Source organism: Buteo buteo, unplaced genomic scaffold, assembly GCF_964188355.1.
Source record: "Buteo buteo unplaced genomic scaffold, bButBut1.hap1.1 HAP1_SCAFFOLD_158, whole genome shotgun sequence".
Classification (NCBI taxonomy): domain Eukaryota; kingdom Metazoa; phylum Chordata; class Aves; order Accipitriformes; family Accipitridae; genus Buteo; species Buteo buteo.
Genome location: NW_027439322.1, coordinates 2,140 through 70,865, shown reverse-complemented (window position 1 = coordinate 70,865; position 68,726 = coordinate 2,140). Strand labels below are relative to the sequence as shown.

General features: G+C 50.3%; 2 protein-coding genes and 2 pseudogenes across 2 annotated transcripts; all 4 read left to right on the top strand.

The window, feature by feature from the left end:
• The first annotated feature begins 15,580 nt into the window (after positions 1-15,580).
• LOC142028139 (electroneutral sodium bicarbonate exchanger 1-like) lies at positions 15,581-27,165 on the top strand. Its single transcript, XM_075022182.1, has 20 exons — positions 15,581-16,183; positions 16,640-16,775; positions 16,991-17,151; positions 18,086-18,271; positions 18,380-18,468; positions 18,601-18,758; positions 19,137-19,224; positions 19,730-19,876; positions 20,034-20,125; positions 20,459-20,633; positions 20,770-20,903; positions 21,446-21,691; positions 21,796-21,901; positions 22,836-22,997; positions 23,725-23,838; positions 24,177-24,338; positions 24,957-25,208; positions 26,015-26,083; positions 26,626-26,799; positions 26,899-27,165. The coding sequence occupies exons 1-20, from the start codon at positions 16,066-16,068 to the stop codon at positions 27,082-27,084; spliced, it is 2,955 nt and encodes a 984-aa protein (XP_074878283.1). The 5' UTR covers positions 15,581-16,065; the 3' UTR covers positions 27,085-27,165.
• A 4,841-nt stretch (positions 27,166-32,006) lies between these two features.
• Positions 32,007-32,917, top strand: LOC142028137 (olfactory receptor 2A2-like; annotated as a pseudogene).
• Positions 32,918-33,757: 840 nt separating this feature from the next.
• Positions 33,758-47,175, top strand: LOC142028136 (electroneutral sodium bicarbonate exchanger 1-like). The gene is made up of 24 exons (XM_075022180.1): positions 33,758-33,805; positions 34,203-34,284; positions 34,992-35,126; positions 35,595-35,730; positions 35,946-36,106; positions 37,041-37,226; positions 37,335-37,423; positions 37,556-37,713; positions 38,092-38,179; positions 38,685-38,831; positions 38,989-39,080; positions 39,414-39,588; positions 39,725-39,858; positions 40,401-40,646; positions 40,751-40,856; positions 41,791-41,952; positions 42,680-42,793; positions 43,132-43,293; positions 43,912-44,163; positions 44,967-45,035; positions 45,578-45,751; positions 45,851-45,988; positions 46,470-46,567; positions 47,088-47,175. Exons 1-24 carry the CDS (start codon positions 33,758-33,760, stop codon positions 47,173-47,175), a joined length of 3,240 nt encoding a protein of 1,079 aa, XP_074878281.1.
• A 3,686-nt stretch (positions 47,176-50,861) lies between these two features.
• Positions 50,862-51,873, top strand: LOC142028141 (olfactory receptor 2A2-like; annotated as a pseudogene).
• Positions 51,874-68,726: the final 16,853 nt, after the last annotated feature.

Below are 68,726 nucleotides of genomic sequence, written 5' to 3'. Positions count from 1 at the left end.
CGCACCCTCAGCAAGTTTGTAGATGAACACCCCCCCGGCCCCAAAAGAGGGGCTGTGGTTGGTAGACCTGGTGGGTGTGTTGCCATCCAGAGGGACCTCCACAGGCTGGAGAACTGGGCTGACAGGAACCTCATGCAGTTCAGCAAGGGGAGGCACAAAGTCCTGCTCCACGGCAGGGAAAAACCCCATGCCCCAGTATGTGCTGGGGGCTGACTGACTGGAAAGCAGCTTTGCTGAGGAGAAGCTTGGGGTCCTGGTGGACAACAACTTAGACCGTGAGCCGGCAATGTGACCTTGCAGCAAGGGCGGCGGCCAACAGCATCCTGGGTGGCATTAGGAAGAGCGTCACCAGCAGGTCCATCTTCCGCTCTGCTCAGCACTGGTGAGGCCACATGTGGAGCGCTGGGTCCAGTTCTGGATTCCGCAGTGCAAGAGAGACAGGGGCATACTGGAAAGAGTCCAGCAAAGGATCATGAAGAAGATGACGAGACTGGAGCATCTGACAGAGAAGGGGAGGCCAGGAGGGCTGGGACTGCTCAGCCTGGAGGTGAGAAGGCTTGGGGGAAGCTTATCAATGTAAATACCTGACGGAAGGGAGCACACAAGATGGGGCCAGGCTCTTTGCCGTAGTGCCCAGTGACAGGACAAGAGGCGGAGGGCAAAAATGGAAATTCAGGAAATACCATTCAAACATAAGAAGCAGCTCTTTTTTTTTTTTTCTGAAATGGTTTTTGGGTTGGATTTTTTTTGGCTTTGGGTTTTTTTTTACTGGGAGGGGTAGCCAGACACTGGCAGAGGTTGTCCAGAGAAGTTGTGGAATCTCCATCCTTGGAGATATTCAGAACATGATGGGACAGAGTCCTGGGCAACCTGCTGTAGCTGACGCTGCTTTGAGCAAGGGGGTTGGAGTAGATGATCTCCAGAGGCCCCCTCCAGCCTCAGCATTTCTCTGTGATTCTGTAGTGGGAACAGCGAAGCTGAATTATCACCCTGTGAGTAAAATCCTAGCGTCTGATCTGCATTGTGGATCTGTTGTCTGCATTGCAGATTTTTGTTGCATTGTCTGCACACATCTGCTGGGTGGAACTCCCTCTAACATCAGTATGAAGTAGAGGTCTGCAGTGCAGATTGACAGCTGGGATTTTTCTCTGGAGCGTTTCCCCATCTGTGTTTGAGGCAAACCAGGATAACATATTTTAACTTTTTTTTCCTCTGTAAACGGAGTGTTTTGTGAGTTGAGTGTTCCATAGAGAAGTTTCTTAAAAGGCAAGCTTCATCTCCCAGTCCTGGAAAAAAAGTGGCACTGAGTTCACAGCTCAGATGATAGCAAAGAAGAAACTCATGTGATGAGATACTAATACAGGTCCGCAAGTGTAATTTAAATTTGTCTGAAGGAGTTTCCTCTAAGGAGGGAGGGGAAGTGCAAATGACAGAGACAACTTCCATAGAGAAGCAGTGAAAACGTTTTTATCAGTTCATTGTGAGTTGGGTAATGGTCTTAGTGAGATTATCTGTAGCCTTAGAAAGCATTAGTTCATTTCCAGGGTCAGCCAAATGCTTTGATCTGTTTTGAATCGAAGCCTGGTCGCAGAGGTTGCTGCTTGTTGCTTCTGCAGAAGCATTTCTGGGGGTCCTGCTGAGCTTTCTCTAGGTCTTAAAAAATACTGCTTAAATGTTGATCTTTGCAGAGATACTAGACTAAGGTGGCATCTCTTTTTAACCAGTACTCTCTCCTAATGTTGATGTCAACAGAGAACTTGGCCTAAAATACTACCTGGGCAATCTTCTAGTGTATTTCCTCCAGCCCTGAGATAAGACAAAGTGATAGGAAAGCAAATAAGCCCATTCTCTCATTAATCTTTCAGTTGCTGAATTTGTGTGTCTATTGATGTACAAAATGTGATTATACTTTTCCTTTGTCTTGTCAAAGGTGAAGTCATCTTAGTGACACTCCTCCTGTCCACAGACACTTTCTTGGGAACTACCTGTTAAATACTTTCAGTAGCTGGCTTCTAAACTTCTCTATTTTTGTTTGGTTTTGTTGGCCCAGGCATGGCCTCAGATGTGAGAGCAGATTCTCTGCCAGTTTTATCCCTGCAGTTTTATCAGAGTACCTGCCTTTAGCAGGGCTGTACCAGTATATGCCTAAGGCAACTAAGATGTCACAAGCTGAATGGCATTAGCTAATGGAGTGCAATTCAGATGGAGAGCAAGGTAATCAATCAACCAGTTCTCTGTTCTCTTCTGAGTGCCTGCATACTTCTGTGGGAATTTCAAGGACTCTGGTGATAGAAACAAAGCACCAAAAGCTAACTTGACTCAAAATTTCAGATGGGTAGCATGAACAGCAACCATCTGTGGTTTTGTTTTTTTTTGAACAGGAGATATTTTCTGGAGAGGAGGTGAAAGAAACAGGTTTGCTATGTGACCACATTGAGATAAACACTGGCTTTGTTGAACTCTGAGACAAAATGCTGGCTTTTGAGGGCCAAGTATGCGCAATTTGTAGAGTAAGTCCCCATGGCTGTAGCTCTGGCTAGACAACTGCACCTGTGTTCATGCTGTTTGACATCCCCAGTACAGAAAGGCTGAGTGCTGCGAGGGATCCTTGCTATTCCACAGCACCTGACTACGGTCTGCCTAGTCTTGGAGAGCATTTGTGCCATACTTGACTTCTCTGTAACCATGCGGACCCCAGGGCCACCTCACTGTTCCCTTTGTAAGTGGCTCTGCCCCGTGTCCTCCTTGGCTGTTCTCTGGTGACCACGGAGGGATTGTTTTTCAGTGGGATGTTACTAGCAGGACAGGAAAGGCAGGAGGGGTTCAGCTGTTTTGTGAGGGACAGCCAGAGCTGCAGGTAAGAGAGCTGAGGTGACCTGCGGTGACCTCCTCGTGGCCATGGATAACCAGCTGGTTCACATGCAGGGGGGGTCTAGCTCCTGTGCCAGTTTTATGTTGTGTGTGGGATTTTGTGTGATTTTGGTTTTGTTGTTGTTTTTGGGTTTGGTTTTTTTTTGCGATTCTTACTGAACCAAGGCCTGTCACCCCAGGCTGTTTCTGGCAGAGTGACACCAGCATCCCTTGGCAGGACTGGATTTGCAGGACTGGGCTGTGGGTAAATGAGCTGGCAGAAAGCCTGGAGTAGTGCCAGGTCTGGGATGAGCTGCCCAGTCCAGGAGGAGAGAGAGGGTGGTGGTCATCATCCTCTGCCTGCACTAAACTCACATTACCTTGTGGCCTTCCTCGCTTGGCACCAGCCTGTTCAGTGTCAGCACTGGAGCGTGCAGGTGTGTGAAACTACAGCCATCTGGCTTGTCCTCGACTTAGTGATGAAACTAACAGTTGCTTTCTGACAGAAGGCCATCCTTGGCTGGGCTGGGCATGTGCACGGGTTCCCTGTTGCGTAGCATCTACTGGAGGATAGTGTCCATTTGTGTGGCACTTAGCATTTTCCTGGGATGACTGCCATAAGCATTCCATTTATGCTAGTGTCGCTGATCAAGTCTACGATTTCTGCGTGTTTTAGGGCTTTTGTCTGTCCCAAACTTGTAAGCAGTCAAGACCCAGGTGTTAGTTTAGTCTTGTGAAGCCCAGTGGCAGTTACCTGATCAGCAACCTCCTTGCTTGGTGCCCGTGTTGAGATGACACCATGACTGGTCACGGTGAGGCATCGTTGCATCTAGTTTTCTGGGTCACACTGGCTATAGCATCGTGCTGACCTGGCCATGTAACTACAGTGGTTTGGGCTATGCCTCTTCTCCAGGTGTGCATTGACTAGTGATGCTTCAGGTGGCTTGCGTCCAGAAGATGCATCCAAACTACATATGAGTGCCGACTGGAAAGTGCGTCAAAAGCCCACTATTTTCAAAGCCTTACTGCTTGTTGAACAAAGGCTGGTGCCTTGCTGCAGCCTAGGCAGTGTGGACATATGGCCAACTTAGCCTGCAAAGCGGCTTTGAGAAGATCGTCTCAATAGAACCAATGGAGAGTTGAGAGAGGATTGCTGAGTTCATTTTATACCCATTTCCTGAAATTTCTTCTTCTCAGCTTTATTCTTCTTGGTCATATATTCTTAAAATGAAACTCTTCTTTATGAAAAAGAAAGAAAAAAAATTCTGGCTCTATAGTTTCCAGGCAGCCTGGATTATAAAATGAAATAACCCAACTGTATATTTAGAAGCATGCAAGTAAATGTCTCGTAGCTAAAGTTAATATAAAGGTACAGCTAATTGGAAGTAGTATGTTAACACTGAGAATAACAGTGTATTTATTTCCCATTTCACAAGGTGGAAAACAGACTTCAGTTAAATGAAACTGCAATGAAAATCATAATTATTTTGTTGTATTTCTGAGGAAGAAAGTAAGCCTTGGAAATTTCTCAGGTGATTTTGGAACTTTCTTCTATTGTGGGTGTTCTTTCAACTTTAAAACATTTTCATCAGAATTTTTTGATGCCTGTAAAAATAGTAATAACATAGGAGACTAGCAATATTAGATAAACAATTGCCAATTAAATCAATCTCACTGTTAAAACACAATAGGCAAATGTACACTGCAAAGCAGCATGAAAAAAATGCATAGAAAAATGGTAATGCATGATTTTCAGAATCACGTGCTTTGTGGTTTTTACATGCCTGTTTAGTGGTTTGTCATAGTCCTTACCAAACAGTCGTGTAAGGAACCAGCTTTGCCAAGGACCTTCCTTGCAACACTCTCCTTGGGATACCTAGTTTGTGACAGCAAAAATGGGAATGCCATGGAAAGGAAAATGAGGCATGAGAGTAGATGGATGGTTTTCTGTGTGTGTGCATGTGTAGGTAGGGAGAGCCCTGGCCCATTTCATGAATGTCAGGCCAGGATCCTGCTGAGAGATGCTGGTGGTCCTGCAGGATAACTCAGCCCCGGATTGTCTTCCTTCTTCAAGTGCTCTGTCTGTGAGAAGCCTGAAAAAGGTGGCCTATGTTGGAAAAGCAGGGCGTGTGGTACCAAGTACCTGCTTTTTTTTTACCCTGATAGGAGAGGAGGATTTGTGGCCTGTCACAGACTGCAAGTTTCCTCTCTAGTGTCAGCAAGTGGGAATTTTGCTCCTTCCAGGGCAATATGGTAGGTTGAGACCTATGAACACAGTGCAACAACTCGGCCAGGTGGGAAGCCTGAAACCATAGTGAGGGACAAAACTTAGCTGCTAGAAGAAGCATTAGAAACTGGCAGTGAAGTTTGTCATGAACAGGTCCAGTGAGGAACCCGCTATGTTGTGCTCATCTCTGAGGAGATGCAAAACCCACAGCTGAATACTAAGCAAAAAGGGGGAAAAAAGGAGGAGGAAGAAAAAACCAAGCAGCATCGTTTGGAGGAAAGCACGTATTTTTCACTCTCATGTAGAATCCAGGAAGTTGGTTTCAAAAGTTTTGTTGTTGTCATTACCTCTTTGATAGGAGTAGTTCATGCTGCTACAGGAGAATCACAATTAAAACTGATGACGGTGTGAGGGTAGCCTCCATGACAGGAGGCAGCGCATTCCCCTCTCTCTGTGTTGGCTTGCAGAGCCTCGCTCCTCACTGAGGGGGGTGGGCTGCCACGCTGCTCTGAACTTGGAGGCAGGTGATTTTGATGCTGAAGGTCATGCCCAGCTCCTCTTTCATGTGCCACAGGTCTGTGACTAGCTGATGAGTGTAGCTGCCCATTATGTATATGCAACGGGAGAGAAGAGGGCTGTTTTGCTGTGGCTCTACAAAAGCTGTGGACAAGAAGACCCAATGACAGAGGAGCGATAGCTCTGATAAGCCAGACCTCTACGCAGTGTCTAATGTTAGTGTTTATCTGGCCAGTGGGTAACTGGAAGTGTTGTCAAATGGCAGATAAAACCCTAAAAACATGCACTGTGACCATCCTTTTACCATTTGTTGCAAGTAACCATGGGGCTAGGGATGCAAGAAGTCCGTTTTTGTTTCCCCGTTGTTCAGTTCAAGAGTGAAATCAGGAGTAACTTTAAGTGAGAGTCAAATGGACTCCAAGCCTGTAGATGAAACGAAATACAGGGATGGAGACTCTGACCTTGCCTATCCACAAAATAGCAGTGATTTAGAGATCAGTTTATGAACTTATGACTTGCATCTATTTAATTTCATTCAGTAACTGATGTGTGCAGCATTCCCTTTCTAGCACACCTGGGTGGAGGAAGATGTTATCATGCCAGTTCAGGCACTCATGCAGCAGCAAGTAGAATAGCTGTTGTTTTCTTCCTTCACTTCTTCTAGATGAACATCTGAAGTAAGGCAGAGGGGCATCTTTCCACACTGTCATTCTGTGAATTTCTCTGTCTTCAGCCTGTTTCCATTGTACTTTAATTTTGTGCAGAAGTGATGGCTTGCCCATGACACCTGGCTGATGGTTGTTCTCTCATTTGGCCCTTGTCATGGCAGAAGCAGGCGTACTGTGATTGCTTTACTCACCACGTTAGGCTATCAACCAGCATTTGTTGATCACTTGTGCGCTTGCAGATTTGAAGTTGTCATTCTTTCCATTTGCCACAGTTCTCTTTTCTTTTTTTTTTTCTTTTTTTTTTCTTTTTTTTTTGTTAAAGCTTCTGGCACAGGACACAGCCCTCACTATACTTCAAGTAATCCTCTCTGCACCCTTCCCAAAATTCATGGCTATTATTCAAGAAAGCAAAGAAGGGTTCAATGAACAACACTGAGACAGAAGGAATGAAGTCCTGTCAGTTTATATTAAATGGATGGCATTTTTTAAAATTCCTAATTAAATACCGCAACCTTTTCTCATTTCAATTGTTGGCAATAGTTTTGCTGTAGCCCAGTGTCAATTTACTGTTCTCAGGCAAGAGAGGAGCCCTGTTGGTGGGAGAATTGTGCGGGTGGTGTAACACATAGAGCTTCTAGCTCACCTTCCTGTTATTCAGATGCCAGAGTCTGTGATCAGTTGTATACAGCAAGTTGCCTATATTTGCGTTTCACATTTTGGTGGCACTTGCAAGATACCTACTGCTATGTATTAGTCTTGTATTTTGCCACTAGTAAGAGATTGCTGCTGAGCTGATTCACCCTTGTGGAGAATGAAGTCATATATGTAAAAAGTAAATTATTTGGCATGTGCTTGACTTACTACCCTGACTTTTTATGATGTTGTGAGTCAAATTGAGAGTGTTTGTCCTCACCCAACTTTTGAGAAGCTGGCTTACAAAAGATGTCGTTAATAGGTGCGAACACAGTTTGATGCAGGCAGTACCCAACTCCCAGCATCACAGGGCCTAGCTCCAATGCTGTGAAGGCCCGTTCCTCTGCAGGTTTGCACTGTGGAGGGGATTGAGAGACACGTCCTGCCGGTTCCTTCTTTTAGTCCCTTGAGCAGAATGGCATTGCGATAGGCTGGAAGAGAGAGGTGCTGGTTTGAGGGCACCTTGTCAAAAACCCCAGTCCTAAAGGTTAGTGAGGATTGACTGAAAAGATCTGATCTCTCATCCTTTGTATCCTCAGATGCACAAAATACAAATGGGCAGAAAATTGAAAAGGAACAGTCCTTGTGGAAGACTGGATGTTTTTTAAGAACAATAAACTGGGAATTCATCTGCCTGCTAAGTATTTTCTCTGTGCAATGGGAATGATGTTTTGTTGTTGTTTAAACTCTTACAAGGAACGTAGCTCTGTTGCTTTTTGGCTGGGGTGGGACTAACTCTCTGTTTGTTTCACAGCGGTCTGGATCTCGACACCGCTGAAAGTGCTGTCAAGGAGTTAGAGGTAGGAGATGAAGCAGGTCCACGGGAGCTTAGCTGAATGTTAGGCTGAGCAAATCTTTTGTTTGTTATGGGACGGAGGACATTTTGTCAAATGCAGCATTTCAAGTGCGAGTAATGGGGAACTTCTCTAGAGAGTACGAGGGTGAAAAAAATGACGTAAATGAAAAGTGTCATCAACAGGCAGCATGAGCGCGAGTAATGCTTTTATCAGAAATACTTCAAAGAAGCTACTGCCTGTTGAAATTGGACAAATGAAAACTCCTATTTGTGGAGCTCGTTGCACTCCGTGCCTTGCTGGTTCCTGTTCAGATTCGTTCTGCAGTAGCACTTTCCCGTGGTTTCGCTCTCAGCCCCAGACCTGACCACTGCTTTGAACTTCTCAGGCTTGACTAGCTGTCAGACCCTCCTAGTTTTTCAGGAGCTGTGGCAGTACTGGTGAGCTAGCTTGATAGCAGCTAATCTAATGCTCAGTTGCATGTGCTTTCCTCATAGCTGTGGGAGCCAGGGGACGTTCTTTTAATGACGCCATTACTTTGTGGCCAAGCTCGGTGACAGCTGATGAGTTCTGTTGTTGTCATCTTCTTCCTGAGACAGAAGAAAGCCCCTGCCATTCCCGAGGAAATGAGACCAATATACTGCCTGCTTAAAAATGCTCCTGTTAGTTAAGTTTAAACAAATCTTCAGAGTACAGTAGTAGCATTGTAAATAGTATTGAAGAAAGTGTGCTGATCTTAACTGATACAGAAAATTATTGGTTCTTTTTTTTTTTTCTTTTTCACTTTTGAATATACTGAAAGGTATTCCTAGAAAAAGTTTCCCCTTTATAAAGCAGGAGTTTGTTGGAGCTGAATTACAGTTCCTTTGTAACTGAATTGGGTCAATATTCCGAAAAAGGGGAATATGTTTATTTTTGAAACAGGTCAATACTGCATGTGTTGTGCTGGCAAGGAGGAGGCTTCTTAAATGTAGAACTTCTTAAATTTAAAAGCACACCTCCACTCTCCATAGTAATGCTTCCATGTTAATTCAGGGTTAAGATATTCATTCACTTCAGTTTCTGTGAATCTGTTAGGGCAGCATGCTCTGAGGTGATGGGAGGGAGCAGGGGGAAGAAGGGGAAGAGGAAAAGCAAAATATCTGGAACCTGCTCTTCCATGACTCCTGCAAACTGCAATGTTATTTTTTTCCCAAGCCTGAAAACTGTACTTGACAGTGGAATTGTGGCTATCTTGTTAATATTCTTCCTTCCTTTCTTATTTTGGCCTCTCCAGGAAGCAATTCGAGTAATCCTCGGAAATCTTGATGATTTACATCCATTTTCTACAGACCACTTCACTATCTTTCTGTGTACCCTTTCTTTCCTACTTGTAAAAGAAAAGATCCAATGACTTGTATCTGTTGGGCATTGCTTAATTTGACATTCCTGCCTAGTAGTGCGCAGATCTTTAGCTGGAGTACGAGTCCTTTGAGCTTTGCAGTTTTACACTAGCTGAAGATCCTCCTCAGTTGTTGCCTTCACCAGAGAACTGATGTACGTAAAAAGAATGTTTTGCAGTGTTTTCAGATGGCCACCCCTGCGTTCCAAATCTGATTTAGCCAGAGAAAACAAACGTGTATATGTAAAGTCCCAGGAAGCCCACGTAATGCGATTGCAAGGAAAGCTAGTGTGTTGTTTCAAAAGGTTAATAAAACGTAAAGCGCTCCTTACAGGCGCAGCAGTGTTGGCCCACTAGTAGAGAAGACCGCAGTAGTTTTCTTGTAAGGTACATTAGGATTAAACATTGTAGTTGCTGTAGTGTAAAGGGTTAAGAAGAAGTTACTCTCCTGAGGCTGTTGTTGCAGAGAAAAGTAAGTTAGTTGAAGGAGAAGCCTTTTCAGTCCTAAGGTGTGTCAGTTTGTGAATCGGATCAGGCCCTTTGGCATCATCACCTCCCGTGATTCCGAGTGCCCAGGAGTAATGAACACCCACGTGTTTCCGCCTCCAAGGCATTCCCTTCCAGTCTCGGCAGACTGCGTTATTGCCACCCCTGGTCCTAGCAGGCAAGAACGAGATCATCCTCTTTCCCTGTCAGAAGCTGGTATGTATGAGAGCAACTTATTCCTCTTACTGCCAGGAAGAGAAAGTAGCCCAGAGCATTGTCAGAGAGGAGGCGCCCAAACAAACGAAGCCTCGTTGTTGGTTTGCTTCGCTAAAGCGCAGCCAGTTTTGCCTGCGTGCTTGAGGAGGGTTTGATTCCCGAGCTTGTATTTCTAGAACTGGGAAGTCCATCCACCTGCTCAGCCAGCACCGGGCCCTGCGGAGAACTGCAAGCTCAGAGGCCTGGCGTGATGAGTTGTCCTGCAATCTGTGTGTCGGGCTCCTCGCTGTAGCATACCTCTTAGTTAATCACCAGCTGTGGGAGTCCTTGAAGCCAAACTCAAACGAACAATTTCATCCCTTAAAGGAACTGATTGCGTCAGCGTTTCATCTAGGCAAATCTTGGGCTCCATCTCTGGTCCTCAGGATGTTAGTTTCTGCTAGCAAATGGAGTAAAAGTATTCATGTTACCTGTTTCTTCCTGAGATCAGAGGCACGTAAGGAGACTGCTGCCTGGCGTCACCCATTCTTGCACGCATGAGCTCCTAGGTGTGCGAACTGCACCCCCAGGAAGGAACGTCTGTAACTGTGGCGTTTGTCATGTCAATTATCTTTTGTCCTCCCATTTTGAACTGTGAAGTGAATGTAATGACGCTACTCCTGTGAATCCTAGTCCTTTTCAGTTTTTAAAAAAATTACTTTTTAGTTAGGAAAGCTGATGAGGTTTTATTCACAGGGTTGGGAGCGCCTGGCATGTTGTTTCTTGCGGGAAGATGTCAGGACTGAAGCCAGATACAGTTAAGGAAACACAATGCTATTAATGCAAGCAACTGATGGGAGAGTGTCACCTGGGTGAGTGTTTCTTGTAATGTGTTACTAGCGCTTTTTCACCAAGTTCATACGGACAGATTGTAGGTGCTCCCTTCTGCATATACGTTCAGTGTGGTATGACTTTTGAAGCTTTACAAGAGGCCTCCTGCTCCTTTGAAATGTTAGTGCTATGTTCTTAAGTCTTATTGTTGTTCTCAGATGTCAGTAAATGGGAGAGAGTATCGAAGATGAGATTCAAACATGAGAATGTCCACCTCGTGCCTTATCCCTACATTTGCACGATGTATCTAGAACTCGGCTCTATTTCAGCACGGCGTATCTTGTGGTAATTCACTATGGTTATGTTTGGATAATGTCTGGAAACATCTATGATCTATGTCTTGCTTTTCCCTTTCCCTTCCTCCACTGTGTCTTTGAATGAGAGGGAGCAAAACTGCGTGCGGTATGGCTGTACCATGGATTTGAAATAGAGCATAGCAATGTGTTCTCTTTTGTCCTGTATTGCTTTTTTTGAAAATGTCTGGAATTTCTCTTTGCCTTTTCACCCACTGCTGACTCTTCAGCTAGTATTTTTATGAAGCAATGCCCAGTGGCTCCCAGCCTTCATTCTTGAATGTCGGTAACTAGGCTGGAGCCAGCACATATATATATGGAACATGTGTTTTTCTTCCTTATGCTTGACTACATTTGTTGACGTTGAATTTCACGCTCTTTGTTTCTGTTTTCCTAAAGAAAGAATGCATTTGTTTTTCTAAATAATGATAGTAATAATGGTAATAATGTCTTTTGTATAATTAGCAAATGTTGTCACCTCCCTAGTGTCTCATTTTCCAGGTTTTCTATGAATTCCCTGAAGAGCCTCAGGCCCCAGCTGAGACCTCTGTGGGACTCTGCATTGAACCTCCTCTGTTGTGAAAACTGAGGTTTTTTTCTTACTGTTTCCTGTTCTGATGATTGGTCCCTGGGAAAGGCTGCTGCTGGTCTGTCTTGTGAGCACTTAGTAGATATTCTGGTCTCCCTTATCAAATGGACAAGTAGTCCAAAGCAATTGTCCCCATCCCACTGGCTTGTGTTATTCACAGCCAGGAATTCTGAAAGAGCTGTATTTGCAGTTCTTCGGTTTCAAGATATCATATGCAAGTCCAGCATTGTTTCTAAGTCATTTATCTTGTTCTCAGGACGTGTGGTGCAATGCAAAAATGTACTATAAAGTTGGTTAAAGAAAGTCCAGTCACCAAATATTCACCAGATTTTACAATACCTCTGTTACAGGTAAAGAAGTAAACAAGGGCAGTGATGAGCTTTTAAGTTGCGTGTGTGGTTCTCTTTTGTGTGTTGTTTTTTTTTTTAAAAAAAGTGATATTCCAAGTAGTCTGGAGAAGCAGAAGATATATCTAGGCAATGCTGTAGTTGTCCTGTTTCTGGGTGTCAGTCAGGCAGTGTAAGGTGGGAGTGAATTCTCACCTAGAACCATCCAAGTTGAGGGAAACCTTCCTGTCAATTCCAGCGGACTTTGAATGAAGTCCTGCCTGAGGACGTGAGAGCCGTGCTGGCTTCAGTTAAATGTGTTTTCGCCAAGTCTGAGCTGAGCTGTCAAATGGTTTCTTCGCTGTGAGAGTCTGTATGAGGTCAATAGTGCTGAATAATGAAGTAGTTTCCTAAGTGCTGCATGTGTCGAAAACAACCAAGTTAAGCTTCTTTGGAAAGTAGTTGTTTAGTGAGATCTCAGGGTGGGTTTGTTTTCAATACAGGTAAGTGTCTGAAGATGGAGTGAATTAGTGAAGGTGTCCTGTCCAAATTCCCCCCGAGGAAATCCCGCTCTCTCTGCTAGCATTACGTTCCTGCTAATGATGTTCCTAGGCCCTCCTCTAAAAATGGAGCCAATAGGATGTCCTGGGAAGCAGTAGTTCTTCTTTAAAACTGTTGAGCATAATTCTCTGGATGGCCTCTCAGTGCTTACCTTCTGTTTGAATAAGGCAGCTAATCTTTTATTCCTGAGTCATTTTTTGGTTTTGGTTGTATAAGCCTGGACAATGTTGCGAAACACAGATGTATATTAAGTCTGACTTTTGTTCTAAAATAGAAAAGTCAAAATCAAATTTTATCAATACCAAGTTTGCAATGTTTTGAAGGTCAAGAGAAGAAAAGAAGTGTCAGATAGTGCTGCAGTGGAAGAAATGGTGAAGAGGAGAAGAGTGGAAGTCGGAGCGGAGGCCTCATGCCCACAGTCGGGTGTGGGCAGGTCAGTTGACTACAAAATAGTCTTCTGGGGCACATATCGATGTTTTTGATGTCTCTTGCACCTTCCTCGTATTTCATTCCTGTGTAACCCTTTGGCCCATTTGTCGTCTTCCTTCTCTTCCCTAGGTGACAGAATCTAAGCAGCATTGCCCACGTTTGGGGAAAAGTTGTCCTGTGCTTTCAGGTTCCCATGCCGTTAACTAAAGCTCTTCCCCTCTCACTCCTTTGTGTTAACGTTACCTGCAGAATCACAGCGGGATGAGAACTGGGCGGCTCAACAGAGCGGTGCACTGGCTTGCACACCTGAGGCAGGGATGACAAGGGAGGAACTGGGAAGAGTTTTCTAGCTGCCTCCCAGCCTGCTCCTCTGAGTCGGCTGATGACTGCTGCCTCTCGGCTTGAGGCAGAGATCTCTGTCTGTGGCTTTCACAGAACCGTTGAGGTTTTCGGGACCTTTGATATCATCGAGTCCAAGCCCTCCTGCTCAAGCAGGGTCACCCAGAGCAGGTTGCCCAGGACGTGTCCCCTCAGGTTTTGAGTGGACTCCAAGGGTGGAGACACCACAACTTCTGTGGGCAACCGGTTGCAGTGCTCGACCACAGTTGCAGTCAGAATGTTTTTCTTGTGTTCAGCTTTAATTTCATGTTTTGCAGTTTGTGCCCTTTGCCTCTTGTCCTGCCAGAAGGCGCTGCTGAGAAGAGCCCGGTTCCCTCTTCTTCATTCCCTCCCATCAGATGTACATGGATAAGAGCTCCCTGAGCCTTCTCCAGGCTGAAGGGTGCCAGCTCTCCCAGCCTCTCCGCATATGAAAAGTGCTCCAGTCCCTTCGTCACCTTTGTGGCCCTTTGCTGGGCTCGCCCCAGTGAGTCCCAGTCTTGCCCTGGGGAGCCCAGTCTGGACAGAGCACACAGACTGGCCCCAGCAGCCCTGAGCAGAGGGGAAATGATCCCCCCAGGCCTTGCTTTCTCATTCAGTGCTGTCTGTAGGTACATGCATAAATTTGCATGTCTGAGCAGCCTCTCAGGCTGTTGTTGCTGGAAGGGTCTTTCATTCCGTCTAGCTGGCGCTCTAGGCTTTCACCTGTCTCCTGTCTTTCTGCTCTTTCTTCTTGAGCTCTTGGGGTATTTCTCACGGAATGTTAAGTGGTTAAAACGTAACACAAGACATGGTTATTCAAATGCATTTGTCTCTTGTTTCTCTGTGCAGCCTGATGAATATCATGGCACTAAATGACTCATTGTTATTCCTTGTATTGCAGATAACTAATTCTTGTTCCTCAGATGCAGCTGTCCTAGGCGGGTAGTATGTTTCACCGGAACTGTTGACCCAGGTGGAAAAAACAGTCTTCTCGGTTCTAGCTAGCAGCCAGGATAAACTACTGTGTAGCAGGGTTTTTTTCTGAATCTACCCATTGATCCAATAAGATATTCTTTTTCCCTACCGTATTTGTGCCTCCTGTTATCCTCAGGATGCTAGAGCTTCAGCTCTACTGTTAGAAAGAAAAAGAGAGAAAACATGATGCTGCTAGTGGGCTTTGCTTCTCAGGAGGGTGAACGAGCCTGTGAAGGGTTTTCCTTCTGCACACTTTTGAGCCTGACACCTCTCATGCAGGAAGTTTCTCTGTTCTGGAGAGTTTTTGCTCCAAGCAGAGCTGGCTTCTCCCCAGGCACTAAGTTTTCCAAGCGGGAAGGCTCTAGGGGTGCATGGCTTTAAGTAGCTGCCTGGATCCGCATCATAGCTTGTGATTTCACAATGGTCCCTATTGTGTCTCTGGAGTTGGTGCACACTGGGTGCCACTTAGCTCTTCCCGTGAGGGCTACTCCATCAGTCCCTGGGGAATCGGGCCCCCTGACTGACCTGGAGGTTCAGTTGTCCCCGAAACCCAGTGACTGACGTGAGGATGAACCCAAACGGGGGTTACAAAATGACACTTCTGGAAGAGTTACAGGTAGCACGGCCGGGGCTCAAAAGTGCAGTTTTGTGGGTTGGGGTTGTTTTTTTTCCAGTTTGGAAATCACTTTTTTAGACAGGAACCTCAAGAACAAAGCAGGAGGTGGGTTTTTTTGGTCTGAAACACTCATCCCTCTCCTGCTGTATTAAAGACGTCCAGACTCTCGTGGTATACAGTAGAGGTGATGTTATGGGCTGTTTTATTTGCGTATGGGAAGGAAAACCTCCTACAAGTCCGTGGTTTTAGGGCTGTGCCTGAAGGAGGAGGAGGCGGCACGTAGAGGCGTGATGGCTCGTGGACTCGCGTGGACGCAGGGGTGGGTGATGGCTGGGAGGACGTAAGGGAGCTCTCCACCCCCAGCCCCAACTTTTCCCTTCTTGTCGTTGCTAAACAGAGACATGACGAGGAGGCAGTGATTGACCGGGGAAGAAGGAGCAACACTGTCAGTGTTCACTATGAGGAGGAGGAGTTGGAAGGTGAGTCTCTGCTGAGATCCTGGTAGAGGAGCCACCAGCCCAGCGCGTTTTCCCATTGCACAAAGTCTCTCCTGTGTGCCTTGTCGGGTGTCACATCATGTGCAGCAAAACGTGCCGCGCTTCTCAATGAAGCAGCACAGTTATTGTCACGTTTTTTACTATTATGGCTTTTTAAATGGAGGGAAAAAGCCCCCCGGGAGGCCATGGTGTGAGTTGTAGCCACGGGGCTCGATAATTCACTGCTTTTTTTCTCGCAGAGGCTGCTCCTGGCTTGGAGAGGTCAGGAGAATCATTTCAGGGCTGCAGACGCGGGGCTGTGATTTTCTTTTTTTGTTCTGGAGTTCATTACGATGGGACTGATTTGATCGTCTCTTGTCGCCTCGTGCCATACAGAGATTTTGAAAATAATTAGCTTGTGTTGCTGCTTAATGAGCAAGTCTGAGTGTTGTCCAGCCGAAGCTGGAATTTGAGAAGAGGTCCAATACTTTGGGGGCACTTTTAGATGACCCAGAGCCAACACTTGTTGTTGCTGTGTTGTTGCAAAGCTCGAGTAAAATAGGCTTGGAAAAAAGGAGGTCCAGTGAAAATAACATTCAGGGAAGCTGGCGTTGCTCCTGGGATATATAACCGTGGCTTAGCAAGGCACCGGCCACCTCAACCATTGCCGCAATGCCGAGAGTGCTGCAAAAACCGCTGCTTTTTCGCAGGCCACCGGACCCTGTACGTGGGCGCGCGGATGCCACTGGTTAGGCAGAGCCACCGGCATCACCAACGCCACAGCCAGAAGCATCGGGAAGGGGAACGGGAGAAGGACTCTGCCCCGATGGAGCAGGGCTACCACTGTAAGTCCCACCGCGGCATTCGCTAAACTCCTGGGGGCAACGTGGGCGCTGGGGCCTTCTGCAAGCAGGTCCCCGTGGCTAGTTTGAGTGAGTTGCTGTTCTTCCGAGGGAAAGTGGCCGTATTGAGCAACACCCTCTTTTTCCCAAGTTTTCTTTTTTTTTGTTGTTTTTTTTTGTTTGTGTTTTTTTTAATGCAGTTAAATGCATAATGGGTTTAGGCTCGTCTTCCTTAGAGGGATCCTGGCTTTAAAAATGGCAATGTGGGGAAGGAAAGCAGCCCATCCTCATGCAGAGGTGGACTAGATGCTTCTCCTTCTCCACGGCTCTGTGCAAGCCCAGACAAATGCAGAGGAGAGGGGCCAGCCCAGTGTTTATGGCTGCACTGGTGCTGATGGCCACTTTGCACGTGAGCGTGACGAGCTGTGTTCAGGCGCGGTAATGGGATGGGTCTTTGCCTTCTGCCCCCAGGCTCCCCGTCCCAGCGGGTGCAGTTCATTCTCAGGAGCAAGGAGGACGAGCAGCACCTCCCTCACCACTTGTTCTCCGAGCTGGATGAGATCTGTGTAAAAGAGGGCCGAGATGGCGAGTGGAAGGAAACGGCAAGGTAAATCCCTGCTGCTTGGCTGCGGTGGGAGAGGAGTCCCTGCACCGGCAGCGCCCGTGGGCTCTGCTTTCTCCTCTCCAGGATGCGAAGCTTTTGCAGCTGCAGGTGGCGGCACGAGGAGCCTTCTCCTCTTGCCACCCCGTGGCTCTGTCAAAGGGGTTGCAGAGCTGGGGCTGTTTTCTTGCAATGGGGCTGATCGCACCCGATGTCCGCAGGTGGCTGAAGTTTGAGGAGGACGTGGAAGATGGCGGCGAGCGCTGGAGCAAGCCCTACGTTGGCACGCTGTCCTTGCACAGCCTCTCCGAGCTGAGGAGCTGCGTCAGCAACGGGTCGGTGCTGCTGGACATTTGTGCCAACAGCATCGAAGAGATTGCAGGTACCATGGGCGCTGCATCCCTCCGGGAACGGCCGAGCTCAGCTCGCCACGGTGCTCTTCACTCCCAAATCAAACCCTGCCCCAATGGCACGTCCTTTTCCAGAAGTGCCACTGTGTTTTTCTCATGAGCTGTTTTTGGATGTAGACTGGGCATGCAACAGTCGCACCGTTTTTTTATTCCAATGCGGGGTCCTTTTGAAAGCAGTTTGTGGGGTTGGAGAAGCCACTAGAGAATATTCTGCAGCCAAAAAGGAGCGTGTGTCAGGGCTTAGGAGGCTGCTCTTAGAAATACAGAGTCTGCGTAAGAGCTGAACCTCCTTAAAGGAACTATTTCTTACAAGCTGTTTCCTCGCATTCTTTTTTTTGCTTTTGCCTTAAGATCCAGCATGTAAGAGTTTTAAGGCAGAGTTTATCTGGCGATGACCAAGCAGTGTATTTCTGTGGGGAAGATACTTGAAGTTAATTGCAAAAGCCGCTTTGGAGAAGTTATCTTTGACTGGCGGCAGGTCTCCATTCAGCCCTTTCAAGGGCTGGAGAAGTCGGAGCCGTTCTTAGCACGTTTCTCCCTGGGCTCGGCAAATTGCACTCCATCAGCACGGGAAGCTCTGGGAACGTCTGTGCTATAGATCGCTTATAATTTGGGTGAACGTGTAGAGTCAGAAAGGCCAGGTCGGGCAAGAAAATTGCGTCATTTAGAATGGGAAATATTTATCTTAGCGGAATGATGAATAAGCACTTGGATGCCATGTTTCTTAGCAGAAGAAAATTCTCGTTTTGGCTGCAAAGGCTGAACATTATTAAAAGGCCTTGCTATGCAAGGCTGAGCCGGCATTAGGGTGCAGCCTGTGTGGCACAGCCTTCCCTGGGGGCTTTGGGGGTCGGGACTTGTTGGGGTTTCTGCTCTGATGGCTTTGTTTCCCTTTGCCATCCTCAGATACGATCCTGGCCCAGCAAGAACAGTCCACGGAGTTTGACGAGCACGTGCGGGCGCAAGTTCGAGAAGTCCTTTTGAGGAAGCACCACCATCAGAACGAGAAGACAACCAACCTTCTGCCCGCTGTCTGCTCGTTTGCTGATGTGAGCAAGAGGCAGTCAGACCTGCACCTCCTCTACAAGCCAGGTGAGGCTTTCTGCAGGGCTGTGGCCCCATTAGACTTGTCCGGGCAAAGGAGAAGCGTCCCAGTTGCTCCTCGTCCATCTTTCTGAGTGTCTTTCTTTTTCCTACCAGCCCAAACAATCACCTCTTGTCCTTCTCCCACCGCTGCAGAAGCTAAAGATGGGGTGAACCCTGAGAGCAGAGCAACGGATTTAAGCAAGGTGAGACACTCGTAGCTTTCTCACGCCTTTAGGGCCAGATTTGCTCTTGCAAACTTGGCTGGAGAGTGTGCTGCAGAGCGCTGTGGGCTTTGCTTTTGGGGTAATTGCCTGAAAATCGCTTGTCGTGCCCAGGCGGAGCTGCACTTCATGAAGAAAATTCCCACCGGGGCTGAAGCATCCAACGTGCTTGTAGGAGAGCTGGATTTCCTTCACCAGCCCATCGTGGCATTTGTCCGCCTGAGCCCGGCTGTCCTCCTCTCGGGCATGACGGAAGTTCCCATCCCAACAAGGTGCGAATGAGAAGCGCAAATTTTTTCCGTAAAAAAGACACCCAACCAAAGATCGAGTTGCAGGCATCAGTTTGGTGTCCCAAGGGAACAAGGCGAGTGGGAGGGGGAGCAAGCACGTTTCCCCCACCCGCATCTCCTCGCCTTCATTTCTCCATTCCCTGCTGTAGCTTTTAAACCCATCGGCCAATTGTAATGAAAGTTGGCCCCCAAATGAAATTTGCCGTCGGTTTTGAAGAATTTCAAATTCATCGTGGCGTCGCTGAGCCTACGTGTCCCGTCTTGAGCCACGCTCTGGGCTGGGAGCTGCCAGGGCTTTCCTTGGGTGCTCTTGGAGCAAGGACACCTTCTTCTCTCTCTCATTTTGTTTTTCTTGCCCAGGTTCCTGTTTGTTTTGCTTGGACCAGAAGGAAAAGCCCATCAGTACCATGAGATCGGCAGGTCCATGGCCACTATCATGACAGATGAGGTGCGACAAGATGAGATAGCTCCGGGTCATTTTTGCCTTTCTTCAGCTCTCCCTGTCTCTGAAGTAGTGAGGAAGAGGATTTGCTGTCCCAGCTGCCCGCAGCTCTCCAAATAGCCCAGCCCTCTTTCTCACCCCGAAGCGAACACGCAGATTTGCATCACCCCACATCCTGGAGGCTGAAATCCCACCCGGGGTGCATCCTGCACCTCATCCTTCTTGCCGGGGTCCCCAGCACGCTGTCCCCAGTGGTGGCATTGCCAGGGCCAGTCAAACTTCTCTTGCTCTTTAAGCAGAAGGGTATGGTGTGCCATGGGGGACGGGGGCCTCGTGGGGGAGATGATTACAAATGCCCTGACGCACAGATTTTTCCTTTTGGGGGAGTATTTCCTGCCCTTTCCAGCAGGAAATTTTGGGGAAAAAGCCTTGCGTTTAGCCAAGAGCTTATTGCACTGGTTAGGACCTCCGAGCTGGGTTGTCCTCTCACCAGGTTGTCTTCTCTTGGCAGGTTTTCCGTGACGTTGCCTATAAAGCCAAGAACGGGGCTGACCTCGTGGCTGGCATCGACGAGTTTCTGGATCAGGTCACGGTCTTGCCGCCAGGAGAGTGGGATCCATCGATCCGAATCGAGCCCCCGAAAAACGTCCCTTCGCAGGTGGGAGGCGCGAGGGGGATGGGCGGGACGGCTGGGGATGCTGTTCAGGGGCCCAAATTCACAAGGTCCCACTCTGACACAGTCACAGAGCCAGACCAGAAGCAAAACAAGCCAGCGGTTACAAGTCCATAGCTTTATCTTACTTCCATTTTAACAGGAAAAAAGGAAGATGCCAGGAGCTCTTGACGACAGTGCTTCTCACAGCACGCTGGAGAAACACAGTGGCCCTGAACTGCAGCGGACGGGAAGGTGGGAGCTTTAATAGTTTGGGTTTTTTTTCTGTTTGCTTCTCAAATCTGAGCATGCACCCTCCCTTCTAGCAGGTCTTTGGGGTTAGCTGGTTCAACGAAGGGGCTCCGCATTGCCAGCTTGGTCCCCTGGGCTGGGCAGGGGGGAGATCTGGGCAGCTGGGCTCAGCCCCAGCCATCACCATTGCACGCAGGTTTCCTTGATTTGGGAGGAAGGAGAGTGCTTCTTTTTAGCCACGAAAGTGACTCCGTGCTTCTGATTGCCCTTCTGCAGCAAAGCAAAGTCACCGTGTTCCTCCAAGAGAACAGACTCTCTTCTTTTTCCTTCCTGCAGGCTCTTTGGAGGTTTGACCCTGGACGTGAAGCGGAAAGCCCCGTGGTTCTGGAGCGACTTCCGGGATGGTCTGAGCCTGCAGTGCCTGGCGTCCTTCCTCTTCCTCTACTGTGCCTGCATGTCCCCTGTCATCACCTTTGGGGGACTGCTGGGGGAGGCGACCAATGGCCAGATAGTGAGCACCTCTCTCTGTTGGGGGGCATGGGGGAGGATAAAAGTCAGGCCAAAGTCCTCGCTGCAGTGAATCGGCTTTGGTTTTTGTTTCTCCCTAACGATTTATTTACTCACGGCTGCCTCTCTTCCCCGGACAGAGTGCCATGGAGTCGCTGCTGGGCGCGTCCATGGCCGGCGTGGTGTATTGCCTCTTTGCCGGCCAACCTCTCACCATCCTCGGCAGCACCGGACCCGTCCTCGTGTTTGAGAAGATCCTCTACAAATTCTGCAAGTAAGGCTGGCTGCCGCAGCTGGGTGCTGCGAGAGCCTTCAGAAGGGGGCAGTGATGGAGAAAAGATGCTTTGCTTTGCTTTTCTGTTTCTTAGGGGTAGTTGCTAGATTTTAGTGACAGTCCTTTTGTTGCTATGGCTTTGATGGGAGATAAACCACCCTTATTGCCATAAGGTTTATCATTAAGCCCCAGCTTGCTGGCAGCAGGTGACTGGGTGCAAACCCAGCTGGTTTCAGTGTCAGGGCATCAGGGTGATGTGGGAGAACACCACCTGGCCCAAGAGGGACCTGACCTCAAGGAGCCTCCAAGGTGTTAACACAAGATCCTTGTTCAACAGTGGTAACTAAATAATTGGCCTCTCCTCCTGTGGGTCTACACCCTGCACCACAGCCCCGAGGCTCTCTGTAGTAGTACATGGAAACTGCATTTCCCATCCGCAGCCTTGACACGCTCCAGAATTGCTCCCTGTTTTCCCCGAAGGCAGGCATGTCTCAGGGCCTCTTGCTGGCCTTTGCAGCCTTTGTTTCATTTTGCTTTCCCAGGGAGTACACGCTCTCCTATCTGTCTCTGCGGGCGTGCATTGGGCTGTGGACCGCCTTCTTGTGCATAGTGCTGGTGGCCACCGATGCCAGCTGTTTGGTGTGCTACGTCACCCGCTTCACGGAAGAAGCCTTTGCCTCCCTCATCTGCATCATCTTCATCTACGAGGCTCTGGAGAAGCTGAGTCACCTGCGAGACACCTACCCTGTGCACATGCACAGCAAGCTGGACTTCCTCACCAGCTACTAGTGGGTTTTTTTCCCCCTGAGAAAGCTGCTGCCCCTTGGCAGGAGCTGCGGGCTGCACCTCCATCGCCTTTCCCTTACCCCTGTCTTGGCTTCTCTCCTCCCAGCTGTAAGTGTGAGGCACCGACCCATCCCAGCAACGAAACGCTGCGTTTCTGGGCGAGCAACGGGATCAACGTGTCTGGCATCGCCTGGGAAAACCTCACGGTGACCGTAAGTGCCCCGAGCCACTGCTTCCTCGCGCCGCGGCCACGGGGTCCAGGGGCATTTGCATGGTGCAAAAGTCAGAGCCCTTCAGGGAATGATGGGCTTCAAACTGTGCTAGTGCTGCTCGGAAAAGTCCTTGCTTAAATCTAGCGTGTGGTTTGTTAAAACCGCTTGGTCCTCGGGAGGAGAGTCCACCTTGTCCCAGTCTACCTGGTCCCCAACGTTGTGGGTAGGTAGCAAGTGTCCCCCTCAAGCCTGTTGCCGGACAGTATTTCTGACTGGGAGGAAGGTTAAGTAGTGGGTGGTTTGATTATTGTAGAAGTTGTAGGTAGGACTTAAGTTCATGCTTGAAAGGTAGTAATTGGCCTCCTTAATGGGTTCCTAGTAACTCTGGGCCTTGCTTTCTCGTTCAGTGCTGTCTGTAGGTACATGCATAAATTTGCCTGTCTGAGCAGCCTCTCAGGCTGTTGTTGCTGGAAGCAGAGCCCGGGCCTAGGGCGGCAGGCTCTTATGGTGGCCTTCATCCCCTCTTGGCCAGGTTCTGCGAGCCCTCCCCTGGGAAGGGACGATTTGTCTCTTCTCCTCCTTTCCTACCATGGTTGTCTTTAGCCCTCCTTCCCTCTTCCCTCTCTCTCTCTCCCCAAGAGTTTCCAGTGTTTCCTTCCCCTCTGGTGTCTTCTTTAGCCACGATTGCTCGAATGGCAGGCAGAGGATGTGCCGAGGGTGCGTGGTATGGTGTCCCCTCACATCTCGTTTCTCCGCTCTATAGTTCGATGTGTCACTTGTTCAGCTGCTGCTGCTCATTACATATAAATCTCCATTGGCAGGAGCAGTTAGAGGGTCGTGGATCTTGGACCAAGATCCTCAAAACCCCCTAGCTACGCGAGGTTTCCCTGCCGCACATGCACTGCCTTTGTGTCCTGACGCTCTGTTTCTCCAGGAATGTCGGCATTTGCGTGGGGAGTTTCAAGGACCTGCCTGTGGACGCGACGGCCCCTACACGCCTGATGTGTTCCTCTGGTGCTGCATCCTCTTCTTCGCCACCTTTGCCCTGTCAAGCTTCTTGAAGAAGTTTAAAACCAGCCGCTACTTTCCAACCAGAGTAAGTAGAAGATGGTGGCCAGCGTCCATCTCCACACTCGTTTCCCAAAATGGCTTTCCTGGAGCACTAAGCAGTATTAGCCCCGCCATGGTCAAGCTGGGAAACGTTGGCCTTGCAGGCCAAGCTCTCCAAGAGCTTGGATGTCCCGCACTCATTTCCGTGAGTGCAAAATCATCGTAGCATTTCCCACCTGCCTCGCGATCTGCCCCAGATTGAAGATTTTTGGGGTTTGATTTTTTTTAATTTTTTTTTTTTTCCCCCTCCTCAGGTAGTAGGAAGTCAGGTTTCCCAAAGTTTTGGGGGTTGGGGTTGTGGTTTTTTTTCCCTACCTTCTGCGCATTATGTGCTCGAGCGGAAAGTAGATTCGAATGAGGAGGTTCCTTTTGAGGACTAAAGGATGCCTCAGTGCCTTGTTGCCGTTGTAGCTGTGAGTGTAGCTGTAGTGGCAGACATCTCTTTTCTTATTTTTAATATTATTATTGTTATTTTTAGGTTTTGACTTAAACCAACCCTTGTCCGCCTAATTAAGCTTTTTTTATTATCTGACACCAGATCTCACGGGGACAAACACAGCAACAGTATCTAAGCAAGGGATCAGGCTGCATGTGCTCAGAGGGGTGGTGGGATTTGGTTAACCAGCCTGAATGTTGTGGATGTCCGCAACTCTTGCATCTCACGTTACGGCCCTGTTTGCCATGCCCCTTTCACCTCTGGTTTCTCGCCCCAGGTACGGTCCACGGTGAGCGACTTTGCTGTTTTCCTCACCATCGCCATCATGGTGCTCCTTGACTTTGTGGTTGGGATCCCATCGCCAAAGCTCCAGGTCCCCCACACGTTCAAGGTAATGGGGTGTTTTGGCACGTGGGGGTGCCACAAGGTGATGCCGGGGCAGGGCAGGGCTGAGTCTGGAGGAGATGCTGGTGGTGTGACCATCTCCTCTTCCACCTCCAAGTGCCTTGCTTCCTCCTGGCAACGAGAAGATGGCCCCAAAACTAGATACCTACAGGAGAAGTACCTAGAGGTGCTTGCAAAGAGGAGACTGGCACTGCTGAAGCCCACGGGAGAGGGGGACATGAAGCCAGGGCTGGGAGGTGCTCTGACACAGGGAGGGAGGGGAAAAGGAAAGCCAGTGGAGTGCCTGGGCTGGGAGACGATGCTGATGTGTGGGCTTTGTTGCAGCCTACCAGAGACGACCGCGGGTGGTTCATCAACCCCATAGGACCCAACCCTTGGTGGACGGTGTTGGCTGCGCTCGTCCCAGCTCTGCTCTGCACCATCTTGATATTCATGGACCAGCAGATCAGTGCCGTTATTGTGAACAGGAAGGAGCACAAGCTGAAGGTAAGGGCCTGCGAGAGATGACCCCGGCCCCAGCCCCTTCTGGGCTGCAGGTCTGGGGAGAAGCTCTTATTGCCGATGCTTTCTGAAGGCATTGGTTTGGGACAAGGTCAGGCTGCGTGGCAGGATGCTCTCCTGGATTAACGATGATGCAGGGAGCAAGTGACAGGGCAGTTCAGATGAGCAACCTTTTGGAGGAGCAAATTAATCTTGGAGCAATATGGAAGCGCGTTTTTGTTTTGAAACGGCAGCGGCAGCAGGTGCGGGGAATGCATTGTTTTGATGCGCTGCCAGGGATAACTCAGAGTCACACCTTCCTCGCAAGTGGTAGAATTTTCTTTGTGAGTGAAAAAAACGGTTTGGTGGTTTTGGGTTGTGGGTGGGGTTTTTTTGGAGAAGTATGTATCGCACAAGCTCCCCATATCCCTTGTGTCTGAACTCCTGCCAGATTTTCATGCCAGGTGCTTGTGCAAAGCCTGCGTACACCCTTACTTGTTTCCATTTCTTGTTTTAAATTCTGAAGAAGTTGACCTGTGCTCGAGCAGGGTTTGAGTCTGACTTGCGACGTTATCCTTGCTCTTGTGCTATGGGATGCTCTGTTTCTTGTTTTCCTGCCTGCAGAAAGGATGCGGGTACCACCTGGACCTTTTCGTGGTGGCCGTGATGCTGGGGGTGTGCTCGGCGATGGGGCTGCCCTGGTTTGTGGCTGCGACCGTCCTGTCCATCACCCACGTGAATAGCCTCAAAGTAGAGTCTGACTGCTCAGCTCCAGGAGAACAACCCAAGTTTCTGGGGATACGAGAGCAGAGAGTCACTGGCTTGCTGATCTTTGGGCTCATGGGCTGCTCCGTCTTCTTCACTTCCGTGTTAAAGGTGAGAGGAAAATGCAAACCACCCGACAACCGCGAGCTTGTTGGAGGTTACAGAAAAACAGTCCCCTCTCTGCAGGCCTGAGTAGTTAGTTGTGGAGCGGAGGAGGAGGGGGTGATCCCAACCCTTGGGGCTTGACCCACGGTGGGAACCAGCCTCGGTTAGGCTTTGCAGCCCTTCGGGCCCCCGTTTGGTGTGCTCGAGGCAAGCGAGCAACGCAACTGCTTGAATTTTCGGGTGTCTTTCAGGCCCGCCCATGTTTATGGGTTACAGCTGAGCATATTCAGACCAGCACGTCTGCTCTCTTTCAAACAGGCAGCCCTTTACGGGCTGCAATTTGCTCCCCAAATGCCCTGGAGCAGCTGTTCCCAGGAGCTAAACACACTGAGGTCATCCCCATGGGCTTCCTTGCACGTTCCTCCCACAAAGTAATCTCGTCTCTAGGCTAAAAGGAGGCCTGTGGCCTTTGCCTGTTGCCCCAAGATTAGGCAGAAGTGTTTTTCTACCGCCACAGAATGCGGCATAGGGTAGCACGGGTGAAATCGCCTATTTTCCTCCAACCTTTCTGGAAAATAGGAGTATTCTGAGGAGAGGTAACTCCAAAGTTCAGCCTAAAGCAGAGCCTTAGCTCACTCGTGCGCACAAAATCTTTAATGGTTAAAACCTGACCCATCTGTAAGCCTGAATGGAAGCTGGAAGGCTTCAAGCAATTTTAGGCAGTGCCTGTGGAAGAGGGTGGTAATACTGAAAATGCAATATGGAGAAAGAAACGATTGCATTCTTTTTTTTTTTTCTCTTTTCCCCCCCAGTTTATACCAATGCCTGTGCTCTATGGCGTCTTTCTCTACATGGGTGTGTCGTCGCTCAGAGGAATTCAGGTACGGACTCTTTTACAGCGTGCAGCATGTCGTTTCCCTGGTATTTTGTCTCCGTAGCAGCAGGGAAAAAAGCAGTGGCATGGGAAAAACTTCTTGCAGAGCAAGCAATGAAACTCTTTTGTGTAAGAAAAAGATTGGTGGAGGCACAGGAGGTATATAGGGCTGGGAGGACCAGGCAAGTTCAGCGCTCTCTGTTTCAGGGTTTAGGGCAGGTCAGTGTTTGGTTACGTGAAAGCGGGGGAATTCAGTGCAAAGGGAAGGCAGTTTCTGCCACTGGTGGAAATCCTCGCTGGGGGATTCAGTGGGCCGAGAAATGCTAATAATGGAATGGCACGGAATAGTTGCCGTTTGGTGGGCAGCTCTCAGGGGCAAGCCGGTTGATAGATGGAGCGAAGGGAAAATGGGTGCTGCTCCCAGGAGGAACGCGGTGGGATCCAGGATTTCTGACGGCAAGCGAGATGCTGCAAACCGCCTCCACGTCTCGAGAGGGCCAGAAACTTGCCGCAGTCCCAAGGCGGCAACCTTTCCCTTTTATTTTGCAGTTCTTTGATCGCTTGAAGCTGTTTTGGATGCCAGCGAAACACCAGCCGGATTTCATCTACCTGCGGCACGTGCCCTTGCAAAAGGTGCATTTGTTCACGGTGATCCAGCTGACCTGCCTCGTCCTGCTCTGGACCGTCAAGGTGTCCCGTGCCGCCATCATCTTTCCCATGATGGTAAGAGCTGCCGCCGCTCAGCAGCGGGGTGTTTGCAGCGTTGGAGTGAGAGGTGGCATCGTCTCTGAGCTCACCGCATCTTCCCTCTTATTCGTGAAGGTTTTGGCTCTCGTCTTTGTCCGGAAAGCGATGGATTTCTGCTTCTCAAAGCGCGAGCTCAGCTTTCTGGATGACCTTATGCCAGAAAGGAAGAAGAAGTTGGACGATGCCAGAAATGAAGCCAGAGAAGAAGAAGAGGTAAGGCTTGCTGGGTCCTCGGGGCTGGACATCTCCGTCGGGCTGTGAGGTTGCCTGTTTCTCTTACAGCTTGTCTGGAAACGTTGGGGGAAGATCAGCACTCAATCGAAATAGATCCCAATAGCCTGGATCCCACGTTGTAACCTTTGTTTCCTCAAGTAGCAGTGAGCTGAACGCTTGAATACAGGTGTAATTTTTAAAACGAGTCGTTTTTCACCAAGGTCATTATCATTACGATGATTATTATTAGAAGGTGCTGCTGCTGCTGCTGGCAAGATTTGCTCATAATCGTGTTTTGAACACCCAATCCCCCTGCCCCAAAACCTTTGGAGTGAACGGTTTCTACCCTGCTGCACTAATACCTATAGCTGCCAAGGGGCAGAAGGGGAGGGCAGACTGCTAACTTTGTGCTGGGCATTCAGCTTATCTCCACTTTGACCAAAGACAGAGAACGTGATTTGTCCCTTTTTTACCTCAGGAGTCCAGGAGGGCGATGGAAGCTGCTGCTGCTGCAAGTTCAGTTCAGCTGAACGTGGGGAAGACCAGTGACATGGATATCCCAAAGCAAGGCAGTGACAGGTAAAGCCCCACCAAGCGCCAGGACCCCCGGCAAGATTAGCTTGAAGGGGTTTGGCAGAGTTTTCTCCACTTGCCTCTTTGTGGGGCATCCCACAGAAACCAGCAGGCAGCTTGGTGGGAAAATCAAATTCGGGGGCAGGGCTGCAGGAGGTGATCGCAGGGCTCTGACCCCAAGCAGAGTGGCTGCAGCACTCGCGTTTGACCCCCAAACCTTGCATCATCAGCGCCTTTACGGTAGCTGGAGTTCCTCATACTTACACATGAGGAGTTGCAGGCGTGATCTGTACCAGCAGTGGCTTAGGAACCCGGACCAGGGCTAAACCCCAGCAAGAGCCTTTGCACAGAGCTGTTGCTCTGCAGCTCCCCAGCTTGCCTCCCAAAACTCCTCATCCAGCAAAACCTCCCATGCTTATGCGCAGCTTTGATTCTCGGGGCTCCGCTGTTCCTCTTGCTGATGCTAATGCCCTTGGTGGCATCAGTTCCCATAATCACGGATTGCTGTGTAAAATATTTATTGCAGGACTGATCCTTCTGAGATTATTATCCTGGATGAAATGTCACAAACGACTGTATGGAAGGCTCTCACTTTGAAGACAGAAACCCTTTGAATCCAGGGAGGAAAAAGGTAAAGGATTGCACACGAACGTGTCCGTGCTCCTCTGCAAGCGACGGTGCACGCCTACGCTTTTCCCACGCTTTGGCCGGCAAGGCTGAGCAAACAGCCTGTCCCTGGGAACAGGCAGTGAGGACCGTGGCATGCAAACCAGCTCCTCTCTGCTGGGGTGGTCCCCCAAACAGGGCTGAATCAGCAGCAGCTGGCAGGTCTTCCACTGATGATGCTCTCCCTCTTTTTCTCTTCCCTTTGCCTTTCCCCACTCCCGCTTTTCACGTTTAGGAATCTTGACTTGGAAGGAGAGGAGCGAGAGCGTGACTCGGGGATGTGCCAACGCAGACAGAGGGAGAAAGCGCTTTGTTTCAGTTGGAGGATTCCCATTAAAGCCATGCAGATGTTTTCAGTTATCCTTGGTGTGCTTCAGGCATTCAGTGTCTCTAGACCAGCAAGCTGAGGTGAACGTCACAGTCAATGGGAGTTTGGTGGTGTTAAGTCTGTGTGCGTACGTGTGCGTGTGGGGGTGTGGGTTTGTAGTGGTAGAGGGACTGCTACTGCTTTATCATTCAGTGCTCTTCTTTTGATACCTAATTCCTCCGCTTTTTTTTTTTTCCTCTTTTTTCCAAATGTAAACTGGGAATGTCCAAAATAATTTTCTGTTATATTTGATGCATTCTCCACTTTCTTCTTCATCACGACCGGGTTTTTGGTCTGGTTTGGGGTCCTGGCTTTAATTCACTCTTCTGTCTCTTACTGGTACGAGAGGGATGCCCTCTGTGGCAGGGCAGCATAGAGAGCGTCCGAGCAGTTGGCCTAAGGTGAAAGAGAAGCATTTGCTCCCTGCGCTTCAGTTTTACCTCTCTTGCTTGGTTTGGTTTTGGTTTTGGTTTTTTTGCTTTGGCTCTGCCATCAGCCTGGGAGCTGCAAAATGCAGAACTGCCACCTTCTTGTCCCCTGGCTGTACACTGCATCTAAGGGAGCACTTCAGGTATTTGATTTTGAGTACACCGTATGGTCACAGGAGCGGCCAGATGAGACCTGGGGGGGGCTCTGTGTCCCTGGGCTGCCCCCTCTGTTGTTCCTCCACTTTCCTTCTGTATTGGGTCTAGCTGAGTTGGAGTTCTTTTACCCCATAGCAGCCCTCGTAGTGCTGTGCTCTGTACTGGTAGCTAGAAAGCTGTTGATAACACAGCAGTGTTTTGGCCATGGCTGAGCAGTGCTGGCACAGCATCAAGGCTGTCTCTCTAACATTCCCCCCCTCCCCAGTAGGCTGGGGGTGGGCAAGATCTTGGGAGGCAACGTAGCCAGGAAGAAGGCATACAGGCAGCAAGAAGAGGCATCTCGGTAGCAAGTAAATCTTAGGTCCCTTCAGATGCTGGGGACCCTGCGTTCATGCAGCATTGGGCAGACCCCAGATGGATTTTCCCTTGGCACACTGTACAGATCCTGCCTGTGGAGAAGTTCCTCCTTTTGGTCATTCACGGTGTTATACAACTTTTCTTAGAAGAAAACAACTCTATGCGTAAAGGATGTTCACGCGCGGACTTCTTGCTGCACTTTAGATAACGGCAGGGCCGCGCAGGTGGCGTAATCGCTGGTACCAAGCAGGAGCTGCCTGGAGGCTCCTCTGTCACAGTCAACCAGCTCCGTTTATCCTGCGGCCAAGGGCCATGTGTAGGGACACAGCCTGAAGGCCACGCCGTACGTACGGTGCAGCACAGACCTGCACCCGCTCCGGTGAACTGTTAGGTGGATCCCCAACTCCTGGAGGTACAGTGATCTCCCAGTCAGGTTCTCTGCAGCAGGCTGTTAAACTGCACGGTAACTTGGGAACCAGAGAAGATCCAGATCTGGAGGGGATGGTTAACCACAGGGCCTCACGTTGAACCTCCTCTAAGCTCGTCCTGTGCTTCCAGGGTTCTCGAGCCTCTCGGGGGGCATCTCCCAGACTGGCCGGTGACTCCCAGCTCCCTCGTTCCTGCCTTCCCCTCCCTGCCTGCCTGCCCCACTGTGGCCCCTGCAGCAGCACTCAGCTGAGCACCCTCCGTTGCTCCTGGGGAAAGAGCGTCCTCCTTGCTCTCCGTGGCATTCCCCCAGCACACGGTGCTGTAGCGAGGACAAGGCAGTCAGATACAGACACAGCCTGTTGAACAGAGCGTCCTGCACGCAGTGCTTCCGATAGAGCAGCTCAGGAGCAAGGAGGTGAGCTGGGTGTGCTGCCTCTCACAAAGAGCATTTGACATCGGCGACCTTCCCCGCTGGACCCTCTGCAGCCTCTCTTTTTCCCGATGTTGTAGGTGTTAGGTTGTGTGGTTAAAGGTTCATCTCCACAAACACAGAGGAGGACAAAGGAGCAATGGCAGGCAGGGGAACCCCAGGGACCTAGGCAGAGGCAAGGGAGCACCCTGCTGTGGCTTTTCCCAGGGCTGTCGCAGGAGAGGGATCGCCCAGCTTGTCTGGGTATGAGGCTCACCAGACAAGTATTGACTCTCCCTTGCTCACCTCACAGACTGACGGGGGGAATGCGCTTCTGTGGCCATGCCCTGCCTCTGAAGCCCGGCCGTAGACAAAAAACTGGCTCAAACTGTGAAGGTTACCAGGCAAGACGTGACTGGGTGCACGTGTGTGGCAAGGTCTGTGCATGTGAATGTCTGAAACTGGATTCTGAGCTGTCAAGCAGAAGCCTGCTTCTCGCTACACGCAGCCAGCGTGGGCTGGTTGTAAATTTGGGTAACACCGGGAATAAGCAAAAGTGGCATGTCCCGAATCCTACAGTTAATAACGAGCTAGGAGAGAGAAGCCTTAATTCGGAGGCTGATCAGGCATTGTACTGCTCCCATAGACAACTTAGATTGGGAACACTGGGGGCGTGGGGTTCCAGAAAGAAGAGGTGGTGGCAAAAAGAAGGGTTCCCAGAAAGAAGAAGGGATCTTGAAGAGAAGGAGGGGACCCAGGAAGGAAAAGGTGAAGATCCTGGCTGGAGGAAGTATCCTGGAAGTGGCGGAAGATCTTGGAGACCAGAGAGCTGCGTGGAGACAAGTGCCAGGGGATGCCCAGGGACCTTGACCAGCACCCTGCGAAACTGGTAACGGCGAGCAGCTGCACAGCAGGAACCAAGGTGATGTTCTGCCTGACCTTCCTGGACCTGCAGTAGCCTCCCTGCTGGGATAGGGGAGTTGGCTCAAGCAACTGCAGGATTCAATAGGAATGCATTTCACCAAGGTAAAGAGGACACAGCAGTGGCTTGGAAATGCTGGTTGGTTTAATGGTAAAACTGGAATTATTCTGTCAACTGTGCATTCCTTTTAATATGGACTTAATTTAAAACGGCTGCTTTGAAGTTGTTCTGGCTTCACCTTAATCGACACCTGCAATCTTCATCATCTTATCTTCTCCAACAGCGACACCACACCCTGCCCCTCCCCACCCCCTGCAAAAAAAACCCAAAACCAACCCAGGAAAAGAAAGACTTCAAGGGCAAGCTAGGCAGCAAAGTTGTGCGAGATTGGTCAAACTGCTCAAAGTTTGCAGGGAGATTGGAGCTTGCAATTCAGATGTACGTCACTCAGCGTGGGGAGGGTAGTACGCACCTTTCACTGGAGTCAGAGGGAAAAACAGGGAGAAGGGAGCTGCAGCGTAAAGAGTAAAGGACACAACATTCTTAGGAAAACTCTCCTTTTTCTTTCCTTTTCCTTGCTCCTTCGCTTCCAGATCTCCGTGGTCGCAGTTTGTGCTGCCTCACCTCCAGCACAGCATGCAGAATGAAAAGACTGTCACAGAATTCGTCTTCCTGGGGTTCTGCAGCACCCCAGCCCTGCAGCGCTGCCTCTTTGGCCTTTTCTCTGCCCTCTGCTCTGCCACTCGGATGGGAAACACACTTGTCTTTCTGCGTATCTGCCTGGACTACTGCCTCCACAGCCCCAGGTACTTCTTCCTCTGCCACCTCTCCATCGCGGACATCTGCTACGCCTCCAGCAATGTCCCCGTATGCTAAGGAGCCTCCTTGGACAAGGCAGAACCCTCTCCGTTGCTGGGTGTGGGGCACAGATCCATCTTTATTTAATCTTTGCACTTACAGCGTGCGTGCTGCTGGCAGTGATGTCTCATGTTCGCTACGTGGCAATCTGCCGTCCCCTCTGCTGTGCCCTCATCATGATCTGGAGGCTGCGCCTCACCCTTGCCACAGTTTTGTGGGCTTTGGCGTTCGTATTTGGTACACTGCAAGCCTCTCTGGCTTTACACCTGCCTTTCTGTGGCCCCTGCGAGGCTGTCCACTTCTCCTGTGAAATTCTTGCTGTCTTAAAGCTGGCCTGCACTGCCGCTCCTGCCAATAAAGTCCTGATCTTTGCTGTTTGTGTGTGCTTCTTCCTCTTCCCTTTAGCCTTAATCCTGATTTCCTCCCTGGACATCCCGGCCACCGATCTGCGCATCCGCTCTGTGCCAGGATGGCACGAAACCTTGTCCACATGTGGCTCTCACCCGACCGTGGTGGGTGTCTTTTATGGAAACGCCATCTTCATGTACGCAGGGCCCGGGAGCGGTAAGTCCTCTGGGAGGGAGACAGTTCTTTCCCTTTTCTACACTCTCGTCAGCCCCAGTTTGAAGCCCGTCATTTACAGTCGGAGGAACAAGCAGGTGAAGGAAGCCTTGCTGAAGCTTCAGAGAAGGAAGAGGGTCTTTCATTCCGTCTAGCTGGCGCTCTAGGCTTTCACCTGTCTCCTGTCTTTCTGCTCTTTCTTCTTGAGCTCTTGGGGTATTTCTCACGGAATGTTAAGTGGTTAAAACGTAACACAAGACATGGTTATTCAAATGCATTTGTCTCTTGTTTCTCTGTGCAGCCTGATGAATATCATGGCACTAAATGACTCATTGTTATTCCTTGTATTGCAGATAACTAATTCTTGTTCCTCAGATGCAGCTGTCCTAGGCGGGTAGTATGTTTCACCGGAACTGTTGACCCAGGTGGAAAAAACAGTCTTCTCGGTTCTAGCTAGCAGCCAGGATAAACTACTGTGTAGCAGGGTTTTTTTCTGAATCTACCCATTGATCCAATAAGATATTCTTTTTCCCTACCGTATTTGTGCCTCCTGTTATCCTCAGGATGCTAGAGCTTCAGCTCTACTGTTAGAAAGAAAAAGAGAGAAAACATGATGCTGCTAGTGGGCTTTGCTTCTCAGGAGGGTGAACGAGCCTGTGAAGGGTTTTCCTTCTGCACACTTTTGAGCCTGACACCTCTCATGCAGGAAGTTTCTCTGTTCTGGAGAGTTTTTGCTCCAAGCAGAGCTGGCTTCTCCCCAGGCACTAAGTTTTCCAAGCGGGAAGGCTCTAGGGGTGCATGGCTTTAAGTAGCTGCCTGGATCCGCATCATAGCTTGTGATTTCACAATGGTCCCTATTGTGTCTCTGGAGTTGGTGCACACTGGGTGCCACTTAGCTCCTCCCGTGAGGGCTACTCCATCAGTCCCTGGGGAATCGGGCCCCCTGACTGACCTGGAGGTTCAGTTGTCCCCGAAACCCAGTGACTGACGTGAGGATGAACCCAAACGGGGGTTACAAAATGACACTTCTGGAAGAGTTACAGGTAGCACGGCCGGGGCTCAAAAGTGCAGTTTTGTGGGTTGGGGTTGGTTTTTTTCCAGTTTGGAAATCACTTTTTTAGACAGGAACCTCAAGAACAAAGCAGGAGGTGGGTTTTTTTGGTCTGAAACACTCATCCCTCTCCTGCTGTATTAAAGACGTCCAGACTCTCGTGGTATACAGTAGAGGTGATGTTATGGGCTGTTTTATTTGCGTATGGGAAGGAAAACCTCCTACAAGTCCGTGGTTTTAGGGCTGTGCCTGAAGGAGGAGGAGGCGGCACGTAGAGGCGTGATGGCTCGTGGACTCGCGTGGACGCAGGGGTGGGTGATGGCTGGGAGGACGTAAGGGAGCTCTCCACCCCCAGCCCCAACTTTTCCCTTCTTGTCGTTGCTAAACAGAGACATGACGAGGAGGCAGTGATTGACCGGGGAAGAAGGAGCAACACTGTCAGTGTTCGCTATGAGGAGGAGGAGTTGGAAGGTGAGTCTCTGCTGAGATCCTGGTAGAGGAGCCACCAGCCCAGCGCGTTTTCCCATTGCACAAAGTCTCTCCTGTGTGCCTTGTCGGGTGTCACATCATGTGCAGCAAAACGTGCCGCGCTTCTCAATGAAGCAGCACAGTTATTGTCACGTTTTTTACTATTACGGCTTTTTAAACGGAGGGAAAAAGCCCCCCGGGAGGCCACGGTGTGAGTTGTAGCCACAGGGCTCGATAATTCACGGCTTTTTTTCTCACAGAGGCTGCTCCTGGCTTGGAGAGGTCAGGAGAATCATTTCAGGGCTGCAGACGCGGGGCTGTGATTTTCTTTTTTTGTTCTGGAGTTCATTACGATGGGACTGATTTGATCGTCTCTTGTCGCCTCGTGCCATACAGAGATTTTGAAAATAATTAGCTTGTGTTGCTGCTTAATGAGCAAGTCTGAGTGTTGTCCAGCCGAAGCTGGAATTTGAGAAGAGGTCCAATACTTTGGGGGCACTTTTAGATGACCCAGAGCCAACACTTGTTGTTGCTGTGTTGTTGCAAAGCTCGAGTAAAATAGGCTTGGAAAAAAGGAGGTCCAGTGAAAATAACATTCAGGGAAGCTGGCGTTGCTCCTGGGATATATAACCGTGGCTTAGCAAGGCACCGGCCACCTCAACCATTGCCGCAATGCCGAGAGTGCTGCAAAAACCGCTGCTTTTTGGCAGGCCACCGGACCCTGTACGTGGGCGCGCGGATGCCACTGGTTAGGCAGAGCCACCGGCATCACCGACGCCACAGCCAGAAGCATCGGGAAGGGGAACGGGAGAAGGACTCTGCCCCGATGGAGCAGGGCTACCACTGTAAGTCCCACCGCGGCATTCGCTAAACTCCTGGGGGCAACGTGGGCGCTGGGGCCTTCTGCAAGCAGGTCCCCGTGGCTAGTTTGAGTGAGTTGCTGTTCTTCCGAGGGAAAGTGGCCGTATTGAGCAACACCCTCTTTTTCCCAAGTTTTCTTTTTTTTTGTTGTTTTTTTTTGTTTGTGTTTTTTTTAATGCAGTTAAATGCATAATGGGTTTAGGCTCGTCTTCCTTAGAGGGATCCTGGCTTTAAAAATGGCAATGTGGGGAAGGAAAGCAGCCCATCCTCATGCAGAGGTGGACTAGATGCTTCTCCTTCTCCACGGCTCTGTGCAAGCCCAGACAGATGCAGAGGAGAGGGGCCAGCCCAGTGTTTATGGCTGCACTGGTGCTGATGGCCACTTTGCACGTGAGCGTGACGAGCTGTGTTCAGGCGCAGTAACGGGATGGGTCTTTGCCTTCTGCCCCCAGGCTCCCCGTCCCAGCGGGTGCAGTTCATTCTCAGGAGCAAGGAGGACGAGCAGCACCTCCCTCACCACTTGTTCTCCGAGCTGGATGAGATCTGTGTAAAAGAGGGCCGAGATGGCGAGTGGAAGGAAACGGCAAGGTAAATCCCTGCTGCTTGGCTGCGGTGGGAGAGGAGTCCCTGCACCGGCAGCGCCCGTGGGCTCTGCTTTCTCCTCTCCAGGATGCGAAGCTTTTGCAGCTGCAGGTGGCGGCACGAGGAGCCTTCTCCTCTTGCCACCCCGTGGCTCTGTCAAAGGGGTTGCAGAGCTGGGGCTGTTTTCTTGCAATGGGGCTGATCGCACCCGATGTCCGCAGGTGGCTGAAGTTTGAGGAGGACGTGGAAGATGGCGGCGAGCGCTGGAGCAAGCCCTACGTTGGCACGCTGTCCTTGCACAGCCTCTCCGAGCTGAGGAGCTGCATCAGCAACGGGTCGGTGCTGCTGGACATTTGTGCCAACAGCATCGAAGAGATTGCAGGTACCATGGGCGCTGCATCCCTCCGGGAACGGCCGAGCTCAGCTCGCCACGGTGCTCTTCACTCCCAAATCAAACCCTGCCCCAATGGCACGTCCTTTTCCAGAAGTGCCACTGTGTTTTTCTCATGAGCTGTTTTTGGATGTAGACTGGGCATGCAACAGTCGCACCGTTTTTTTATTCCAATGCGGGGTCCTTTTGAAAGCAGTTTGTGGGGTTGGAGAAGCCACTAGAGAATATTCTGCAGCCAAAAAGGAGCGTGTGTCAGGGCTTAGCAGGCTGCTCTTAGAAATACAGAGTCTGCGTAAGAGCTGAACCTCCTTAAAGGAACTATTTCTTACAAGCTGTTTCCTCGCATTCTTTTTTTTGCTTTTGCCTTAAGATCCAGCATGTAAGAGTTTTAAGGCAGAGTTTATCTGGCGATGACCAAGCAGTGTATTTCTGTGGGGAAGATACTTGAAGTTAATTGCAAAAGCCGCTTTGGAGAAGTTATCTTTGACTGGCGGCAGGTCTCCATTCAGCCCTTTCAAGGGCTGGAGAAGTCGGAGCCGTTCTTAGCACGTTTCTCCCTGGGCTCGGCAAATTGCACTCCATCAGCACGGGAAGCTCTGGGAACGTCTGTGCTATAGATCGCTTATAATTTGGGTGAACGTGTAGAGTCAGAAAGGCCAGGTCGGGCAAGAAAATTGCGTCATTTAGAATGGGAAATATTTATCTTAGCGGAATGATGAATAAGCACTTGGATGCCATGTTTCTTAGCAGAAGAAAATTCTCGTTTTGGCTGCAAAGGCTGAACATTATTAAAAGGCCTTGCTATGCAAGGCTGAGCCGGCATTAGGGTGCAGCCTGTGTGGCACAGCCTTCCCTGGGGGCTTTGGGGGTCGGGACTTGTTGGGGTTTCTGCTCTGATGGCTTTGTTTCCCTTTGCCATCCTCAGATACGATCCTGGCCCAGCAAGAACAGTCCACGGAGTTTGACGAGCACGTGCGGGCGCAAGTTCGAGAAGTCCTTTTGAGGAAGCACCACCATCAGAACGAGAAGACAACCAACCTTCTGCCCGCTGTCTGCTCGTTTGCTGATGTGAGCAAGAGGCAGTCAGACCTGCACCTCCTCTACAAGCCAGGTGAGGCTTTCTGCAGGGCTGTGGCCCCATTAGACTTGTCCGGGCAAAGGAGAAGCGTCCCAGTTGCTCCTCGTCCATCTTTCTGAGTGTCTTTCTTTTTCCTACCAGCCCAAACAATCACCTCTTGTCCTTCTCCCACCGCTGCAGAAGCTAAAGATGGGGTGAACCCTGAGAGCAGAGCAACGGATTTAAGCAAGGTGAGACACTCGTAGCTTTCTCACGCCTTTAGGGCCAGATTTGCTCTTGCAAACTTGGCTGGAGAGTGTGCTGCAGAGCGCTGTGGGCTTTGCTTTTGGGGTAATTGCCTGAAAATCGCTTGTCGTGCCCAGGCGGAGCTGCACTTCATGAAGAAAATTCCCACCGGGGCTGAAGCATCCAACGTGCTTGTAGGAGAGCTGGATTTCCTTCACCAGCCCATCGTGGCATTTGTCCGCCTGAGCCCGGCTGTCCTCCTCTCGGGCATGACGGAAGTTCCCATCCCAACAAGGTGCGAATGAGAAGCGCAAATTTTTTCCGTAAAAAAGACACCCAACCAAAGATCGAGTTGCAGGCATCAGTTTGGTGTCCCAAGGGAACAAGGCGAGTGGGAGGGGGAGCAAGCACGTTTCCCCCACCCGCATCTCCTCGCCTTCATTTCTCCATTCCCTGCTGTAGCTTTTAAACCCATCGGCCAATTGTAATGAAAGTTGGCCCCCAAATGAAATTTGCCGTCGGTTTTGAAGAATTTCAAATTCATCGTGGCGTTGCTGAGCCTACGTGTCCCGTCTTGAGCCACGCTCTGGGCTGGGAGCTGCCAGGGCTTTCCTTGGGTGCTCTTGGAGCAAGGACACCTTCTTCTCTCTCTCATTTTGTTTTTCTTGCCCAGGTTCCTGTTTGTTTTGCTTGGACCAGAAGGAAAAGCCCATCAGTACCATGAGATCGGCAGGTCCATGGCCACTATCATGACAGATGAGGTGCGACAAGATGAGATAGCTCCGGGTCATTTTTGCCTTTCTTCAGCTCTCCCTGTCTCTGAAGTAGTGAGGAAGAGGATTTGCTGTCCCAGCTGCCCGCAGCTCTCCAAATAGCCCAGCCCTCTTTCTCACCCCGAAGCGAACACGCAGATTTGCATCACCCCACATCCTGGAGGCTGAAATCCCACCCGGGGTGCATCCTGCACCTCATCCTTCTTGCCGGGGTCCCCAGCACGCTGTCCCCAGTGGTGGCATTGCCAGGGCCAGTCAAACTTCTCTTGCTCTTTAAGCAGAAGGGTATGGTGTGCCATGGGGGACGGGGGCCTCGTGGGGGAGATGATTACAAATGCCCTGACGCACAGATTTTTCCTTTTGGGGGAGTATTTCCTGCCCTTTCCAGCAGGAAATTTTGGGGAAAAAGCCTTGCGTTTAGCCAAGAGCTTATTGCACTGGTTAGGACCTCCGAGCTGGGTTGTCCTCTCACCAGGTTGTCTTCTATTGGCAGGTTTTCCGTGACGTTGCCTATAAAGCCAAGAACCGGGCTGACCTCGTGGCTGGCATCGACGAGTTTCTGGATCAGGTCACGGTCTTGCCGCCAGGAGAGTGGGATCCATCGATCCGAATCGAGCCCCCGAAAAACGTCCCTTCGCAGGTGGGAGGCGCGAGGGGGACGGGCGGGACGGCTGGGGATGCTGTTCAGGGGCCCAAATTCACAAGGTCCCGCTCTGACACAGTCACAGAGCCAGACCAGAAGCAAAACAAGCCAGCGGTTACAAGTCCATAGCTTTATCTTACTTCCATTTTAACAGGAAAAAAGGAAGATGCCAGGAGCTCTTGACGACAGTGCTTCTCACAGCACGCTGGAGAAACACAGTGGCCCTGAACTGCAGCGGACGGGAAGGTGGGAGCTTTAATAGTTTGGGGTTTTTTTCTGTTTGCTTCTCAAATCTGAGCATGCACCCTCCCTTCTAGCAGGTCTTTGGGGTTAGCTGGTTCAACGAAGGGGCTCCGCATTGCCAGCTTGGTCCCCTGGGCTGGGCAGGGGGGAGATCTGGGCAGCTGGGCTCAGCCCCAGCCATCACCATTGCACGCAGGTTTCCTTGATTTGGGAGGAAGGAGAGTGCTTCTTTTTAGCCACGAAAGTGACTCCGTGCTTCTGATTGCCCTTCTGCAGCAAAGCAAAGTCACCGTGTTCCTCCAAGAGAACAGACTCTCTTCTTTTTCCTTCCTGCAGGCTCTTTGGAGGTTTGACCCTGGACGTGAAGCGGAAAGCCCCGTGGTTCTGGAGCGACTTCTGGGATGGTCTGAGCCTGCAGTGCCTGGCGTCCTTCCTCTTCCTCTACTGTGCCTGCATGTCCCCTGTCATCACCTTTGGGGGACTGCTGGGGGAGGCGACCAATGGCCAGATAGTGAGCACCTCTCTCTGTTGGGGGGCATGGGGGAGGATAAAAGTCAGGCCAAAGTCCTCGCTGCAGTGAATCGGCTTTGGTTTTTGTTTCTCCCTAACGATTTATTTACTCACGGCTGCCTCTCTTCCCCGGACAGAGTGCCATGGAGTCGCTGCTGGGCGCGTCCATGGCCGGCGTGGTGTATTGCCTCTTTGCCGGCCAACCTCTCACCATCCTCGGCAGCACCGGACCCGTCCTCGTGTTTGAGAAGATCCTCTACAAATTCTGCAAGTAAGGCTGGCTGCCGCAGCTGGGTGCTGCGAGAGCCTTCAGAAGGGGGCAGTGATGGAGAAAAGATGCTTTGCTTTGCTTTTCTGTTTCTTAGGGGTAGTTGCTAGATTTTAGTGACAGTCCTTTTGTTGCTATGGCTTTGATGGGAGATAAACCACCCTTATTGCCATAAGGTTTATCATTAAGCCCCAGCTTGCTGGCAGCAGGTGACTGGGTGCAAACCCAGCTGGTTTCAGTGTCAGGGCATCAGGGTGATGTGGGAGAACACCACCTGGCCCAAGAGGGACCTGACCTCAAGCAGCCTCCAAGGTGTTAACACAAGATCCTTGTTCAACAGTGGTAACTAAATAATTGGCCTCTCCTCCTGTGGGTCTACACCCTGCACCACAGCCCCGAGGCTCTCTGTAGTAGTACATGGAAACTGCATTTCCCATCCGCAGCCTTGACACGCTCCAGAATTGCTCCCTGTTTTCCCCGAAGGCAGGCATGTCTCAGGGCCTCTTGCTGGCCTTTGCAGCCTTTGTTTCATTTTGCTTTCCCAGGGAGTACACGCTCTCCTATCTGTCTCTGCGGGCGTGCATTGGGCTGTGGACCGCCTTCTTGTGCATAGTGCTGGTGGCCACCGATGCCAGCTGTTTGGTGTGCTACGTCACCCGCTTCACGGAAGAAGCCTTTGCCTCCCTCATCTGCATCATCTTCATCTACGAGGCTCTGGAGAAGCTGAGTCACCTGCGAGACACCTACCCTGTGCACATGCACAGCAAGCTGGACTTCCTCACCAGCTACTAGTGGGTTTTTTTCCCCCTGAGAAAGCTGCTGCCCCTTGGCAGGAGCTGCGGGCTGCACCTCCATCGCCTTTCCCTTACCCCTGTCTTGGCTTCTCTCCTCCCAGCTGTAAGTGTGAGGCACCGACCCATCCCAGCAACGAAACGCTGCGTTTCTGGGCGAGCAACGGGATCAACGTGTCTGGCATCGCCTGGGAAAACCTCACGGTGACCGTAAGTGCCCCGAGCCACTGCTTCCTCGCGCCGCGGCCACGGGGTCCAGGGGCATTTGCATGGTGCAAAAGTCAGAGCCCTTCAGGGAATGATGGGCTTCAAACTGTGCTAGTGCTGCTCGGAAAAGTCCTTGCTTAAATCTAGCGTGTGGTTTGTTAAAACCGCTTGGTCCTCGGGAGGAGAGTCCACCTTGTCCCAGTCTACCTGGTCCCCAGCGTTGTGGGTAGGTAGCAAGTGTCCCCCTCAAGCCTGTTGCCGGACAGTATTTCTGACTGGGAGGAAGGTTAAGTAGTGGGTGGTTTGATTATTGTAGAAGTTGTAGGTAGGACTTAAGTTCATGCTTGAAAGGTAGTAATTGGCCTCCTTAATGGGTTCCTAGTAACTCTGGGCCTTGCTTTCTCGTTCAGTGCTGTCTGTAGGTACATGCATAAATTTGCATGTCTGAGCAGCCTCTCAGGCTGTTGTTGCTGGAAGCAGAGCCCGGGCCTAGGGCGGCAGGCTCTTATGGTGGCCTTCATCCCCTCTTGGCCAGGTTCTGCGAGCCCTCCCCTGGGAAGGGACGATTTGTCTCTTCTCCTCCTTTCCTACCATGGTTGTCTTTAGCCCTCCTTCCCTCTTCCCTCTCTCTCTCTCCCCAAGAGTTTCCAGTGTTTCCTTCCCCTCTGGTGTCTTCTTTAGCCACGATTGCTCGAATGGCAGGCAGAGGATGTGCCGAGGGTGCGTGGTATGGTGTCCCCTCACATCTCGTTTCTCCGCTCTATAGTTCGATGTGTCACTTGTTCAGCTGCTGCTGCTCATTACATATAAATCTCCATTGGCAGGAGCAGTTAGAGGGTCGTGGATCTTGGACCAAGATCCTCAAAACCCCCTAGCTACGCGAGGTTTCCCTGCCGCACGTGCACTGCCTTTGTGTCCTGACGCTCTGTTTCTCCAGGAATGTCGGCATTTGCGTGGGGAGTTTCAAGGACCTGCCTGTGGACGCGACGGCCCCTACACGCCTGATGTGTTCCTCTGGTGCTGCATCCTCTTCTTCGCCACCTTTGCCCTGTCAAGCTTCTTGAAGAAGTTTAAAACCAGCCGCTACTTTCCAACCAGAGTAAGTAGAAGATGGTGGCCAGCGTCCATCTCCACACTCGTTTCCCAAAATGGCTTTCCTGGAGCACTAAGCAGTATTAGCCCCGCCATGGTCAAGCTGGGAAACGTTGGCCTTGCAGGCCAAGCTCTCCAAGAGCTTGGATGTCCCGCACTCATTTCCGTGAGTGCAAAATCATCGTAGCATTTCCCACCTGCCTCGCGATCTGCCCCAGATTGAAGATTTTTGGGGTTTGATTTTTTTTAATTTTTTTTTTTTTCCCCCTCCTCAGGTAGTAGGAAGTCAGGTTTCCCAAAGTTTTGGGGGTTGGGGTTGTGGTTTTTTTTCCCTACCTTCTGCGCATTATGTGCTCGAGCGGAAAGTAGATTCGAATGAGGAGGTTCCTTTTGAGGACTAAAGGATGCCTCAGTGCCTTGTTGCCGTTGTAGCTGTGAGTGTAGCTGTAGTGGCAGACATCTCTTTTCTTATTTTTAATATTATTATTATTATTTTTAGGTTTTGACTTAAACCAACCCTTGTCCGCCTAATTAAGCTTTTTTTATTATCTGACACCAGATCTCACGGGGACAAACACAGCAACAGTATCTAAGCAAGGGATCAGGCTGCATGTGCTCAGAGGGGTGGTGGGATTTGGTTAACCAGCCTGAATGTTGTGGATGTCCGCAACTCTTGCATCTCACGTTACGGCCCTGTTTGCCATGCCCCTTTCACCTCTGGTTTCTCGCCCCAGGTACGGTCCACGGTGAGCGACTTTGCTGTTTTCCTCACCATCGCCATCATGGTGCTCCTTGACTTTGTGGTTGGGATCCCATCGCCAAAGCTCCAGGTCCCCCACACGTTCAAGGTAATGGGGTGTTTTGGCACGTGGGGGTGCCACAAGGTGATGCCGGGGCAGGGCAGGGCTGAGTCTGGAGGAGATGCTGGTGGTGTGACCATCTCCTCTTCCACCTCCAAGTGCCTTGCTTCCTCCTGGCAACGAGAAGATGGCCCCAAAACTAGATACCTACAGGAGAAGTACCTAGAGGTGCTTGCAAAGAGGAGACTGGCACTGCTGAAGCCCACGGGAGAGGGGGACATGAAGCCAGGGCTGGGAGGTGCTCTGACACAGGGAGGGAGGGGAAAAGGAAAGCCAGTGGAGTGCCTGGGCTGGGAGACGATGCTGATGTGTGGGCTTTGTTGCAGCCTACCAGAGACGACCGCGGGTGGTTCATCAACCCCATAGGACCCAACCCTTGGTGGACGGTGTTGGCTGCGCTCGTCCCAGCTCTGCTCTGCACCATCTTGATATTCATGGACCAGCAGATCAGTGCCGTTATTGTGAACAGGAAGGAGCACAAGCTGAAGGTAAGGGCCTGCGAGAGATGACCCCGGCCCCAGCCCCTTCTGGGCTGCAGGTCTGGGGAGAAGCTCTTATTGCCGATGCTTTATGAAGGCATTGGTTTGGGACAAGGTCAGGCTGCGTGGCAGGATGCTCTCCTGGATTAACGATGATGCAGGGAGCAAGTGACAGGGCAGTTCAGATGAGCAACCTTTTGGAGGAGCAAATTAATCTTGGAGCAATATGGAAGCGCGTTTTTGTTTTGAAACGGCAGCGGCAGCAGGTGCGGGGAATGCATTGTTTTGATGCGCTGCCAGGGATAACTCAGAGTCACACCTTCCTCGCAAGTGGTAGAATTTTCTTTGTGAGTGAAAAAAACGGTTTGGTGGTTTTGGGTTGTGGGTGGGGTTTTTTTGGAGAAGTATGTATCGCACAAGCTCCCCATATCCCTTGTGTCTGAACTCCTGCCAGATTTTCATGCCAGGCGCTTGTGCAAAGCCTGCGTACACCCTTACTTGCTTCCATTTCTTGTTTTAAATTCTGAAGAAGTTGACCTGTGCTCGAGCAGGGTTTGAGTCTGACTTGCGACGTTATCCTTGCTCTTGTGCTATGGGATGCTCTGTTTCTTGTTTTCCTGCCTGCAGAAAGGATGCGGGTACCACCTGGACCTTTTCGTGGTGGCCGTGATGCTGGGGGTGTGCTCGGTGATGGGGCTGCCCTGGTTTGTGGCTGCGACCGTCCTGTCCATCACCCACGTGAATAGCCTCAAAGTAGAGTCTGACTGCTCAGCTCCAGGAGAACAACCCAAGTTTCTGGGGATACGAGAGCAGAGAGTCACTGGCTTGCTGATCTTTGGGCTCATGGGCTGCTCCGTCTTCTTCACTTCCGTGTTAAAGGTGAGAGGAAAATGCAAACCACCCGACAACCGCGAGCTTGTTGGAGGTTACAGAAAAACAGTCCCCTCTCTGCAGGCCTGAGTAGTTAGTTGTGGAGCGGAGGAGGGGGTGATCCCAACCCTTGGGGCTTGACCCACGGTGGGAACCAGCCTCGGTTAGGCTTTGCAGCCCTTCGGGCCCCCGTTTGGTGTGCTCGAGGCAAGCGAGCAACGCAACTGCTTGAATTTTCGGGTGTCTTTCAGGCCCGCCCATGTTTATGGGTTACAGCTGAGCATATTCAGACCAGCACGTCTGCTCTCTTTCAAACAGGCAGCCCTTTACGGGCTGCAATTTGCTCCCCAAATGCCCTGGAGCAGCTGTTCCCAGGAGCTAAACACACTGAGGTCATCCCCGTGGGCTTCCTTGCACGTTCCTCCCACAAAGTAATCTCGTCTCTAGGCTAAAAGGAGGCCTGTGGCCTTTGCCTGTTGCCCCAAGATTAGGCAGAAGTGTTTTTCTACCGCCACAGAATGCGGCATAGGGTAGCACGGGTGAAATCGCCTATTTTCCTCCAACCTTTCTGGAAAATAGGAGTATTCTGAGGAGAGGTAACTCCAAAGTTCAGCCTAAAGCAGAGCCTTAGCTCACTCGTGCGCACAAAATCTTTAATGGTTAAAACCTGACCCATCTGTAAGCCTGAATGGAAGCTGGAAGGCTTCAAGCAATTTTAGGCAGTGCCTGTGGAAGAGGGTGGTAATACTGAAAATGCAATATGGAGAAAGAAACGATTGCATTCTTTTTTTTTTTTCTCTTTTCCCCCCCAGTTTATACCAATGCCTGTGCTCTATGGCGTCTTTCTCTACATGGGTGTGTCGTCGCTCAGAGGAATTCAGGTACGGACTCTTTTACAGCGTGCAGCATGTCGTTTCCCTGGTATTTTGTCTCCGTAGCAGCAGGGAAAAAAGCAGTGGCATGGGAAAAACTTCTTGCAGAGCAAGCAATGAAACTCTTTTGTGTAAGAAAAAGATTGGTGGAGGCACAGGAGGTATATAGGGCTGGGAGGACCAGGCAAGTTCAGCGCTCTCTGTTTCAGGGTTTAGGGCAGGTCAGTGTTTGGTTACGTGAAAGCGGGGGAATTCAGTGCAAAGGGAAGGCAGTTTCTGCCACTGGTGGAAATCCTCGCTGGGGGATTCAGTGGGCCGAGAAATGCTAATAATGGAATGGCACGGAATAGTTGCCGTTTGGTGGGCAGCTCTCAGGGGCAAGCCGGTTGATAGATGGAGCGAAGGGAAAATGGGTGCTGCTCCCAGGAGGAACGCGGTGGGATCCAGGATTTCTGACGGCAAGCGAGATGCTGCAAACCGCCTCCACGTCTCGAGAGGGCCAGAAACTTGCCGCAGTCCCAAGGCGGCAACCTTTCCCTTTTATTTTGCAGTTCTTTGATCGCTTGAAGCTGTTTTGGATGCCAGCGAAACACCAGCCGGATTTCATCTACCTGCGGCACGTGCCCTTGCAAAAGGTGCATTTGTTCACGGTGATCCAGCTGACCTGCCTCGTCCTGCTCTGGACCGTCAAGGTGTCCCGTGCCGCCATCATCTTTCCCATGATGGTAAGAGCTGCCGCCGCTCAGCAGCGGGGTGTTTGCAGCGTTGGAGTGAGAGGTGGCATCGTCTCTGAGCTCACCGCATCTTCCCTCTTATTCGTGAAGGTTTTGGCTCTCGTCTTTGTCCGGAAAGCGATGGATTTCTGCTTCTCAAAGCGCGAGCTCAGCTTTCTGGATGACCTTATGCCAGAAAGGAAGAAGAAGTTGGACGATGCCAGAAATGAAGCCAGAGAAGAAGAAGAGGTAAGGCTTGCTGGGTCCTCGGGGCTGGACATCTCCGTCGGGCTGTGAGGTTGCCTGTTTCTCTTACAGCTTGTCTGGAAACGTTGGGGGAAGATCAGCACTCAATCGAAATAGATCCCAATAGCCTGGATCCCACGTTGTAACCTTTGTTTCCTCAAGTAGCAGTGAGCTGAACGCTTGAATACAGGTGTAATTTTTAAAACGAGTCGTTTTTCACCAAGGTCATTATCATTACGATGATTATTATTAGAAGGTGCTGCTGCTGCTGCTGGCAAGATTTGCTCATAATCGTGTTTTGAACACCCAATCCCCCTGCCCCAAAACCTTTGGAGTGAACGGTTTCTACCCTGCTGCACTAATACCTATAGCTGCCAAGGGGCAGAAGGGGAGGGCAGACTGCTAAGTTTGTGCTGGGCATTCAGCTTATCTCCACTTTGACCAAAGACAGAGAACGTGATTTGTCCTTTTTTTACCTCAGGAGTCCAGGAGGGCGATGGAAGCTGCTGCTGCTGCAAGTTCAGTTCAGCTGAACATGGGGAAGACCAGTGACATGGATATCCCAAAGCAAGGCAGTGACAGGTAAAGCCCCACCAAGCGCCAGGACCCCCGGCAAGATTAGCTTGAAGGGGTTTGGCAGAGTTTTCTCCACTTGCCTCTTTGTGGGGCATCCCACAGAAACCAGCAGGCAGCTTGGTGGGAAAATCAAATTCGGGGGCAGGGCTGCAGGAGGTGATCGCAGGGCTCTGACCCCAAGCAGAGTGGCTGCAGCACTCGCGTTTGACCCCCAAACCTTGCATCATCAGCGCCTTTACGGTAGCTGGAGTTCCTCATACTTACACATGAGGAGTTGCAGGCGTGATCTGTACCAGCAGTGGCTTAGGAACCCGGACCAGGGCTAAACCCCAGCAAGAGCCTTTGCACAGAGCTGTTGCTCTGCAGCTCCCCAGCTTGCCTCCCAAAACTCCTCATCCAGCAAAACCTCCCATGCTTATGCGCAGCTTTGATTCTCAGGGCTCCGCTGTTCCTCTTGCTGATGCTAATGCCCTTGGTGGCATCAGTTCCCATAATCACGGATTGCTGTGTAAAATATTTATTGCAGGACTGATCCTTCTGAGATTATTATCCTGGATGAAATGTCACCAACGACTGTATGGAAGGCTCTCACTTTGAAGACAGAAACCCTTTGAATCCAGGGAGGAAAAAGGTAAAGGATTGCACACGAACGTGTCCGTGCTCCTCTGCAAGCGACGGTGCACGCCTACGCTTTTCCCACGCTTTGGCCGGCAAGGCTGAGCAAACAGCCTGTCCCTGGGAACAGGCAGTGAGGACCGTGGCATGCAAACCAGCTCCTCTCTGCTGGGGTGGTCCCCCAAACAGGGCTGAATCAGCAGCAGCTGGCAGGTCTTCCACTGATGATGCTCTCCCTCTTTTTCTCTTCCCTTTGCCTTTCCCCACTCCCGCTTTTCACGTTTAGGAATCTTGACTTGGAAGGAGAGGAGCGAGAGCGTGACTCGGGGATGTGCCAACGCAGACAGAGGGAGAAAGCGCTTTGTTTCAGTTGGAGGATTCCCATTAAAGCCATGCAGATGTTTTCAGTTATCCTTGGTGTGCTTCAGGCATTCAGTGTCTCTAGACCAGCAAGCTGAGGTGAACGTCACAGTCAATGGGAGTTTGGTGGTGTTAAGTCTGTGTGCGTACGTGTGCGTGTGGGGGTGTGGGTTTGTAGTGGTAGAGGGACTGCTACTGCTTTATCATTCAGTGCTCTTCTTTTGATACCTAATTCCTCCGCTTTTTTTTTTTTCCTCTTTTTTCCAAATGTAAACTGGGAATGTCCAAAATAATTTTCTGTTATATTTGATGCATTCTCCACTTTCTTCTTCATCACGACCGGGTTTTTGGTCTGGTTTGGGGTCCTGGCTTTAATTCACTCTTCTGTCTCTTACTGGTACGAGAGGGATGCCCTCTGTGGCAGGGCAGCATAGAGAGCGTCCGAGCAGTTGGCCTAAAGTGAAAGAGAAGCATTTGCTCCCTGCGCTTCAGTTTTACCTCTCTTGGTTGGTTTGGTTTTGGTTTTGGTTTTTTTGCTTTGGCTCTGCCATCAGCCTGGGAGCTGCAAAATGCAGAACTGCCACCTTCTTGTCCCCTGGCTGTACACTGCATCTAAGGGAGCACTTCAGGTATTTGATTTTGAGTACACCGTATGGTCACAGGAGCGGCCAGATGAGACCTGGGGGGGGCTCTGTGTCCCTGGGCTGCCCCCTCTGTTGTTCCTCCACTTTCCTTCTGTATTGGGTCTGGCTGAGTTGGAGTTCTTTTACCCCATAGCAGCCCTCGTAGTGCTGTGCTCTGTACTGGTAGCTAGAAAGCTGTTGATAACACAGCAGTGTTTTGGCCATGGCTGAGCAGTGCTGGCACAGCATCAAGGCTGTCTCTCTAACATTCCCCCCCTCCCCAGTAGGCTGGGGGTGGGCAAGATCTTGGGAGGCAACGTAGCCAGGAAGAAGGCATACAGGCAGCAAGAAGAGGCATCTCGGTAGCAAGTAAATCTTAGGTCCCTTCAGATGCTGGGGACCCTGCGTTCATGCAGCATTGGGCAGACCCCAGATGGATTTTCCCTTGGCACACTGTACAGATCCTGCCTGTGGAGAAGTTCCTCCTTTTGGTCATTCACGGTGTTATACAACTTTTCTTAGAAGAAAACAACTCTATGCGTAAAGGATGTTCACGCGCGGACTTCTTGCTGCACTTTAGATAACGGCAGGGCCGCGCAGGTGGCGTAATCGCTGGTACCAAGCAGGAGCTGCCTGGAGGCTCCTCTGTCACAGTCAACCAGCTCCGTTTATCCTGCGGCCAAGGGCCATGTGTAGGGACACAGCCTGAAGGCCACGCCGTACGTACGGTGCAGCACAGACCTGCACCCGCTCCGGTGAACTGTTAGGTGGATCCCCAACTCCTGGAGGTACAGTGGTCTCCCAGTCAGGATCTCTGCAGCAGGCTGTTAAACTGCACGGTAACTTGGGAACCAGAGAAGATCCAGATCTGGAGGGGATGGTTAACCACAGGGCCTCACGTTGAACCTCCTCTAAGCTCGTCCTGTGCTTCCAGGGTTCTCGAGCCTCTCGGGGGGCATCTCCCAGACTGGCCGGTGACTCCCAGCTCCCTCGTTCCTGCCTTCCCCTCCCTGCCTGCCTGCCTGCCCCACTGTGGCCCCTGCAGCAGCACTCAGCTGAGCACCCTCCGTTGCTCCTGGGGAAAGAGCGTCCTCCTTGCTCTCCGTGGCATTCCCCCAGCACACGGTGCTGTAGCGAGGACAAGGCAGTCAGATACAGACACAGCCTGTTGAACAGAGCGTCCTGCACGCAGTGCTTCCGATAGAGCAGCTCAGGAGCAAGGAGGTGAGCTGGGTGTGCTGCCTCTCACAAAGAGCATTTGACATCGGCGACCTTCCCCGCTGGACCCTCTGCAGCCTCTCTTTTTCCCGATGTTGTAGGTGTTAGGTTGTGTGGTTAAAGGTTCATCTCCACAAACACAGAGGAGGACAAAGGAGCAATGGCAGGCAGGGGAACCCCAGGGACCTAGGCAGAGGCAAGGGAGCACCCTGCTGTGGCTTTTCCCAGGGCTGTCGCAGGAGAGGGATCGCCCAGCTTGTCTGGGTATGAGGCTCACCAGACAAGTATTGACTCTCCCTTGCTCACCTCACAGACTGACGGGGGGAATGCGCTTCTGTGGCCATGCCCTGCCTCTGAAGCCCGGCCGTAGACAAAAAACTGGCTCAAACTGTGAAGGTTACCAGGCAAGACGTGACTGGGTGCACGTGTGTGGCAAGGTCTGTGCATGTGAATGTCTGAAACTGGATTCTGAGCTGTCAAGCAGAAGCCTGCTTCTCGCTACACGCAGCCAGCGTGGGCTGGTTGTAAATTTGGGTAACACCGGGAATAAGCAAAAGTGGCATGTCCCGAATCCTACAGTTAATAACGAGCTAGGAGAGAGAAGCCTTAATTCGGAGGCTGATCAGGCATTGTACTGCTCCCATAGACAACTTAGATTGGGAACACTGGGGGCGTGGGGTTCCAGAAAGAAGAGGTGGTGGCAAAAAGAAGGGTTCCCAGAAAGAAGAAGGGATCTTGAAGAGAAGGAGGGGACCCAGGAAGGAAAAGGTGAAGATCCTGGCTGGAGGAAGTATCCTGGAAGTGGCGGAAGATCTTGGAGACCAGAGAGCTGCGTGGAGACAAGTGCCAGGGGATGCCCAGGGACCTTGACCAGCACCCTGCGAAACTGGTAACGGCGAGCAGCTGCACAGCAGGAACCAAGGTGATGTTCTGCCTGACCTTCCTGGACCTGCAGTAGCCTCCCTGCTGGGATAGGGGAGTTGGCTCAAGCAACTGCAGGATTCAATAGGAATGCATTTCACCAAGGTAAAGAGGACACAGCAGTGGCTTGGAAATGCTGGTTGGTTTAATGGTAAAACTGGAATTATTCTGTCAACTGTGCATTCCTTTTAATATGGACTTAATTTAAAACGGCTGCTTTGAAGTTGTTCTGGCTTCACCTTAATCGACACCTGCAATCTTCATCATCTTATCTTCTCCAACAGCGACACCACACCCTGCCCCTCCCCACCCCCTGCAAAAAAAACCCAAAACCAACCCAGGAAAAGAAAGACTTCAAGGGCAAGCTAGGCAGCAAAGTTGTGCGAGATTGGTCAAACTGCTCAAAGTTTGCAGGGAGATTGGAGCTTGCAATTCAGATGTACGTCACTCAGCGTGGGGAGGGTAGTACGCACCTTTCACTGGAGTCAGAGGGAAAAACAGGGAGAAGGGAGCTGCAGCGTAAAGAGTAAAGGGCACAACATTCTTAGGAAAACTCTCCTTTTTCTTTCCTTTTCCTTGCTCCTTCGCTTCCAGATCTCCGTGGTCGCAGTTTGTGCTGCCTCACCTCCAGCACAGCGTGCAGAATGAAAAGACTGTCACAGAATTCGTCTTCCTGGGGTTCTGCAGCACCCCAGCCCTGCAGCGCTGCCTCTTTGGCCTTTTCTCTGCCCTCTGCTCTGCCACTCGGATGGGAAACACACTTGTCTTTCTGCGTATCTGCCTGGACTACTGCCTCCACAGCCCCAGGTACTTCTTCCTCTGCCACCTCTCCATCGCGGACATCTGCTACGCCTCCAGCAATGTCCCCGTATGCTAAGGAGCCTCCTTGGACAAGGCAGAACCCTCTCCGTTGCTGGGTGTGGGGCACAGATCCATCTTTATTTAATCTTTGCACTTACAGCGTGTGTGCTGCTGGCAGTGATGTCTCATGTTCGCTACGTGGCAATCTGCCGTCCCCTCTGCTGTGCCCTCATCATGATCTGGAGGCTGCGCCTCACCCTTGCCACAGTTTTGTGGGCTTTGGCGTTCGTATTTGGTACACTGCAAGCCTCTCTGGCTTTACACCTGCCTTTCTGTGGCCCCTGCGAGGCTGTCCACTTCTCCTGTGAAATTCTTGCTGTCTTAAAGCTGGCCTGCACTGCCGCTCCTGCCAATAAAGTCCTGATCTTTGCTGTTTGTGTGTGCTTCTTCCTCTTCCCTTTAGCCTTAATCCTGATTTCCTCCCTGGACATCCCAGCCACCGATCTGCGCATCCGCTCTGTGCCAGGATGGCACGAAACCTTGTCCACATGTGGCTCTCACCCGACCGTGGTGGGTGTCTTTTATGGAAACGCCATCTTCATGTACGCGGGGCCCGGGAGCGGTAAGTCCTCTGGGAGGGAGACAGTTCTTTCCCTTTTCTACACTCTCGTCAGCCCCAGTTTGAAGCCCGTCATTTACAGTCGGAGGAACAAGCAGGTGAAGGAAGCCTTGCTGAAGCTTCAGAGAAGGAAGAGGGTCTTTCATTCCATCTAGCTGGTGCTCTAGGCTTTCACCTGTCTCCTGTCTTTCTGCTCTTTCTTCTTGAGCTCTTGGGGAATTTCTCAGGGAATGTTAAGTGGTTAAAAGTGTCCTGGTTTCAGCTGGGATAGAGTTCACTGTCTTCCTAGTAGCTGGTACAGTGCTATGTTTTGAGTTCAGTTTGCAAAGAACCTTGATAACACTGATGTTTGCAGTTGTTGCTAAGTAGCGTTTAGACTAAAGTCAAGGATTTTTCAGCTTCTCCTGCCCAGCCAGGGCACAAGAAGTAGGCACAGGACACAGCCAGGGCAGCTGACCCAAACTGGCCAACAGGGTATTCCATACCATGCGACGTCCCATCTACTATAGGAACTGGGGAGTGGGGGGCGGGAAATCGCTGCTCGGGGACTAGCTGGGTGTCGATGGGCAGGTGGTGAGCAATTGCACTGCGCATCATTTGTACATTCCAATCCTTTTATTATTGCTGTTGTCATTTTAGTAGTGTTATCATTATCATTATTAGTTTCTCCTTTTCTGTTCTATTAAACCGTTCTTATCTCAACCCAGGAGTTTTACTTCTTTTTCCCGATTTTCTCCCCCATCCCACTGGAGGGGGGGAGTGAGTGAGCGGCTGCGTGGTGCTTAGTTGCTGGCTGGGGTTAAACCACGACGGAGACAGAGTCACAGCAGCACAGAATGGATGCTGAAAGGGACCTCTAGAGATCATCCAGCCCACCTCGGCTGCTCAAGCAGGGTCAGCTGCAGCAGGTTGTGAGTCTGGTTCTCAAAGATGCCGTTGGCTGCGTTGCTCCCAGGTCGTGGAGCTCGCTTGGGAAATGGGCAATAAAGAGGGATGAAGTTTCCAGGCACTTTCTGGCCGGTGCAGTGATTTGGGGTTTTTTGGGGGGTTGGTTGGGTTTTTTTTCCTTCTGATTTCCGCTCCCCCCGCCACTTCCCGGTCTTGTGGCTGCCCAAGGTGCAGCCAGAGAAGGGGAGGAGGGTCCCTGCCTGGCCTGCAGCTCCCTCCCTCGCCATTCTTGGGGTGATTTGGGGTTATTTTGCTGTGTCAGTGAGGCAAAGCTGGGCTCTCCGGGGCTGAGGTCAGTGGGACCCGAGGAAGGCCGTGACGGTCTTGAGGCTTTGAAGGGCTTTGCAGCGAGCCCCGTCCCCGCTGGAGGGGACGCTGGTGGTGTTCAAGACGAAGGCCTTGCAGCCCTTGCTGTCGTGTGTGCCCGCGTCCCCCCCGGCCCCCAAGGTCTGTCGTTGTCGCAGGGGCTGCGTGCTGCTTTCTGCGTGGGGCCGTGTCTGTGAGTCCTGCAGGGACCTGTCTGTCCTGGCTTCCCCACCAAAGGGCTGCTCCCCCTGGGGAAGGGGAGAGGGGAGTAGTCCGCGTCCCGCCCACCGTTGCCTGCCCCGCTGGTGGTGACTCGGCCCTGGGGGGATGCTCCCGCGGGCTTGCTGAACCCCCATGCGAAAAGTGCCGGGGGAACGGGTGTGATGGGGATGGCGAAGGTGCCAGAGCAGACTGGGGTGCCATACCTGCTGGTGGGGCCTGGGGTGCCTGGGCTGCAGGGAAGGGCTTATCTTTTATAGGTTATCTTTTGTGATGGTAACTTGTAACCTTCCTTCTTGTCTTTTCCCAGAGAGACCTGGCCACCATGCATTGTCTGGATGTCCTTTACCATATTGTGGATTGTTAAATAATGATACATTTATTGGCAGTGGCACCCCTATCAAGGGTAGGACTTAGCTTTGTCCAGAGGCTGGCATTTGGGTAGAAATCCAACAATCACTTTTGCGGAATATTCGAGCTATATTCTGTGTTAAGATTAAATGGAGGTTCCGATCCCAAGATGGTATCTGGCACACTTGACTCATTGCTACCGTAATTGTTACAAACAAATCATAAAAATCAGTCGTAACTTTATCAATTTCAGTTTAAGGGGAGACTCTTGTTCAACTGTCCATGAGGTTGGAGCCCTTTTAATCTTGGAATAATGAATCCACGGGCCTTTCCCTTGGACCTTGACAGCTGTATGAGTAGTCAGGAACACCTGGAATGGCCCCTTCCACTTCTCAGTTAGCTGCTCCAAATTCCACGACTTGATGTAGACCAAGTTTCCAGGTTGAAATGGATGGGCTGGTGTGTCCAGTTCCAAGGGCCTGCTTGTCGTCACGTACTTGTGCAATTCCTGTACAGTCTTTCCCAAGGACATTAAGTAATTATTCAAGTCCATTTCTCCTTTAATGTGAATTGTTCCTGGTATATGTGGGGCCTGGTAAGGCCTTCCAGAAAGTAAGTTGCAAGGGCTCAAGCTGTTTTTACCACGAGGTTGTATTCTAATTCTTAACAGCGCTCAAGGTAGCGCTTGTATCCAAGTCATTGATGCTTCCTGACATATTTTCCCGATCTGCAATGTAAGTGTATGGTTCATTCTTTCTACTTTTCCACTTCATTGTGGCCTATAAGGGGTATGGAGATCTCGTGTTATGGCTAAGTTTTTACTCAACTGTTTTATAACTTCAGCAACAAAATGTATCCCTTTAGGAATGTCCTCAGGCAGAGGACCACATGAACCTTGGGATAATTTCTTTCAACAAGATTTTAGTTACTTCTCTAGCTTAATTGGTGTGACAGGGAAAAGCTTCTGGCCATCCAGTAAAAGTATCAACTAGAAGAAGAATGTATCTATATCCCCCTTTTCTAGGCAGTTCTGTAAAATCCATTTGCCAATAGTCTCCTGGGGAATTTCCTCCTTTTGTAACCCCCAATATTAATTTATTACTGGTATTTGGGTTATTTTTACAACAAATTTCACATTTTTCCATGATAGATTGGATAATTTCTGTCATTGCTAGGCTTATAACTATCTTTTGAAGATGTTTTACTAAATTTTCAGTTCCCCAATGTTCTTTATTTAGCAATGTTCTTGTTTAGCAATTTCTCTCATTAATGAGGGTGGGATTATTGTTTGCCCTGTGGGTGTGACAGCCCACCCATCTGTTTGTTCTTGTGCCTGTAAGGCCTTTATTAAGTTAGCATCTTTACTATCATATTTAGGTGGTGTTTCCGGTAAAGTTATTTCTTTTTCTAGTAATAATGCCATGATGCCTGTTTCTGCAGCCTCTTTGGCAGCTTCATGTGCCAATTGGTTACCTATTTCTGGTGGGTTTTTTCCTGTTTGGTGGGCTTTGCAATGCATTATTGCTACCGCCATCGGCTTTTGAATGCTCTGTAATAGTTCTTGAATTTGTGCAGCATGCTTGATTTCAGTTCCTTGTGCTGATAGTAGTCCTCTCTCTTTCCAGATGGCTCCATGGGCATGTACAACTCCAAAAGCATACTTAGACTCTGTCCAGATATTAACCTTTCTCCCTTCACTCAGTTCCAATGCTCGAGTTAAGGCTATTAGTTCTGCCTTTCGGGCTGATGTTTTGGGAGGTAAGGCTCGTGCCTCTACTATGCCATCTAAGGTCATCACAGCGTATCCTGACAGTCTCTTCCCATCGCGAACTAAACCACCGCCATCAGTATATAACTCCCAGTCTGGATTTTCTAACAGAACGTCTTTAAGATCCGGACGGCTAGCATATATTTCCTCTACAGTTTGTAAGCAATTGTGTTCTGGTGAACTCTCCGCTCAATCAGTGGAGAGGAACACTGCAGGATTTGTAACTGAAGTGGTCTTCAGATCGATGTCATCTTGTTCTAGTAGTACTACTTGGTATTTCAGTGTACGGCTGAGGGACAACCAATGCCCCCCTTTTTGTTCCGAAACTGTGACTACCGTATGTGGTACACACACAGTAATTTCCCGAGATTCTGCTGCAATTAAGATGTCATCTACATATTGTAATACAGTTCCCGGTCCATTTTCTTTTCTCCAAATCTCTAATTCATTCACCAGCTGATTTCCAAAAATAGTTGGGCTATTCTTGAAGCCTTGTGGTAGAACTGTCCAAGTATATTGTGTCTTTTGCCCTGGTTCAGGATTTTCCCACTCAAAAGCAAAAAGTTTTGTTCACTGGTGAGGGTAGTTAGTAACGTACACAGGTTTGCAGCAACTGGATGTATATCTTGTACTCTCTGATTTATTGCTCTAAGATCCTGGACTAAACGGTAATCTTTTCCGTTAGCTTTCTTTACTGGTGAGATAGGTGTATTATATTTTGACTCACATTCTGTTAGCAACTTATATTTTCAGAATTTTTGAACTATTGGTACCAAGCCAGTTCTCGCTTCTAATTTTAAAGGGTATTGTTTAATTCTTACCGGTGACGATCCTAGATTTAGATCAATTCTTACTGGTTATGCTCTCTTAGACCTTCTTGGAACTTCTCCTGCCCAAACGATGGGGATCGCTGCATCTTCTATTTCTCAAGGTATCTTGTCCCTTTTGGCGTTTGTATCCTGTAACAACAAGGCTATGGCTTCAACATATTTAGATTCTGGGATTAAAATTTCAACTTCCCCATCCTTGAATCTGATTTCAGCTTCTACCTTTTCAAGTAATTCTCTACCCAGTAAAGTTTTCAGAGAATTTGGCAAATATAAAAACTGGTGAGTAACCCATTGTTTTCCAAGTTTAAATTTCAGGGATTTGAAAAATGGCCAGGTCTCACGAGTCCCTGTCGCACCAATGACATTTATGCTTTTGTTACTTAAATTTCCTTCTAGTGTATTTAAGACTGAATACGTAGCCCCAGTGTTGACTAAAAATTGTGTTTCCTCATCTCCCAGCTTTGCTTTAACCAGAGGTTCTGCTGGGAGAGGTTGCTCTGGTCCCCATCAGTCCTCTCCCCCTGCTTACTTCAAAGGCTTCTCTCAGCACAGCCACAAATACACTTGATTCCTCTTTCCTTTAACATCCCTCTTCCTTAACCCTTTCCTCTTCTTGACCACTGCAGCCAAACACACTACCTCATCCATTAACTTCCCTGGTCATTCAGGGACATGTTTAGAAAAATATTTTTATTGGTGCACATATCCCAGATTTCCACAAGAGTAACATTTTCTTCTAGTGTTCCTTCACATTCTCCTTCTCTTTTTCTAGGTCTTAGTTCAGACCCTGCACCTGATCATCTTTCTTCCTAATCCTTATCTCACTTGTAAACTCTTTGCAAAAGCGACTGCCAATAAATCAGCCTCTTGTTGCTTTGCTCCTCTTCTTTTTTCTCTCTTTCTTTTTCTTTTTTTTTTTGTTTTGTTTTGTTTTGTTTCTGCTATCAGGGGCCATTTGACCCACAAGGACACAAATTGCAAGTGCATCATTAAAATTTTGTTAGCAGAGCTTGTCTGAGTCCCCCAAAATCACTGGGACGCTCATCAGGTCTCTGCCTGCATTCTTGCACTTTTAGTTCAGTTTACCAATTTACCCCTAGTTCTCCACATGCCCTAATGGCTTCTATTAAATTTCAGAGCCCTGTCTGACAAACGGCTCAGTCTCCTACACCGTTATAGTCCCAGTTTCGATTTTTTTTTTTTCTCCTAGACTGTTGTGCTAGTTCTGCTCAGGGAAATTTAACATTCACCCTTCTCCTTTTCTTATAGGGACATCAGACCCCAGATAGCAGCCGCAGCCTCCTCCAAGGAAGCTATCCTTGAGATTTTTTTTTCTTTTTCGGAGGAAGCTCTCCCCTCCAGGATCCACCTGTGACTCCTCCCAGCAACCACGAGAGGCTTTTAACCTCCCTTTTAGGCACCTGAGATCCCGGGTAGCAGCCCCAGACTTCCCCAAGGCACCCACCCAAGATGATTTTTCTCCTTTGGAGGAAGCTCTTTCCTCCAGGGTCCACCTGAGCCTCCCCGAAGGCATCTCCCAGAGCCTTTTGGCCTTTTCTTATAGGGACCTCAGATCCCAGGTAGCAGCCCTGGATTCTCCAAGGCAGGTACACAAGATGATTTTTCTCTTTTGCAGGAAACTGTCTCCTCTGGGATCAACCCAAGACTCCTCCCAGTTATCTCTCAGAGTCTTCCGACCTCTGCTTTCGGTACCGGAGATTGCAGCTACCTGCCTCAGACTCCTCCAAGTAAGTTACTCGAAATATTTTTTTCTCCTTTAGATAAATCTCTCAACTCTGCCAGCCACCTGAGACTTCTCCCAGGCATCTCCCAGAGTCTTTTGACCTCTGCTTTCAGGACCAGAGATCCCAGGTAGCAGCCCCAGACTCCTCCAAGTAAGTTACTCCAGGTATTTTTTTTCTCCTTTAGATACAGCTCAACTCCGGCAGCTGCCTGAGCTTCCTCCCAGTCATCTCCCAGAGGCTTTTGTCCTCTGCTTTACCTACCTAAGATCTCAGGTATCAGCCCCAGAATCCTCCAAGTAAGCTACCCTTGAGGTTTTTTTCTTTTTTGGAGGAAGCTCTCCCCTCCGGGATCCACCTGTGACTCCCAGGCATCTCCCAGTCTTTTGACCTCTGCTTTCAGTACCGGAGATCACAGATCAGATTCAACAAGGGTGTAAAGAGGGTCCGCCGGAGGACATTTTGGAATCAGTCCTCCCAAAAGCAGCAGATCTGCAGTCAGGGACTCCCCCTTGGGTCGGGACACCGCCCAAGGTAACTCCTCAAGGTAGAGAGCCCTCAACTTTTAGGTGAGTGATACGTGCATTTTGAGTCCTCATTTTAAATCTTAAGATTTCTTAAGTCGGCTGTGTAGTATTAATTCCCCTTACATCACTGAGCCTGTGGTTTACAAAATGTTACTGGAGTTCTAACTAACTTTTTACGAAAGAATAAAGCTGAGCTTTAACACCTGTTGGATTTGACTGTGTGTGCCTCCATAACATCCCTTCGAGTGTAGGTTAAAGCTCTGCCAATGAGCCCCGTTAGCTTGTGAGCCAAGACCCCCTTCCCCCTTTGAGAAAGGCGAATCCCATCTGACACCAGCAGGCCTGGGGCCGTGCCGGCCACCCCATTATTGAAAAACCCAAAACTCTGGCAGTGACACCAGCCGCGACCCACGTATTAACAGACCGGGTCCGTCTCTTTCTTCCAGTGTTGCTGCCCGCAGCTGGAAGGAGAGAGGGAAAAATAAGCCGTGTTCCAGATTCCCCTCCCAACCATCCCAAGGCCCCGAAGTCTCTTTCGATCGCCCTTGGACCACGCATTGCAGCTTCGTCGCCACCCAGGCAGAAGAGCAGTAGTGGGCAATAGCCCGTGGGCTGTCCCAGGCTGGGAAGTTTCCCAGTGCTGCCCTGAACCTGGGCCCCTGGGAGGCAGCAGGCTTCCCTAAGAGGAGGCTCTGTCCGGCATCTCGGCCCCTCTGTTCCCCTCAGAAGGGAGTCACCCACACCCCTAAGCTGTCTTGGCTTCCTCGGGGAGGCGGTCGTGATACGGGGGTAGGCCTTTCTGACCGTGGCAACACCTCTGGCGCAGCTGGCCCGAGCTCCACATCCTCCCTGGACTGGCCTTCCACCTCCGGAGCCTCACAGCTCTTGTTGAGAGGCACCTGGGAAGGTGAGGAGGGGGTTTGCCTGCTGCCCCCAGCCTGGCCTCCTTTTTCTTTTTCCTTTTTCTTTTTTCCTTTCCTTTCCTTTTCCCTTTTTTCCCTTTCCTTTTCCCTTTCCTTTTTCCTTTCCCTTTCCTTTTCCCTTTTTTCCCTTTCCTTTTCCCTTTCCCCTTTCAATTTCCCTTTCCTTTTATCCTTTCCTTTTCCCTTTCCCTTTCCCTTTCCTTTTCCTTTTTCCTTTCCCTTTCCCTTTTTTCCTTTTCCCTTTCCCTTTCCCCTTCCCTTTCCTTTCCCCCGGCGGCGGGAGGATCCAGGGTCCCCCGGCTCTCGGGTGCTTTCTGGCGCCCGTTTCTGCCTCGGGGAGGGCAGAGCACGGTTCCAGCAGCCAGAGGCTCTCAGAGTCCCGGGTGCGCCTTCCCCTTCCTGCTGCCTCCCGGAGCTCTGCCGGCGGGCTGGGCTGAGCTGAGCTGAGCTGGGCTGAGCTGGGCTGAGCTGAGCTGGGCTGAGCTGGGCTGAGCTGGGCTGAGCTGAGCAGGTCGTCCCCTCGGTCCCACCTCTCAGGGCTGGTCCCGCTCCTGCCAGCCCTTCCCAGGGCCAGGCTCTGGCACGCCCTGAGGCTGCGTGGGAGCTCTCTCTGGGTCGCCACATCCCTGCTGGCGAGCGCAGAGGACGTGGCTTTCTGCTACCGTCGCCTGGCTCCTTCCCCCGGCCGAACTCCCCTCTGGAGCGGGCAGGGGCACGCCGCCCTTCCCCGCCAACTGCCGCCCCCGGCTCTCTTTGCCCGCTCTGGCCGCGGCGCTCCCCAGGCCGCTTCGGAAAGGGGTGGGGGTGGCGCTGTTACAAATCATCTGGTAAGTTAAAATTTTATATAAAGTGGGTTCGATCAAAAGGTGAAGACTGTAGAATATAGGGGTTTGAAGCTCGCAATGTACTCGTCGAAACTTAGGAACGTACAAAATGTGCTGTATACAGTCATAAGAAATAAGTAGTGTCTAAGATTGGTTAACCATAGAAACTTCGACCGATTGGTTAGTTTGTAGTGTTTTGTCCTAAGAAACTAAGAGAGATCGTTGTGGACCTTAGTTCTGTTGCTTAGAAGCCCCACTTTGATCAAGGTTCCAGTTAGTGGCATTAAGTAAGATTAACCAATGAATGTTTTAGTATAAGAATATTGATAAGGTGGTGTGACTGAGGGCCAATCACTAGAAACGTTAAAGTCAAGAATTAACATTGAATGTCCTTTTTATGTCAATCTAACACATGATGGCGAAAATCGTACTGCGCAGAATCCCATAAGAGAGGTCAACTCTCGGACAAAGTGAAGACGACTACGGAAGACCACCAGAGGGCTCCTGAAGACCACCAGAGACTTCACCACGCCTGTGTAAAGGGACGTTTACATATGCTAATGATTTGTCGGACAGTTGATGATTATGTATGACATTTCCCAGGCATCTAGCGAATATGTATAACAGGTGTGTATTTAACCTGCATGGTCAAACCAGACAGGTGCACACACGAGGTGCAGTGATCCCCTGTGTGCCCAGCGCTGCAATAAAGGAGTGCCTGCTTCTTAACTTCTCATTGCCTTCAAGGAGTTTTATTCCGGATTTCGGCAACAGCGCGGCCCCCGGGCCGAGACCTGCCGCTCCGCTCCGCTCCGCTCCGCTGCGGGCCGGGCCGGCTCCGGGGCAGCTCGCCTCGGCGACCGACTGCCAGCCGCAGTGACAGCCGGGCAGCGGCCCCAGGCTGCTCCAAGGAAGCTCCCGGAGACGAGGGCTCTCCTCTGGAGGAAGCTCTCTCCGCCGGGAGCCACCCGCCGCTCCGTCCGTCCGTCCTCGGGTCCCCTTGTCCCGGCAGGCTGCGCTGGTGCCCGGGAAGGGCAGCGGGAGAGCCCCAGGGCTGGGCCGGGGCCGGGGCCGGGGCCGGGGCCGGGGCCGGCTCTGTCCTGGCGGCGACCCCCCTGTGGCGGGGGCACGGGAGGACCCCCTTTGGTCCGCCCCGGGACTGACTGACAGCGCTGCCCTCACAGCGGGGGGGGACTGACTGACAGCGGCGTCACGCTGCACAAAGCCCTGGGGAGCTGCCCCGGCGGGGGGGGGGGGCGAGGCGGCAGACAAAGGGGGGTCCCTCGCCTCCCCTGCGACACACGGCCATGGGGGCTTCCTCCCCTGCACCGCTCCGCTCTGCCACGGATTGCCTGGGGAGGGGGGGGTTGGGGGGGGTCCGGGAGGGACACGGACACTGTGCATCTAGCGAGGTGGCTCTCTCTCTCTCTAGTGCAACTGTAATTGCCAACAAGCCGTAACAGCAACCATCAATCGGAGGAGCACCGGGTGTCTGTGTAGTATTTTCATACAAACTTATCCTCCCCAAGAAAGTAAATCGCTAATAAAGCAAAGCCAGCAGCAGGACAAGCAGCACCGGGGCAGAGGAGATCCCCCTTTTGGGCAGGGAGCGGGTAAGTAGCACAAAAATGTCCTGCGGGAGGAGGAAAAACGGAGAAGCCTTTCCCAGTTCCGACTTCCCTCCTCACCCACGAGCTCTCCGGCCTGATCACGCTGACTTCAGCAGCTAGGAGCATCAAGGTCCACAGTCACCAGTGCCAGCAATACGGGACCGGTGCCACCAGCCCAGGTACCGCTGGAAGTGCTGTCAGATACAGAAAACCCTGTGGTAGGTGAGAAAGTCCTGGTTTAAATTCAGTCAGTTAGCCAAGACCAGTCCGATCGGTTCTAGTCTTCCTGTTTAACGGTGCCTCACCTGGAGCACCAGTGCCGATCCCTTCTGCTCTTCCTCATGGATGGCGCGTCCCTCTTGGCAGGAAAACGGACCGCTGACCCGATACAGAGCGACTGAGCGGTCAAAGCGAGGAGGGGACACCTCCTCAAAAGACCACCGAAGGCCAGCCGAGACCCCCGCGCGTGCGGAGAGGGCGTCTGATGCGTCAGGGTTACACAATGCTAGGCACATGCACCAGATAGTTTGAATATGTATTAGGTAGGAGTAGTTTAATAAATTAGATGCAATTGTTACCGTATAAAAGGGACACAACTGATGAATCCGCCCTGCTTGATTTGTGCAAAGTCCACGGAGCACCCTGCGCAGAATAAAACAGTATCTCTTCCGCCTGTGTGAGATTGCTCTCTTGCACACCGTGTACCAAATCCGCTTTTAGGACAACAGAAGCAAGCGTGTGGCTTTTTCCAGGGTTTATGGGATGCCAAGGGGAAGAGAGGGAAGAGCTTGCTTGTTTCTGCTTGTTCTTCTTTAAGTACCTTTCCCTTTCCTTTTAGAAGGCGGCCACTGCTTTAAAGAACAAGGTGCTTTCTCAAAGTTAAAAGAATGCCTATCCCAGTTAAAATAAAAACCATTTTTGTTTAGATTTCATTAACCCATGTTCTTTATCGTCTAAAATGATTTTCCAAAATGGATGCGCATCTTGCCCGTAATTCTGTAATGGCATTTTCCGGACTGAGACATCAAAATGTCTTTGTGTGTAGGTTGTAGCCTCAGCCAGCCCAGCTCTTGCAGGGTAAAGGCCCTTTCTTATGCAGCTGCATCTAAGATCAGGGAAGTGGGACATCCTCCTGCTCCTGACAGAACCAGTGCTAAAGAAGATCAACTCATGGATATCTTCCCTTATTTATGGCTTGTTCTCCATCTGGTCAACTCTCTAGCCATTCCCTGGTCCTCACCGCTGTCCATCTCATTGTACAGCCCCCCAGCAGAAGGGACCGAACCCTGGTGCACTCCGCCTGTACCACGGTTTGTGGGACAGGACTGAGGAGAACGCCGTAAATGGAACCAGTTTCTCAACCCCATTTCTTCTTGGAGGGAAAGCATTCTTTCACTGCTGATGGGAGCCCGGGAATGAATACAGAGGCATATAGGGTGGATAATCCGTGCATCATGGTGGGAACAAGCCAAACAGACCCCGTGTTGCGTTATCATCTGACTCTTTTAGAACATCGCCTCATTCTGCCAGACACGTTACCCCATCAGACGGCCACACGTCGCTACTGCTAAAGTAACCACCAGTAACACGGTGTTATGTGTTAGACCAGCATTGTGCGTGTAGGTGCTGACGGTGCCTCAGCTCGGGAGAGGGCTGAAGAATGACGGTTTATTGCAAATGCGCTAGCGTGATGGCAAAAAGCTGCCTCAGCATGCCCTAGGCACGTCTGAAATCTTAACTCCCAGCCTCATCCCACTACCTATCAAAGGCATAAATAATTACACAACTTGTAGCAGAGTGGTAAAAGCTAATCCAAAACATTTTCACCAATTTTGACCTTTTTAATGCTGTGAAGCATAGGGCAGCAGTCCATCCAAGACGAGAAACCTCTACTTCTTCTTCTTGGAGGGAAGGAGTGCTTTCTGCCAGGGTAAGACTGATTAAAGTAACACACAGTGCCAAGCCGATGCTTGTTTTATTAGAGTCTCATACAATGATTTTCAAATGTAAAATTCCCCATTTATGACACTCAAGGATCAACATCGTAAAGCTTGTCGCTCTTTTTTCCAAAACCTCTAGGTTGTGAAGAAAAAGACATTCTAACCCAACATCTTCAGTATGTTAATTTGAAAACGTAAACAAAGTAGAATTTCATTTTAAAGCATTTAATAGCGGAGACAAGCCATGTGTAAAGCTGAATTACAAAAGAAACAATACAACCCGACATTCATGCTACAAGTTTACCTTTCCACAACCAGTAGTACTTCCAGGTCAGTTCTTTCCAACAAAGAGATGCTGTAGTGGCGAGAAGATTATGCTGGGGAAACAACAACAACAAAACCCCACCACGCTGTACCTAAAATACTTCTCTGACAATTGTAACAACAAGGTAATTTCTGTCCACCAGAAAGACACATCCCCAGCACAAAATAATACAGAGGAAGACCAAAAAAGTAGAGGAAACATAGAGAACAACCTGTGCCATAACGGTCTAGTCTCAATAGTTAAGGGGACTGGCATACATTATGATTAACAAGGAGTTTTATTCCTTCCAAAACCAACCCACCTATCAAACAGTTACTGCCAACGTTCAACACGGGCTGTGCAGTGAACAGACCACTCTTGTTTCGACAGCTTTAGAGCACTCCTTTAGTCAGCAATGCCCAGCAACTGCTGGCGGGGCTACTTTCATTTCAGTTTAAAATGGTGTCTTTGGGAGTCAGTTACAAAGGCCACAGTTGCTAAGCGGGCAAATAAAGGCCATACTTGCCTTAAGGGGACTGAAGGTCCCTCCCAGGAAGGCCCCTCGAGAAGGGGCAGTGTGTAAAAGTCCTTTAGAAACCGGGCTGGAGACGGCACTCCGCAGCTGATAAAAGCCACATCCTATGAGGGCTGTGACTGAGGTCAGTAACACCCCCCCATCTCCCCAACCCCAACCCCCCATGAGGAGTTTTTTCCCCAAAGACAGCCCAGAAGAGGAACGTTTCCTGGGAATGCTGCACCTTACCACAAGACAAAAGGACACCCCTGAATGCTCCTTTGCCTTGGCAGACTTTTTTGTTTAACCACAGAAAAGAGGGACCCATTCTTCAAGAGAACGTAGAATCACCTGAACTGCCAGAATCAGGCACAGCCTCGGACAGAGCCAGGACTGCATCTGCTCGTAGCTGCAGTATTCGTACCTTCTCCAGAACCTGGACAGACCCCTTCCTTCTGACTCCACGTTTCCTTTGTTTACCGTTTGGTCCAGTTGCTGCAGTAGCTGCACCGCACCCTCAGCCTGACCGGTTCCTGTTCTTTGTTCAAGGTTCGATCCCACAGGCGCCCCTGTCAGAAACAGCAGCAAGAACAAAAACACAAGCTCGCTCTCTCCACACTCCCTGCACACCCAACGGCAGACCCTGAAACCGAGAGGTCGGTCCAGACTCTGACTGACATCACGCCTGGGAGCTTTCAAAGCAATCACAGTGCAGACTGGTTGGAGGTAGGCTCCCATCTCACAGCCCGGCTCTGAAAGAGCTACGTAGCCTGGCTCTGTGGGTGGGAATTGCTTACAGCCAAAATCATTGCTGACCTACTGCTCTTTGGTGGTTCTAATTCCTAGTCTCACGTGCTGGAAAATACCAAACACCACTTTTAAAGGAAAACTATTACCAATGTCATCCTTGCGGCTTTTGACTTCATATGACCAATTCGAATGAAACAAGCCAGGAATTCCTTACTTACACAAACTCACCCGGTTACAGCCCACAGTAAGGGATGCTGGACTAAACTCACGCTCATCTTCTTTGGAGGAATTCTGAAAGGAAAAGGAACCCAAGAACTTTCACACCATGTAAAATTCTATTCTACAGGAGATCTTTGTTTCTTTGCTTGCTTGCTTGAAGAACTAAAAGGCAGGGTCTGCTCTCTTGTTCTGTGACTTTATTTTCTTTCCTGCTACTATGAGGACCTTCTTCACCAATATCTTTCTGCCCCTCCCTCCTCAGGACGTTCCCAGGCCTAACATAAAGCTGGAATTCATTGACTAGACTTTAATATAGCAGATAGTGAAAGCGGGACACCAGCTACGGCACAGACAGACATTTTAAAAAACATCGACAGAGGTGCTGTGGGAAATAACAGCCGCTGGACAATACAGGCCCCTAGACATCAGCCCTGCTAAGACACACTCATAGGAAGCAGAGTAACAGGGCAGGGACAAAAGTGAAAAGTGCCAGAAGCAAGAGGTGAGCCAGGAATACCCATTCACAAGGCTATCAGCAATACAAAGGACCACAAACAACAAAACCACCCCGTAAGCTTCTTTAGGAGAAAGTGAAACAACTTTGTCACAGAGATAAGATAAGCAAAGAATAGATCCCTCCCTGATGGTGCTTCTCTTGCACTAAGCTCAGGTTCACGTGAAATTCCAGACTTTAGATGGCCAGAGATCTTTGCAGTTTAGTCTCAGAGCATTAACTAAGGTAGGAAAATTATCTGCAGTGACAGGCTGAGCGTCTCCCAGTTCTTTCTTCCTTGGACTTCTACTGGTGCTCTTGGTAAGCAGAAAGATGCACAGGCTCAACTCCAGTCACCCTGACCACACAGCCTCCTGTCAAAATCACAGGCCTGGAAGGCATTTGGATGAGAGCTGAAAATGCAATCTGTTTAAAAGCCATGCAACTGCAGCACTCCCACGCTCCTCCTTCTGAATCGACTGCCGATGCTGTAAAGTCAGTCCTACGCGTACTAAGCAGACAGATTTCCTTCATGTTTTAACGAGAGCCTTCCCTTTTCGAGATGCACTCTAAAACACCAGCTGGATTTGGATCCAAAGTCATACACTGCTCATAAACTGAACAAGAGCCCTGGAGGAATGACCAGAAGAATCCTGAGAAAGCACAGGCGCTACTGAGATGGTTTTTCCTAAACCTGATCTTTCTTCTCATCCTGAATACCAAAAGAAAACAAATGGAAAGCAAACCAAACGGAAGGCGTGTCACAGAAGCACCTGGCCCTGATCTCCTAAGAAAGCACACGAGGGAGAGGTCATCTGCTCAGGATTCCATGCGGTGCTCCTGACATCTGGTCTGGTATTCATAAAGACACCAGTTTGTGTCTGGAGCTCCCTCTCAGTGTAACAGTGCCCTGACTACTGCAAATTGCAGGTACGAGTCATGGTGGCACAAGCATCTCTTCTGGAGAAGGTTCTTCTCACCTGAACTGGTATTTGCCGACTTGATGATTCACTCATCATAGTTCCAGATTACCTGGAAAGAGCTCAGGACATGTCCTCCCACATCAGTTAACATAACAGGAGGTTACGGTGATGTCTGCCACCTACCACATCATTTCTCAGGGTCCAACATGCTAACCCGGAGCTCCAGCTTCCAAGGACCCTAATGTTTGGGAAATTCAGCCACTGTACAAGGAGCGGAGGCATTCTGGGGACAGCAGTTATGGCAAAGCGGGGAATAAAAAAAAGCATCTTTCAGAGGATGACCCTTATCCCACCAACAGAGTGTTTGGAGCACCTGAGGAAAGAAGCCAGAAAGGGCACGCGTAGAGAGACCTGTCGCTAATCCTGCAAAGGTAAGCTGAAGGGAAAAAAAGGGATACAGGTTTTGGAGACAAATCAGCCTACTTGTTTTAGAGAAGTTCTGTACTGAAGGCTCCTGAGGAGTTACCAGACAGTCTCCTTCCTATCTTGAAAATCCAACAAACCTGTCAAAAACCCCTCTTCTGAAAGAAAGTTTTGGGCTTACAACAAGGTGAGGGCTCTTTCAATACAGGAGTTTACCTGGGCAGGCTGAAGGTAACCATGCAGCTAGCAGCACCTGAAATTGCAGGCCACTGTACATGCAGGGGATCCCTGCAGAGCAATTATGCTGAGATTGGCCCTTTGAAACTAGTCCTACAGCAGCAAGCAGGCAGCATGCCCTGGCCAGCAGGCACCAAGCCCACAGACGATATTTGCGTAAAGGCTCAGCCAGTTGTGGAGAGGTCCAAAAGGTTTCTGAAATGGGGGCAGCACGTCATCATGCAGAAACACGCAGAAACCTGGGCATCTGATGCAACTCTTCCCCTCCCAAGGAACAGTGGGAGAAGAAGCTGTTCCTTTTATACCACCAGGCAACTTCCTTTGTGGACAACCCCAAGAGGAATGAGTTTGCCTCCTTTGAGAAGACTCTCTCCAAAGAGCTGGAGAGGTAAGGTGGCCAGGAAGGCAATAGTGTGGCAGGGGTTTGAATTAAATGCAGAATGGCTATCAGGATCCAGAAAATGGATGAAATGCACTGGGAGGATGGGCAACAGCCAAGAGGAGGAGAACAGGGGGGTGAGGGAAGACCCTCTTACCTAAAGGGTGTGCCTAACAGCAGCTCTGTCAGAGCAGCCTTTTAGCTTGTGGGCTACAAGAGGAAGAATCTTGCCCTCCTGACAAGGTCTCTGGAGAACAGTGGGTTTAGAAAGCAACTGCCAATCCCTCTGGGACAATCCTGTCGTAAATCTGCCTTCTGAGGACACAGTGAGAAAAAAACATGACACTGTTTCAAGAAGAGGGAGATGCCTGCAAGGCCATCTGCACAGAGAAAGGACACTGCTGAGGAGTGGCAAGTACTCGCACTGAAGCCAGTGTCAAGGTGTCAGCACCCACTGTTGGCCCTTCATGGAGTTCTGCACAAAGGAGCATGTGAGGTAAAAGAGGACTGGAGTCTCTTGAGGACAAGGCAGGGCAACCTTCAGGTTCAGCTGCGAGAGGCTAAGTTCACCCCTAGAGCTTGTAGCTTCACAGTCAGAAAAGCCTGTGTTGGTTCCCGGTAAAACTCATCCCGTGGCTAAGTTTGATGAGCAGGAATCACAAATGTCTCCATGCAGGTGATGCAGGTGAAAAGGGAAAAAAAGTTACCTGAAGGCATTTTTATGCTTGCCACTTTAAGAACCTAGGACTAAACAGATGCTGTTGTCTCTGAATATTCT

What these genes read in the sequence shown, in the direction of transcription:
- LOC142028139 (XM_075022182.1), top strand. Translation starts at nt 16,066, where the DNA reads ATGCCACTGGTTAGGCAGAGCCACCGGCATCACCAACGCCACAGCCAG. An exon ending in GGGAAAACCTCACGGTGACC is followed by an intron (nt 21,902 to 22,835) that starts GTAAGTGCCCCG and finishes CTGTTTCTCCAG; the next exon opens with GAATGTCGGCATTTGCGTGG. An exon ending in TCTTCACTTCCGTGTTAAAG is followed by an intron (nt 25,209 to 26,014) that starts GTGAGAGGAAAA and finishes TTTCCCCCCCAG; the next exon opens with TTTATACCAATGCCTGTGCT.
- LOC142028136 (XM_075022180.1), top strand. Translation starts at nt 33,758, where the DNA reads ATGAACCCAAACGGGGGTTACAAAATGACACTTCTGGAAGAGTTACAG. An exon ending in GAGTGGAAGGAAACGGCAAG is followed by an intron (nt 35,731 to 35,945) that starts GTAAATCCCTGC and finishes CGATGTCCGCAG; the next exon opens with GTGGCTGAAGTTTGAGGAGG. An exon ending in AAGCCAGAGAAGAAGAAGAG is followed by an intron (nt 45,989 to 46,469) that starts GTAAGGCTTGCT and finishes TTACCTCAGGAG; the next exon opens with TCCAGGAGGGCGATGGAAGC.